This window comes from Oreochromis aureus, linkage group 5 (genome assembly GCF_013358895.1).
Source record: "Oreochromis aureus strain Israel breed Guangdong linkage group 5, ZZ_aureus, whole genome shotgun sequence".
In the NCBI taxonomy this organism is placed as follows: domain Eukaryota; kingdom Metazoa; phylum Chordata; class Actinopteri; order Cichliformes; family Cichlidae; genus Oreochromis; species Oreochromis aureus.
In genome coordinates, this window is record NC_052946.1 from 6,538,968 (window position 1) to 6,602,723 (window position 63,756).

Below are 63,756 nucleotides of genomic sequence, written 5' to 3' on the forward strand. Positions count from 1 at the left end.
CCTCAAAAGAAACTGGTGAGTGATCTGAAATGGCAATAGCATGATATTGACAATGACTAATTTTACAGAGAAACCTAATATCAACAAGAAAAAAGTCTATGCGTGTATATGTATGGTGGGGATGAGAGAAAAATGAAAATGCCTTACTAGGATTCGCATGTCGCCATGGATCCACAATCCCCAACTGAGATTTGAAAAATTCTAGGGTTTTAGCAGATTTACTTAGGGAACAGGCCTTAGTTGACGATCTATCCAGCAGAGTATCCTGAACAAAGTTAAAGTCGCCTCCAATAATAAGATGATAGTTTTCCAAATTTGGAAGTGAAGAGAAAAATTTAGCTATAAAAGAGTCATTGTCCCAATTCGGCCCATACACGCTAGCCAGTATCACAAGTGAGCCCTGCAAGTTTCCTGACACAAATGTGAAACGGCCATCTGGATCAGCAATAACTTTATGTTGCTCAAACAAAATATTATTACGGATAAGTATGGCTGTCCCTCTAGCCTTGGCGTTAAATTTAGAATGATATATATTGCCGATCCAGTTTCTCTTGAGTCGCCTCACTTCTTTGTTGCAGAGATGAGTCTCTTGAAGAAAAAACACATCTCCTTTAAGCTGCTGTAAATGCGCCATAACTTTGTTGACTTTGACTATGTTGACTATGTAGCTTGCCATCGCCAGTGTGTGAATGTGTGTGTGAATGGGTGGATGTCTGGATATGTAAAGCGCTTTGGGGTCCTTAGGGACTAGTAAAGCGCTATATAAATACAGGCCATTTACCATTTACCATAACTTTGTTGACTTTGGTTGCATTCCCCACACCTCTCACATTCCAGGAGACAATTCTAAGACCATTGATTGTACTTAACATACCTTACTGTATTCAGACAGGTCTTTGATTTGACAAGTTGACAGTGGCCGGAAGAAGACTGGTGTCTGTATTTGAGATAATAAACTGTGAACAGAACAAGGAAGAAAAAACAAAAAAAAAACAAAAACAGAAAAAAAAAACCACAAAAAAAGAAGGAAAAAACACAGAAACCCCCCCCCCCAAAAAAAAACAAAACAAAAAACAAACAAACAAACAAAAAATGCAGCTCAGACAACATAAATTGGACCTGAAAATAATGATGAAAGAATGTGTGTTTATATAAAGTAAAACAGTATACACATATACTGTATGTACGTAGCAGACTAGCATACCAACAGCGGCATTAGAGCAAGGTATAAACAGGGGTATTGTAAAGGAAAATATGAAAAAAACAGAGAAAAACAATGAGGTTAGAAATACTCGTACCATACTGTCCTCTAGGTAGCAAACCTCAAACTAAAATGTCATGAGCCCTTCTACTGGAGTGGCAGGATCCAGCCATGACTCTCAAATCAGGTTCCCAGAATGTTAGAACTCAGGGGACGGTAGCTCCGAGCGTCGCCTGGTGACGCCAGTCGCCTCTGGCTCCCCTCGTCAGACACAACAAACAGCCTGGCCGGGTAGCGGAGCTGAGGCTTGAGTCCAAGATCATACAACTCCTTCATAACTCCGCGGTAAGTGGACCGTTGTTCCAGCACCTCAGGGCAATAGTCCTCGACAATATGGATGGGGGTGTCCTTATATTTCAGTTTACCCCGCATTTCCCGAGCTTTGCGCACAACGAGCTCGCGGGTCTGGTAGCTATGGAAACAGACAACAACCGCTCGGGGTTTCGCGTTGGGGCCCAGTGTTGCCAACTTAGCGACTTTGTCGCTATATTTAGCGAGTTTTCAGACCCCCTAGCGACTTTTTTTCTATAAAAGTCGCTAAAAAGACGATGAAAGCGCCAGATCGCTTTTACTCTCAACAAGCAGCGGGTGCTGTAACGCAGTCAGTTCTTCTTTAATCTTTTACTCTTATGCTGTTTTGTGGATCACAAGGTTTAAAACTACTTATAAACACACACAAACACAAAGTAACTCCACCAGAGTGCCTATTTCGGGTCACTTTTGCGGTCCAAGCCGGGTAAAGGAGCAGGGTTGGAATTGTGACATTAAAAAACAATAATTGCTAAAAGAAATTTAATTTGTAGTTCTAAATAAATTCTAAATGCATGTAGGACGTTTTTTACTCACTTTAGGTCTCTTCCACGATGTTATTTCTCTCTCCAACAACATAGGTTACAATTATATTAGCGTGACCAATTATGCAAATTAGGTGATGACGTCATTTAGCGACTTCTAGCGACTTTTAGGACAGCCAATAGCGATTTTCCTTACTGAGGAGTTGGCAACACTGTTGGGGCCTGGTCTTGCCACCAGCGCCCGGTGGGCTCGGTCCAACTCCGGGGCCGTTTTCAAAACGTCCGCTCCAAATATGTCCACAAGCATCTGAGAAAAGAACACAGTTGGCCTAGGCCCTTCAATATTTTCAGGGATCCCCAGTAGGCGAATATTGTTGCGGCGGCTCCTGCTTTCAGTGTCGATTAGCCTAGCTCTCAGCTTAGCGTTATCCTCCACCACTACCGCTAGCTTAGCCACCACGTCCTGGAGCTCCGCATTTGTAGTTGTTGCCATGATTTCCAAAGCTGTAATCCGTTGGTCATGGCTGTTGAGAGTCGTTTGGATGCTGTCCAGCTTGTTTTCAAGTCGCTGAACGGATGTCTTAAATTCTGCCAAAAGCGAAGCTTTGTGCTCATCCAGCGTGGTCTTTAGCATAGCCATGATAGCCTCATTAGCCGCACCGAGCTCATCTCTTTTTTGCTCTTGGTTCCTGGTGTTTCTACTGGTCATCTTGGCAGATTACACCAGACAAACAATACCGCCAATACAAGTCCCCAAAGTCAACACTTTACAGCGGGTAGTGAGAAAATCATCAAGTAGTTGTAATAAAAGTAGGAGCCCTGCGAAGAGCCACTATTCCGACATACCTAAAACCCTGTTGTTCACATTTTGGACAGAGAAGACAGATGGTTTGAAAGAGGATTGAAAGAAGCCATCTATGTCCACTGGAACTTTCCAAAGCAGCAATTTAATGACTGCTGACATGCTTGTGACACAATTAATTGACATCTCTAAATTGTGGCGTACACTGCTGTAGTGGAGTGAGAATACATATACTCCATCGTATGTGTTCTGTGTGTGGAGAACTGACGCCTGCATAGCTGGCTTTGCTGTCTAACACTACTGGCACCAAATACAGTGCTCAGTAGACAATGGATGATTTCACCAGTGTCCAGAAGGTCAGCAGAGACAATGTCATGCTATCGGCAACAGTTTCACATCTGGAAAAGCCTGGCTGTTACAGCCCACCCCACCTCCCTTCATTTCCTTTTGTGGGCATACAAAGCAGTGGACCAAAATAGGGTGTAATTGTGAGTGAGAGGGATGGGAGTGTTATTTTAGCAGAGCCATACAGTAGACACCTGCTTTTTCTCTCCAAAATACATTGGCACTGTCCCATCTGGCTTCAGGCTTTGAGTGGTTTACTGAACAAATACAGAGAGAAATAAAATCCTACCTTTCTGCCCCCGCCCCTAACCCCCACCACCCCCCAGCCACATTCCCAAATCACCCCAGCTGTCCATCTCGTAGCAGAACGTTCTACCTCGTCTAGATCTAGCCTGACCTAGATCCAGTCTGGAAGGTGCGGCTATATTTCATTTCTCATCACCTTCTGTTGTCAGTTAATAACCTGCAACCTGGGAGGAAGCATTGCTCCGTGGCAGATAGATAGTGCCAACTCACTGTCATGTACATTCAATACAGAGCTGGGGATAATTTTTTTTCTGATTGAGCCTTTTAAGTGTTTTGCCAGGCAGGAAAACTGTCCAGGGAGACTTAATTTTCCCAACGAGATCTGTGTCCTGAACATGAAACGTTTACCTGGACGCAAAATCATTTTTACATCAGCGAGGTGGCGGAGTGGGGGGGGTAAATGACACGTGTGTGTCTCGGGGCTGATACAACGGATAGAGTATGATGAAGGGGTGATAAGTAGGTGTTCACGATGATGGCACGAGATGAATCACAGAGAGAAAAGTGACATCCGTAACCTCAATAATCATGTCAGTGGCACAGCAGGGGAGCAGAATTCAGCTTTCTCACTGAATAGACAGCCTAATCGCCCAAATAAAAATCACTTACCGCGGCCCTCCATGCCTGTGCTAAAAGGATTGGGAAAGGAGAAATGAGGTAACCTGCCACTTCATTGTACCGACCACGCCTTCAACCTCCGCTCTATCCACCCGCGGTCTAACCACTTGAATACCATCTGCTTGTTGGCTCACTAGAGAGGGGTCAGAGCTGGGGCATCTGAGCAGCCAATTCTGGCACTTTAAAATCTCTCCAAGTACCAGCACTCTTTCACAGTCACATCTCACGCGCACATAGGCGAGGTAAGTGAAAACTGCTAATCACTGTAGCAGGGTGCTCACTTTAAAATCCAGGCGAGGATGCCTGTCAGTCGGCGGGGCAAGCGAGTGGGGGCCGGTCTCAAAGTCGAGAGGAAATGAGTCGATGAGACTGCCCCTGTGTTTTTCCCCATCAGCCCCAGTTAAGGTTTGAAGGGTCAATCAGCTGTCCTCCAATCTTTTCTGAGCCTCTCCTCTTAAATTCTGTGATGCCTGCTGTTTGAAACATGAACACAGAAAATGTTGAGCACATCAAAGGCTTTGCTCTCTCCCTTTTTCTCTATCTCACATCATCTGCCTCTCTGATGTGTGCAAGAATGAGTGTGTGCGTATGAATGTGTGCGTGCGTCTGTCTACGCACAGACAACCAGAGAGGAGGACTGTTGCCCCTGGGGTTCAGATCTGATCAAAGCGGAGTCTGTCAGTTTGCAGGTACACAAACAGCCAGTCTGTACACACTCTGCACAGAACAGAGAGGGAGAGAGAGTAGGCGAGAGACACCAGCACAGAGCGGGAGAAAGAGGTTTGGGTAGAGCTGCAAAGATCAGAAAGCATCACTCTGTCTTAAATCGGGGTTATGTGGAGGTCAGAAAGCCTCAGTGAGCACTGGTCCTCACTCGCATCCCTATACAAGAGCAACCAAAGGGGAATGAGTTAAAGTCTGGACTCTGTCAACAGGGACAAACTGCTGCTTGGCTAAAAAAGACGAGACTTTCTCATCTCAGCGTTAAAAATTACCCTGAGGTTCGTAGGTGACGAGGTGTCCAGCCAGTCACGGTTGTGTGGTTCACTGCTGCATAATATTTCATTTGAAGTTAATTTAGCTCTGATCCAGTACTGTCAAGGAACATATCAATGTCCTGGATGGCTATCAGAGGAAAAATGGAGCATTTCATTCACTCGGGCATTCCTAAAACTTGCTACAGAAGGAATATCAAAAATAGGAATGCATCCAATGTTAGTCAGAGTTTAGCAGCTTATAAGAGAGCGGAAATGACACCAAGTTTAAAGTGACAGAAAACTCTGACAGAGGTCGTGACCTTCCAGTAAAGTCAGTACAAACCATATAAAACTGTTTATTCCTTGTAGTGTGGAAGATATACAAACGACAATACCACACACAAAACTTTATTCTGGTCCCCTGTTGAGTAAAAAACTGGCTTCCTGTTCTTTTAGCTTGCTTTTTGAAATATTGGCTGTTTCAGTCTCTATGTGATCACCAGCCAGCTGCTAACTTTGCTGGATAGGCATTAAACAGACCATTATCAGACCTTTCTCGTTATTGGGAGTCAGGAGACTCAATCAACAGTTGTGGGCTGTGGTACAAAATACATTAAAATAAACTACGTTTGCACTAAAAGACCCCACGTAGCTAAATAAAAGTAAGTTGAGCTCTTTTTCCTCTTTTTTTCTGGTTTCTTATTACCGAAAACCACTTTCCTATTATAGTGATTCAAACTAGGGAATCGCTTTAAACGATTGTTAGTGTAGTGTTAACTGCTATTGTAATTTTATGTGCTAATTTTATCATCAAGACGGAGAAGGCATAGGCATGAGTTAAGTGGTGAACTCATAGCATATCAAGTAAGGTAAATGATGAAGAAGAACGCATATTTAACAGTTAATGTTCATGATGTGAAAATGCAGGTGAATTGGTGAGGGAAACTGACAAGGTGTTTTGTGTGTCCTCCAGACAGAAGAAAGGAGGCAAGGAGGCTTGGTGGTGGAATAAGGAAGAACAGGAAAGTATTTAAAGGAAGTTGTCGCAGTTGGTCCAGATGACATATCTATGGAGGTATGGTGATGTCGAGGAGAGAGCACAGTGGACTTTTTGACCACAGTCTTGGAGGATACCTGAGGAATGAAGAAGAAGAGCAGTTGTACTGATTTTCAAGACCAAGGGTGATGTGCAGAGCTGTAATGAGCACAGAGGGATAATGAGCTATACCATGAAGGTATTGGAGAGAGTTGTTGAAAGACAGTTGACAATCAATGAGCAGCAATACAGATCCATGCAGACATAAAATACACTACAGCTATGATGTTTGATTTGACCAAGAAGTATAGATGTCCGAAGAACTTATTCTGTCCCTCATAGGATGCCAAGACAGGAATTGTGGCACTGAATGAGGAGTGGCAGCAGCACTATTGGTAAACTTTAGCATGTTTTTAGAAGGCGGTGTTCTAAATCTCAGTACCAATTTCAAAATATACAAATGTGCACATACATAATGACAAGAAACATGTTTTTTTGTAATTTTCCTTTTTAAACAGCATCACAGTGAACTTGAAATCAAATAATCAATATATGATCAATGACTTTCAGCTTGGATAAAGCATAATTTTGTTTTTAATACTTGTTTGAAAATCCGTTGCAGTCATTGATTGCCTGAAGTCTAGAACCCATGGACATCACCAAATGGCAGAAACATTTTTTTAAGAACTCTGCAGACACTTTAAATGTTTTCTGTGAAATTCTAACCTGCCACGCTGTTCTTTACTGTAACCAGTGGTTTAAACTGTTGGGAAATCAGTTTTACCCTGGTTCTTTTTATTCCTCGGGCCTCCAGAGATGGCACCGGACCCAGTAGTCATTTTACAAAAACTTTATTCATCTTTATTTAAGCATACATTCTTCTAGAAGGGAAGACGAGGCCGGTGTCCCTCTGTAAAGATCTTCACCTCTTTGTTAGTCACAGCCAGCTTTATAGAAGCGGCCGCATCATAACCCCCCCGGTGTGCTGCAAACTCTGTGTCTGTGTCTATGTGCACGAGCACGTGAGTGCCTGTGTGTACACGTTCCCGCGTGTCTATGTGAGTGCATGTGAGTGAGTGTGCATGTGGATGTGTGAGTGTAACAGTTTAAGCACTGTGTGTGTGTGTCTCTGCGTACTAACCCGGTCATAAAAGTCCATCTCCCTTCCAGACCACAGTTATCAAGTTACAAATGTTGAGACCCCCACACAGGTATCCTCTGGGGAATTTCCACTCAGCATTAACTCCTCTTTGTCTTACTTTCACAGTTCAACTGGGGAGGGTCTTGTTACGGGTCCGAAATTGAGGATGAGAGTAAAACAATGATAGTCCAGAAAAGGCCGTTCAAACAATTGATTTTAATGAATGCACGCAGCGTGGAGAGGTGCAAACTGCAAAGCAGTTGTACATCTCTGCCCAAAATACACTCTAGATTGCTTTTATAACATCAGGGTATTGTAACGCCCCTTCTTGCGTTTACAAGCACATAATTTGCATGTACAGAACATTCATGTATTTTAAGAATTAAATGCAAACACAGAGGTTCCTCCTTGTGGCATACTCTTCCGAATATAGTGATGACCTAAGGCCTTTGAGGTCACCATGGACTGGACATCCTTCCGTCACCTGTAACTAAGCAAACTCAAATACCACAAGAAGCTGAATACATTCAGGCCTTTGCTCAGCTACTATTTTACTATACCAATATACTCAGCATATGAGTTATGATATATATATATTTAACTCAATCATTTTAAAGTAGTTATAACTGCACCTGTAATAAACATGTTAATATTTGATTAGGATAACCCCTATAATATAAATTATACCATAATGCCAGCAGCTTCAATAAACACTTTGATGAAATGATAATTAATGCAATGATAAGATGATGGTTATGTAAAATAATCCCTGTAATTCCACAACCCCCTTTTGACGTCTTCCAAAGACGTCACTACACCATTCCCAGGTCCACTACCTTCGCTCTGACCCTCTCTAGCCGCCCCTGACTCAGCAAATCCGACAACAACCTCATGTCCTCTAGGTGGTCCAGCAATAAAACACCAGCTCCCACTTGAAAACACTTCATGCTTAAGTGGTCTCTGCTCCTTTTCTGGGTCCCTCTCTAGTGGAAATCTTCTCCTGTAAGGGATAGAAAACAAACAGCCTTTCTCTGCTACACCTTACTAACTTACTGTGTTCATCTCAGGTTCCTGTCATTATTCAAAGTTGGTTCACAATATCATATCAGGCAAAATCACAAACCCTACTGCCACGTCTACTTTGTTAAGCTCTTCAGTTAGACTCTGTACCGGTTTGCCAATCTGTGTGTACATGCCTCTACACTTTTAATGTCTAAATGCACATCTGGATGTATGTGCACTTGTATGTCTGTCTGCATCTATGAGTCAGTGGTTTTTCAGAAAAAAGGCGTTAAAGTGAAGAATGTTTCCTGACTATTAACTCCTGATACTCAAGGAACTTTCCTGTTTGCCGAACTTCCTAGGTTTGGCCTTTTACACTTTTACTAAAGAAATTTTAACAAAGCCCAAAAGATTTTTATTTTACTCCTGTGCTTGACAGGTTAAGCTTAAGTTGTTTTTTGTTTTGTTTTGAAATTTTTCCCTTCTGTGTGTGTGTGTACATAAGTAAGAATATGATAATCAACATAAGATCCTGGTTTGCAAATGATTTTCTGCCCCGCTGCAGGGCAACATCATTTGTGGTGAGTCTATGTTGGCTAGTTTAATACAGATATGTAACAGTTGCTTGATTGCATGGCCCACTCAGAGTTGCACAGTTTTAATGTATGTGGAGAGTGTTTTCACAGTTTAAACATAGGTTACTCACATTTCTAGCCTGATTGTTTCCCAATAAAAGTGAAATCAAACATTACATTTGATTTTACTTATGTATTTTCCTGTTCTGGGCTCTATCCATTATATTAACTTTATTTAATCTCAATACTCTTTATGTGTGTGAGCAACGCTTTTAGTCTTATTAAACACAACCCAAGTAAAATGCACACCATCCCCATGTCAGCCTAAATCTCCGCTAAAAGCACACTTCAAAGTTTTCTATCTGGATTTACGCCTCTTTTGGCCTCAAGCATATACATAACATGCCAAGGTTACTGTTAATGCCCGTTAGACAAGTTTCCATTATCTACAACATTTTGTTTCACCCGGCTCACCCTCACACATTTCCTGTTCACTTATTGCATATTTACCTTTAACACCATTTACCTCAGTAGTTGCTAAGCAGAAACAAAGCAACCTGTGGTCCACCTTTACCCTGTAAAATAAACCCTGTTATGATTGTGTCTGTAAGCATGTTTTGCATTCATTCATTACACTCCACGCCATTCCTACAAGTTAGGAGCTGTAAAGTTGAAAGCTACATCAAGTCCAGGCCTTTGGCCTGGCCTATATATATAAATCATGTGTGTTTGTAAGCGTGCGTGCAATTCACCTGCTATGTTCTCATCATCCCTCAACATGTATCACCTGGACACTCTCACCAGTGAAGCTTAAAACCCTCTTGGATAGAACATCAACTCTAAACAAGCACAGTTATGCATTGTGTATAAAATTAACTCAACCTCATGCTAACCTACATAAGTACCTGTCTTAAGAGAGACCTCTGCACAGCTCAGACGCCAGTTGCAAGAGCTCTCTAACATTAGAATCATCAACTGTGACTTATATAGTGTTATTTCGGTACTTTATACTTCACACATTTTTGAACGTTGTTTATATGGGGAGTTCCTCTTTTGTGTCTATATTTATTAATATGCCTTGTGCACTAAAGCTTCCTGTTTTTCAGTCTGGCCGAGCACTCGTTTGTGAGTATAAACTGGCCTCTACAAGCCTTCATTAGCAGATACACATTACAAATACTTCATATATACAGAAAAACCCAATAATCCACATTTCACTATTTTGTTCTTTGGTTCAGATTTGGATTCTGTATTGTTCTTCATTTGTTATTATTTATGTTTAGATTGTTTATTGCTAATCTTGGTTTGTTGTTGTCTGTTTGGGAGCTGACATAGTCTCTATAAATGAACTTCTTTTGGTGGAGTAGCATCAGGAGAGAAGCTCCAGAGAGGCATCTTCCATGTTAAACACTAAAATATAACATAAGAGATCTTCTCAACGTGTTGTATATTTTAATATTTCCTTATTTTTGTCATAAAATAAATCAACCAAATAACTTAAGCTGTGTGACAGCACCTTGCGTTTACGCCAGGCTGTGAACTGCCCTAAATCTACTTGCTACACCCCCTTTTCACCTAGTTTAATTTTTTTTCAATCCTAATTTAAACTATTCCTGACTTCCCTCAATGCACACTGTAAAGTGTAAAAGATACAATTAGCTTTCTCCTGGTAAAAGGTCCTACCTTATTTTCTCTACCTTTGGAAACATCCTCTATCGAGTTAACCCATTTCATTTTTCAAACTTAGGCCTGATTTCTTCGCCCCTTTAACGGGTAGCGCATATCCGGTCTGAACACTGTGTTTGGGCAATTTACTAATTGTTGCAGGATTTCTATGTTATGTAAAGTTCCTCTCATCCCTTTTATGCTTCCATTATAACCTGTGTCTAACAAGCTTTTGATCTTCTTTGTAATATAAACAACTCGGTGTATTTGTGCTCTGTTCTTCTCCTTCTCTCGTCTGATCATCTCAAGTACGTCCTGTACCAAATTTGCTTCCTCTTTTCAAGCCCCACATTTAATTACAAGCTCAAACATATTTGCCCTATATTGCTGTCTCGACGTGTTTCCTGTCAACTTAACAGAGTTATTCTCAAACTCAGAGCTGAGGTTCCCCTTTTCTAAGTCTGTCTGTTCTACAAGAGAGCAAGTCGGTAAACAAGTTTATCATCACAAAGGTTATTAGGCAAAGGTCACGTAGACATTTGCCTAATAACCCTAAAAGAACACATTTCATGTAGCTAATCGCATATATTAACACCCCCCTTTTTGTGACACATCTCATGTGTTACAAACTCAAAATCCTTCACTCAGGTTAGGGAATTAAAAGAAAAGTTTAGTCCTATCATATTATGTATAAATGCTCCGGAGCTTCAAACCTGTATTTAAGGAATGAAATCAAATTAATCATCATGTCAAATCTTTTCTTGGCTCCATCCACAGCCTGCATCCTTGAAACGTCCTAGAAACAAAAACCTGTGTGTTAACCAGAACATCACCTTTTATACTCAGTTTATCCACTTATGATCCAACCTGTGTTATAACAGAAAAGTTAAAACAGAACAATTATCAGTCATGTGTCCAACCTTAGTCCAGTCTTTTGTCAGTGTCCAGTCGGTCCAACCTATGGTCTGCCTCGTCCGTCCAGTCACCATCCATTTACACACATTCACTCACACGCATTAACATCAGGTATTGCTGACAGTGGAGACTATCTCGCAAATATTCAGTCTTCACTCTCAGCAACATCAACTCATTTATTTGTTTTACTTTGTTTTTAAGAAAATAGTTCTTTCTGCTTTTAGACTGGATTGGCTCATGGCAATCCTTTTACTTTGTCAGCGCTGTTATCCACTCTTTTGCAGGCCTGCTTACAACAAAAATGAGAAAAAAGAGAGCTGAGTATTAGCTCATCAAAGTACAAAACAAAATCACCTGACAGGTTTTCTTTATAAGTGCACTGTTACAAAACCCCTTAAACATGTCCATGTTTATTAACACTCCCTCTTTAAAAATAAAACAACAACCTCAAAAATCTTCAACAATCTTAAATTTCACCCATAGAACACACCCAAAACGTAAAAAGCTACACCGTTTTGTACACGAGATCCCCCTTTAAGCACTTTACCAAACTCACATTCAACCTTAACATATAAGCACGTTCTCACAATATGTCAACACTAATTTATACACCTCCTAATCAAATTTGCACCTCTGAACAATCTACCCCTCCTTTAAGGCCTCAATCACACACACACAGGAAGCTCCTCTGTCCACATTCACACGAGCTCTCAAACTTTTTCCATACTCAGCCATATCTCAACAATTTAACTTGGCAAAATAAATACATGTTTAAACTTTATCACATTATTCGATTATTTTCATTTTCTTTCTATACTAATCACTTACTCTGATCAATCAGTGCAAGAGCACTCCTGAGTCACTCTTATAAACACTTTAATCACTTATTAAACATTCACACCATTCTATCACTCATACAAGTAGCAAGCCGATCTTCATTGCGTATGTTTGTGTGTGCTATTTTGCATATATGGCTTCACAGTCTCACAGACACTTTCCCATTCTCCAGTTAAAGAGTCAGTTTTCTCCGTCCCCGAATCACTAACCCCAACTTTAATTTCCCACCTTAAATCACAGCCCTCCTGGCCTTCCGCCAGCAGTTAGGGCTTGCTCTCAGGTTCCTGGACACTGTAAACAATTCAACCAGAAACTTGCCTTAACATATCCATTCATGTTAACCTGTAATTTCTTCAGACTCCTGCATCTGGAGAATTGGCCTGGGTCTGCTTTACTCCTGAAAATAACAAACTAAGACATTTTCATTATTATCACGGACGCCTAAACGACCCACTTCTCTTTTTCTAGTCAAAAATACCAATTATGCCATGTATGTAAGCGTGTTCTTCCTTGCGTTTTATGTTAATTGAATGTAAGCTGCTTCTTCATTGCATCCTTATGTATTCATTGCATTTTCATGTATTCATATTTAATTTATGCATCTTTTCACTGAGCTCTAGATTCAAACTATCTCACTTCTGATTCATTTCAAAAATAATCTCACATGTAACAATTTGTATGTGTGTTTTCTATTCATTAAGGTAATAACAATTATTTCTTTCATTATTCTTACCTTTTCTAATGTTTACCTCTTTGTTATGCTATGGTGGACATCCCTAAACAATTCATGAGTTCAGGTTTCAATTTTCAATCCAATTATATCCTATATTGTCGCAGTCAAACTCGTCCAGCTTCATCTCTCACTGGTCCTCTCTGCACAATGTCCTGTTCGGGCTTCAAAGCTCCCGCAAACACAGTCTCAACTCAGCTGCTGTCTTCTTCTCTGTTTCTTTACAGTCTTTCTTTCAGATTAAGTCCCAGCATGGCAAAATATCACTCAATGTGTAGTGCTCTTCCACAATTCTTTATCCCACTGTTCAACTGCCCAGCCTGTATTTTCACAGTACATGTTACATTACACTTACATGCTGCTGCTGGTCGTCAGTCGTCATCAGTGTTACTGGATCAGTGGCACTGTCGTTTGCCTGCTGTATTCAAGTCCACGATGTTCTATCGGTCTTCATCAGGCGATTAACTGTCCTTTGAACTTCTTCTCCGCTTCAGGGACAAAGTGAGAGATCCAGCCGCACAATTTCGAGCCAAAAACTGGCTTATTCTCCCAATTCTTTTAATCTACTTTTCTGCTGCTGAACTCAAGGTTGCAAAGTTGAAAGACGCCCACCTGTATTGACACACTAAACCATATAATTAGTATTATATTCATTTTTTTTTCTTAAAGGCTTCATTTGCTTCATGTGCCTAGAGTTAAATCTCTCTCTCTGTGTTCTTTCTGTACACACTCAGTTCCCATATATGGGCATGCACAGTTCCTGTTCACTATTTCCTGTCGCTGCAGCCCTGGTACATAGAGCAATATTTCCTGTTCCCAAACTAATCTAACTCCTTTGTTTTTTGTTTTCTTGAATTAAAACACTTTCAAACTTTAGCACATCCTACTTTTCATCACACAAGAAATATATTTCACACTCCTTTATTCCATACACACCTTTTAAATGCTCTAACCTCTTTCAGACGCCATAAATCGTCTCACACGCACTGCCTTTCTCTCTCTCAGACTTCCCCTTTTCACTTACTCAGACAAATCATGCAGAGTCACTCAAATCAAATACTGACAGCATTCACACAGTTAAAATCACACAAAATACGCTTTCATACGAGTATTTTGGACATGCCTTCCATGATCAGAAAGAGCAAGTCAAAAGAAAAAAGAAAAGAAAACTGAAACCTCTCATAACATCAGTGAATGTCAAATATCTTCATAGACCCAAAAGTAAGCATATTATTTCCCTAATCAAAAGTCAAACCGTTACTCACAGTAATTTTAATCTCACAGCCTTTGTGTTTTGAGTCATGGTCAGTGGCCCCTATTTCACAGCAAACACGCACCTCTGTTTCAACCAGCCCTGTCTGACCATCCGTTATTGGAGTCAACACAAGACTAAACGTAAAGCCAGTCATATCTCTGCTATCTTCTTCCAAAACTCCATGGTCTGTTTCCTCCATGGAGTGTACAGGTTACATTACAAAACTACATTTGAAAGCCACTCGCACACATGCAAAATGAGACAGACATGTATTATAAAGTAGTCATCGATTTAACAACCGTAATGCCAACAAAGTAGAAATAAAAGCAATTCTTCCTTAAAACACCAATATAAGTCGTCCTTAACCCAGTCTCTGCAGTCAGTCATTAGTTACTCATTAGTAAACAGGAAATGTCAGTCTAAATAAGTCGCAGGCATCTAATTTACATAAACACAGACACACTCTCAAAATAACCAGCCGGCTGCAGTGCCTGTGACAGGCAAAGCCTATACACAAACAAAGAAATTATAACATAGAGACGTCTGATAAATTAAATAGTATTTACAAGGCCTTAAATTGCACAACCTACATAATTTAGACAAAATTTGAATTAACCCTCCAAGGGACAAACTCCAAGTTTTTGATAATCAATGACCCAGTATCAGGTCCAACCTGTGTCTGGTCTAATTGCTAAAGTTCCTAAGTCAATTTAAAAGCGTCCAACGCCCAAGGTCCAACCTTTATTACCCAAACAAAGTGCAAACACCGTTCCAAACGGTCAACTGATCCAATCAGTAGCTATTTTGGACCGTCCCCAGTTGTCCACGATTGCCAATCGGACTATCCCGTCAACGGAAAATCCTGAGCGTCCTCAGGAAATTTGGAGCGTCACCTCCGAACACTGCACTTTCTTAGAACTTCCCACAGTTCCGTTCTAGAATAATTTATATGTATTTTAAAGACATCCTACGAGACCACAAAACCGACTGTATCGATGTCCAAGCCCAGCTTTATATTCAATTATAACTGTATGACCATATACAGATTTCAAATGACCTATATCCTAAATTCAGTAGTCCAACTACTTTAAATTCTCTTTCCTTAGCAGTCCAACTGCATTTCCTTTAATCAGTACTGTCACTTAACCTTACATTATCATTACTTCAACTTCAATTCTCATGAGATTTTCACCAAAATCAAAACAGACTTTCACCAGTAATTTTCAGTGAGTAGACTTTCAATTTTGTCAGAACCAATTCAGCACTGTTTGGAAATAATTCAACAGGTAGTGCCTTACCTTTGAATAAGCCGGCTTATGTCCACTCACTTCGACCACTGACTCGTGTCTGCCTGTTTGAGCACCTTGGACCCTCTCAGTCTCAACCTCCAACTTTTCTCCCTCAACCGGCCAATGCACCAAATGTTACGGGTCCGAAATTGAGGATGAGAGTAAAACAATGATAGTCCAGAAAAGGCCGTTCAAACAATTGATTTTAATGAATGCACGCAGCGTGGAGAGGTGCAAACTGCAAAGCAGTTGTACATCTCTGCCCAAAATACACTCTAGATTGCTTTTATAACATCAGGGTATTGTAACGCCCCTTCTTGCGTTTACAAGCACATAATTTGCATGTACAGAACATTCATGTATTTTAAGAATTAAATGCAAACACAGAGGTTCCTCCTTGTGGCATACTCTTCCGAATATAGTGATGACCTAAGGCCTTTGAGGTCACCATGGACTGGACATCCTTCCGTCACCTGTAACTAGGCAAACTCAAATACCACAAGAAGCTGAATACATTCAGGCCTTTGCTCAGCTACTATTTTACTATACCAATATACTCAGCATATGAGTTATGATATATATATATTTAACTCAATCATTTTAAAGTAGTTATAACTGCACCTGTAATAAACATGTTAATATTTGATTAGGATAACCCCTATAATATAAATTATACCATAATGCCAGCAGCTTCAATAAACACTTTGATGAAATGATAATTAATGCAATGATAAGATGATGGTTATGTAAAATAATCCCTGTAATTCCACAGTCTCCTAAGATCTACTCCTAAGTTCATGACACAGTCAGGCCTTTATTTATATCCAGGGCAGTGTCAGTGTCTCTACAATAATTCTACATTCTATCTAACACATTTCTAAACTCTAAAACAAGCTAAACATTCCTACATGTCTAAACTCTAAAATAAGCTAAACATTTCTACAACATCTTGTTGTAAACCTTCTGTTTTTGCATTCATGAAGACATCTCTTTAATGTAGACACACATACCGTTGATAGTCTTCTTGATTTGGTTCAATGTATGTTTTTCTTAAGAATGAAAAACTTTTTATACTTAAAAATTTAAATTTTTATTGTTTTTTTCAGCCTAAAGATGGCCTCGGTCGGCTACATCATCATCTCATATTAAGAATCCAAATGAAAAGATACCAAATATAAATTCAACAGTATGAATAAACTCCAGATAATATAATTTAATTCATTGTGAAATACCGAGGGAACAGGCCTCACCTGGCCACGAAACCTGACATGGTTGTCATTCAGTCGTTCAATTACTTTTTGTAAAAAAAAACAGTTCATGCAATATTTTTGTTAAACTCCTTGAATTAATGTCAAATGTACTCAGTATCTTATTTATTAATGGAAATTATGTCTTTACTTTTGAAGGATACATTAGAAACCAGGATTTTTCAGATCTTGCAATATCCATGCCTAACATTTATAGTCTTGTAATACAGACATATGAACTAAAGGTTTTACATGAATCTGTCCCACATCCTACAGTATAGCACACTGTATATGCAGTTAATCGCTCTCCTGTTTTTCTACTCTTTGTATCTGGCCATTGTCCCATCACTCACTTCATCAGCTCCAATGTCACTGCAGACGCATCTTCGGCAGCGAGACCGGTACGTCAATACTCCCAAAACGACGCACACACTGACTTTGCTCAGACTTACAAAGTAGCATTACATTTGGTGTGAGGCTAAAAGGCTGTTTAGATGAATTAAAGCGTCTAGCATTCCCAGCACGTAGCTGACATCTATGTGTTTCTCAAAAGAGAAAAAAGGAAGGTTAAAAAAAATGTTAAGGAACCAGAGGGGAGAAAATAGAGCACGTCAATTGGCCGGGAAAATTAGAAAGTTTGTCCCTGACACCCCTGTCAGAATGAACGATTAAGATATCTAATATGATGTTTAAAGCTGTGGGGCAGGCGAACTGATAACGGCTCGATAAGGCCCCTCTCTTCGCTCATCCTCGCACGCTAATTAGCTTCTTGCATCTTTTCTTTTGGGGCGGATGGGGGTGCAGGAGGAGGTGCAGGAGGGGTATCTATTTAAAAAGCTTTTGAAGGAAGAAACAGGCACCTGCATCAATCATAATTATTTTACTCTTACTAAAATTAGCAAGAGACGAGGAACATGGTCTCCTTCAGAAAGAAGCAACACAGAACGAATGAGTGTAGGGGAGAGACAGAACGAAAGAGAGGGATGAGGTGAATCGATAAATATCACTCCGGCTGATTGGACCTAATTAGAGACACAGAGAGGCATTCTGGACGAGACTGGCTGGAATTGAGTTGGCCAAGTTGTCAGAGCCAATTAGGCCACAGTATTATTGCAGCAGAGAGAAAACACACAGATTAGATTAAGTTTTGTGTGCTTGTGTGTGGGGGAATGTGTGTGTGTGTGTGTGTGTGTGTGTGTGTGTGTGTGTGTGTGTGTGTGTGTGTGTGTGTGTGTGTGTGTGTGTGTGTGTGTGTGTGTGTGTCTGGGTGTATCACAATGATGATGCTTCCAGGGAAACATAGCCAGGTGAATGTAACCATCCTCTTGCGGTGTGATAAACTATCATACAACAACAATAATAATCTCTTGCAGTTTATCACACTCACATGGGCACGCATCAACCCAACGCTGCAGCTGTCAGCTGCTGGGTGTGCAGCTGTGTAGATCTCCAAAACACACACTTTTACCAGGAACTTTGACTTATTGTGGCTTCAACTGTGCTTGCATTTCTGAATATGCTTGTATGTGTGACTGTGTGTTTGTGTGCACGTCTGTACACGAGTTCTGTGCCAGTGTTTGATTCTGATGATTGCGGCTAAAAGTAATCACTTAATATCATGATGGAATCCTCAGAGTTTCCACTAACGCTGCTACAGTAAATCTGAAGGAGGATAAGAAAAGCTGTCCCAAGTTCAGCCAACTAAGCAGCAGGGTTTGGCAGCAGGTAACATTTGGGTGTGAAAATATTGCTTTACAATCTTGTGTTTTAGGTGGAATAGAGGAGTGTGTTGGTTCAGCCTGACAAGTGGAGGCAAATTTAGGCAATTATTCCCAAATCCTCAAGCTGTTTTGGATTGTCTGGTGCAATGTAGCATGGTAGCACAACTCTGCCTTCAGCCATCTACGTTTTTAAAAAAAGAAGATTTAGATCTTGGGGAAATCTCAAAGCAGAAACAGCAGTACAATTAAAGGGGGGGGCATGACATTTCACTGCTAGTGTCTCTCAATGGAAAAACTTCAGACAACAGAACAGATGCAAAGATGGCTTTATTTGTGAAGCTGCCTGTGGCAACGCTGCCACAAGCACTGTTTGAATCATCAAAGTCTAAAGGACTTTCTCATTTTTACCCTTCAGCTGTAAAGTTACTGTTGTCCACCACACCCCCACCCCATTCACAAACTTGGGTTCCAACCCAAGTTTGTGAATGCGATAACTTGGAACAAGGCAAAGTGGGATTTTGAAATTCATACCATAAGTGCATCTACTAAAAATCTCGGATGAGTTTCGGTCTCCGTGACTGAACGCAAGGTCAAGAAAACACCAGCAACACCAGAAAACGCCAACACCAGCTGGCTCTCAGGGGCAGCAGCCTAAGCAAAGAAGCCCAGACCTCCCTCTCCCCAGGCACCTCCTCCAGCTTGTCTGGTGGAACTACCAAGAACACCATAATCTCTCCAGCGTGTCCTGGGTCTGCCCCAGGGCCTCCTCCGAGTGGGACATGCCCGGAACGCCTCATCCAAGAGGCGCCCAGGAAGCATCCTTGTCAGATGCCTGAAACACCTCAACTGAACCCTTTCGATGTGGAGGAGCAGCGGCTCTACTCTGAGCCTTCTCACCCTATCTCTAAGGGAGAGGCCAGCCACCCTTTGGAGGAAGCTCATTTCCACTGCTTGTATCTGCGATTTTGTTCTTTTGGTCATTACCCACAGCTCGTGACCATAAGTGAGGGTAGGGACATAGATCGACCGGTAAATCAAGAGCTTCACTTTTACACTCAGCTCTCTCTTCCCCACAACGGACCGGTACAGCGTCCGCATCACTGCAGCCGCAGCACCAATCCATCTGTCGATCTTCCGCTCCCTTCTCCCGTCACTTGTGACCCGGAGTGGGCACTCCACCCAACGGATGTATAAGGATCGAATGGCCCGTAGTTATGAGGTGTGTGGCCCATTGCTACATCTTTTAGTTAGTTAAAACTTAACTTATTATACTTATGCTTACTAGAATTGGCTAGATGCTGATATGCCACAATCACAACTTTACTGACATCTGAATGCATGAACATATGACAGAGATGGTGAGAACATGTGCTGACTTAGGTGCTTCTCTGGCTGCAGCATGTTTAAAAATGAACTTGCTTGACAGTATTTTGTATTTGACTAATTTAAACTATCATAACAGTTACCCTCAAGCCCAAAACTGATGTTACTGTGACCAGTGGCAACACCAGACAGGAAAAAAAGGTTCATAATTTGCAGTTTGGTATAAAAAATGAGACGTGAGCAAGGTTTTAGAGATTGGGGTCACAAATTGGAATATACAGAAGCAAGGGCATTGTCAGCTCTTGCTAGTTCATGTTTTTGTCTTTTTTCTTTGATACTTCAAACAAAATGATGAAAACAAAGAACTCTACCATAATTACACAGGCTAATTCAGAGTAATTCAAATACAAAGAACATGGACTTTAATCATAAGGCAGCTGAATTTAATTTTAATTACCTGGTGCTTATAGTCACAGGTCCAGGATGTCACAATAAGGCTGATTACAGACCCACTGAACAGACCCGGACAGCAGCAGGCTTAATCTGAAGATTTATTATGACAAAACAGCAAGAAATGGGAGCTAGTGAGGGGGTACCAGGGAAACTCTGCAGGTCTGCAGATTTGCACGCGGAGTCAGTCAAAGAGGACACAGGGAGTTAACAGGCGATCAGAGGGAAATGGGCAAAATGGTTAGTTTAACTGTCTTACTTGAAAGAAAGGTGGTTCGAGGTGCTGGGGGAAAGTTCTTCCGAGATTTCGGAGATATTTGGTGCGAGAGTGGGCAGGCTGGTGAACAGGTGAGTCATTACTTGGCTGGCAAGTGACTAGAAGAAGAGAAGAGAGACGAAGATGCTCACAGCAAACATTTACAAAGTTCTGGAAATACTTCAGCCTAGAGTTCACCATATGGCAATGACAATCTGGCAGGGGACCACTGCAACTTCCAACCTTCATATGTGCAGTGTGCTTGACTGAGGAATGAGAAACAGGTGGGAAAAATCTTACCCCGGGAAAGCACATCCCAGTAACCTCAAGTAACCTCAGGTAACAGACACATCTCAACATTAACTGCTTGGAGAAGATGGCATACATCAGGCCTTCATGATGGACCTGATGCAAACAAACTACTACAGACAGATTACAATTAGAAGGGGAGCTTACATCTGTGATTGATGAAGTTCTGCATCAGATAACCTAGTCTTCACAATTTCCTGCCCAAAACCCAACTGACATAGTCTTGAAAGCAGAGTGGATAGCCAGCATATGCTACCGGCATAATGCAGCAAAGCATTATGCCTCGATGCTGGAAAACTATTCTAGTTGAGTAGCTCATAATGCAGCTAAGAGAATCAAATTATCAGTTATGGAATACTTTTATTAAAGGAAACAGTGATGGCTACTTAAGAAAGAAATCTGGAAATGATCAAGCACTTGTTTACTACTGAATTCTGTATGTGTCATTCATTAGAAAAGTGAATAATATCTCTCTTATGAAAAAATGTTTGGCGGTATTGGCTACACTGTTATTAGCATTTATTCAAAATAGCTTTTAATGGCACCTACTGTGCAACGTTTCCTGTTGTATGAGCGGGACCCCCACCACACCTGGTATGACTTGGACTGCCAAAACTACTAATTAGTATTTCATTTGTGGAGATGTGACCAGCGAATGGCTGGAGAATTTTGCATCATTTGGGTAAATCTAGGCCGGGTTAGGCTGTGGGTAAGTTACACAGAAAAAGTTTTTGAATAACCAAAATCATTTTGGAAAACAGGCAAGAAGTCCAAAATAATGGCTGTGAGTTTCTTTAGTGCCCTAGAAGGCAGTCATATTAGGTTTGGGTTTTTTTTAATGGGACTTAATAAAATTTTACCTTCAAGATTTTATCTTTAAGAACTCATTTTTGTCATTACAAGAGCTAAAACATAAGATTTTTATTTATTTACTTTTTTAAAACTTTGTACAGCACTTTAGTCAACCTGTGTTTTTTAAAATATGCTTATAAATAAATTAATTTAACTCATTGATATTAGATTACTCCATAAGAATTCCAAAAGAAATCTGCACTCTAAATATCTAATTTTTCCATTATTAACATATTAACCCTCCTTCAGTATATGTATAGCTCATTAATGGCTGTACCTTTATGTTTTCCAGGCCAGAAGTCATGCAGCTCAGGAAGACCAAACTTTGACTGACTGAAAAAAGCTTGATTTAAAAAAGAAGAAGAAGAAGAAAAGAACAACTTAGCACAGTCTATTAGTTAGCAAGAACATATTAATATATAATTTATAAAATAACAAATATATCAGAAAATAAGTCACCACCACAAGACATTAAGAGCAGTGTAGTAAGTGCACAGACTTGGCTGGACCACACAGGGCTTGGTGGAAGGAGAAGTAAAAGTGTGAGTCTTTGGTGGTTCAGTCGCTCATCTACCCTGTTCCTAACCCTCTCCCCCTGCCTCCTCTTTGGATCATGTATTCCCTGCTCACTGTATCTGTCAACTCTACATCAGTGACTGCTTCTTTGTTCTTTTCTTTTCTTCTTCATCTGCTTCCACCACTATTCTCCCTCGACCCTGCCTCATCCCGTTCCACCTCACTTGAAGCCTAATCTCATGAACTGAAATCTAAGCTCTAACATAGGAAAATGAGCATAAACATGAATAAATTCTTTAGTCTTAATATTCTTGTTTTTATTTCTTTTTTTTTTCTTTAATTAAGTTAAAGGTACAGTTGTTGTTCAGTTACAACATGTTAGTTTCACTGTAGTGCAGCATATACACTTTAGCTATTGGCAGGGGCTCACGCTCAAAGTAGCTATTGTTTTTACTTGAATCCTTAAATCTCTCCCTCCATCTATTCTCTTATGATGTTAATTACACCTTCCTGCTTCTCTTCCTCACTCTGTTGTTAGGACTGTTGCCCCTCCTGCCTTTTCTATGCCTCCTGCTAGCAACAACAGCAGCTCCTTTTGACTGTGAATGCTCATTATTAGTTGTTGGTATTTGTTGCTACTATTATTGGTGATGCTACAGCAGCAGCCCCGACAGCTGGCATTAAGTAATATTTCCATTACATTTTGCTGCATCCATGTCAAGTCCTTTTTATTAGTTTTTCAGCTCCAATGTTTCACTTTTTTTGCCCATCTTTATCACCCACTTCTTCCACACTAAACTCTGTTAAATTCTGTGTTTCTGAGTTTGCTTATATTTCCAGTTCATGTTTTCTTGTCCGTTATGTTGCTCTTGTGCCCTGTGTCACTTGTGAAAGTCTGTTGTGTTATCTGTGTGTCCCTCACTCTCCATGTCTTAGTCATGTCTCTATGTTTCTTTCCCTTACCTGTTCCCCTGTTCCTCTGCTTTGTCTCCCTGTTTGTTTATCCCCATTGCTGTGCTGTTTCCTGTTTTATTTTGACAGCTACTCTTTCTGTGTTCAGTGTGTTCAGTTTTGCTCCCCTGTCTCTTTGTGTATAATTCGTTACGGCTGTGTTTCTGCTGTGTTCCCACTTCCCTCGTTACCCTCACGTGTGTGTATGGTGTCTGTTTTCCTTGTGTCCCTTGTCGGGTCTTCTGCTTTCCTCATTTCATGTTCCGAATTTCCCGTTCCGTGGTTCATTATCAGTATTTACTGTTTAGTTTTAGTTCGACCAGTTTAGTTTTATTAGTTAAGTCCCCGTTCCTGTTTTCCTTCTTGTTTTTATTTTCGTTCAGCCTTTAATAAATGGCTCGCCTTCTGTTAAAACCACTCTTGCCTTCAAGTGTCCATATTTGGGTCCTCATCCTCTCTCCTCACAATCTGCCATTGCAGATTGTTACAGTATGTTTGTCCTCCAGATCATCTTTCCCCGTGGGCAGTGGCTGATCAGGTCTCATGAGGGAGAAAAAGAGGCATGCCGGCAAAGGGTATACAGTTTGGTACGTTCCTGGTCCCAGTATGCTGGGCTATTGCCAACCTGACTAAAGAACTTTTCCACCAGTCTCCACCCACCATCCCTGCAAAAGGAAGATCACACCGCCAGCTCCCCAGATTCGACATCACCACTCAGCTCACCCACCTCGACACAGCTGTTCTGCCCACCGGGGTTCCACTGGCTGGACTGCCAGAGGTTCTGCCATCCAGCCCACCAGCTCCCTCCTCCTGAAGGAACCATCGCTCCTGCCATCAGCACACCATCCCTCAGCCAGACTCCTGTGGACTCACCCAGGCGCAATCTTTTTATCAGTTCCTGGGAATAACGGTCACATTGGCATTCAGTCAGAGGCCATTCTGCATCCCAGCACAACCTTGCCATGGTGAGGGAATCAGACTCCGCTTTTCCTGTGTATTCTGTTGCTGAGGGGCTAAGCCCAGCAACAATAACTCCTGTGATTACTGTTAATAAAAGGCAGCAGTACTGACTCAGCAGGGGTTGAGCTAAGGACTTCGGATTTGTCTGAAAATAAAGTGTCAATGTTTTTGAATCTGTGGGTAATAGGATAACAGTCTAAGCCAGCAACTGCTTAAATTTTTGGTCCTGCCTTTGTGTTACGACCCGTCTAGGGCCAGGCAATAACATGAATGAGGCACTCGCTTCCCCCCCAAGACCCAAGCAGCCACAGGAAACAAATCCGTTCGTTATATTGTGATTTATTTACAAAGTGGAAGAAAGAAGAGGAACAACAGAACGGGAGTGTCAACACTTCAGGGTGAGCCAAGGCCAAAATAATACACAAAACAAATCTACACAAAATGCTCAAAATGCTGCAGGGCTAACAACAAGGCAAGGGCTTCCTTTTCAATAGCTGTAGTTCATCTGTATGGAGGACCACAAGAGCCACGCGCATCGAAATAAAAATCTCTGTGCTTTAATAATGAATTGTAGAATAAATTCTGCAATTGTAAATTCATTTTTGAATTCCAATTTAATAAACTGCATTTCAAAATCCTTTTTCCAATTGCATTTCAAAATCCTTTTTCCAATTGCACTTTAATAAACTGCATTTTAAAATCCTTTTTTCAGTTGCACTTTAATAAACTGCAGTTCAAAATCCTTTTTCCACTTGCAATTTAATAAACTGCAGTTCAAAATCCTTTTTCCACTTGCAATTTAATAAACTGCAGGTCAAAATCCTTTTTCCACCTGCAATTTAATAAACTGCAGTTCAAAATCCTTTTTCCACTTGCAATTTAATAAACTGCAGTTCAAAATCCTTTTCCACTTGCAATTTAATAAACTGCAGGTCAAAATCCTTTTTCCACTTGCAATTTAATAAACTGCAGGTCAAAATCCTTTTTCCACCTGCAATTTAATAAACTGCAGTTCAAAATCCTTTTTCCACCTGCAATTTAATAAACTGCAGTTGAAAATCCATTTCCCTTTCCTGTTCGCTCCGGGATTAGCTGCTGGATTAGCTCCTGGATTAGCTGCTGGATTAGCTCTTCGATTAACAACTTGCTGGAGGCTATTCAAATTAGCCACACCGTGGGATGTAAGAGCTCTCTGATTGGTTGGTCAGACACAGGCTGTCTGCCAGCCTGGATTTTCTCTAGCTCATAGCTTCGCCCTGCTAGGAAGCGTGTGTTCTTGTACAAAGGCCGTTCAGCGTCGGGATTTACACTCGGCTCGACACGGATATGTGAAGAATGAAGGGACCCTGCAGCGAAACGGAGAGCCAACCTCTGACTGAGTGCCTGTCAACACAGTCTGACCACCTGTTGAAGGTAAGGTGCTAACGTGGCTAACGCTAGCATCACCGCCACGTAGCCCCGTTATTTTAAGATCATCTTAGCTAATGAAAGTTTTACGTCGCAGCTGTACGAGCTCGCTACGTGTTTTGTAAGCTGCTGTGCTCTTCACAGATAAAGCTGGAAGCAGCTCAGACTGTTAGAACCAGCACTGAGGCCTGTTACATTTATACAGTGTTAGAGCAATGGCTGCAACCTACAGCCTTTAAACTAGCGATTAAAATGCTGACAGTAAACTCGTCAGTCCAGATGTTACCACATTACTCTGTGGTACTTAGAGTTAAAAACAACTGAGACAGGCTGATTAAAATAACAGCTGTCATTTCTCTCATTCCTTATATCAAGACTGGAGATCACACTACTGATTTCAGTTCATTTAATATGTGAGTGCACAGATTCATTCTCAACTGGACATAAATGATGATCAAAGGTTGTATACATGATGAATTCATCAAATCCCAGCCTCTAACACAGTGCGCTGAATCTTAGCTTTGAATGTCCAGTATATTCTAATCAGTGCAATGTAAGCATTCACTGAACCTACAGTATCTACACCTGTGTGGTAAAGATACAGATAATGAAATTTAATTATTAATACAATATACATCATGGAAAATGAAAGCTGAAATTGATTCAGTTTAGTACTTTTCTCTGTATGCTCTGTGATTATAAAGGCCTTAAATTCTGTGATATATACTGTAAATGATGTTCACAGAGGTCTTAAAGTACTTAAATCACTGCTGATAGTCTGGTTGTTTACATTTTCACATGTTTTTGTGTCTGTAGGGCTGTTTGATGACGATTTGGACTCCTCTGGGAGATGAGGACACACCCACATCTGTTCCATACTGCAGCCATGGATGGTGTTACAGCTCTGAGTCAGCTTTGGGCCATCAGACGCACACACTGGAAAACCAGCGCCTATACTTCATGCAGGAGAGACGGCCTCAGTGATGTAGGTTCATAAGCGAGTTCAAACATTTCTGGCCTCTTATCACTTAGATTTTGAATGCATTTAAAGCAGGAACTGCACACTAGGGGTGGGTTTTAATAATCGATTCCTCGATTAAAATCGATTCTGGCTTGGATAACATGAAATCGATTCATTAAAATCCTGAATCGATTTTTTAATATAAATTTATTTTGCCCGAAACGCCAGAATCTCAGGTGAAACCTCACAAAATTTCAACAACCACCAAACAGCTAAGACAGTAAATGAGAGCAGGTACACGGATTCTGCACAAGGGCGTAAACACACAGCGCGACCCGCGGATCAGAATCAGTGAGATGTCGCCTTTCTCACCCGGACGGGCGCTGCAGCTTTAAGCGTCTGCGGCGCGCGACGGCAATCACTTTCTGGCACAACAACTGCACGGACACGGTCGGGGCTGAAAGCCGACAGCTCGCTGATTCTGATGTTTCGGCGGGTAGCACTTTGTGTTCACGCCCTTTTTGCGCTGATTCTAAAGCTGTTAGTTTTATCTCTCTCCAAAAAATATTGACCGAACCAGCAGCAAAGAAGATCCAAACTACGCTTCACGTAAACATCGTCATGAATTCCCTCTGACTTTTACTGTTTTGCTTCACCCACGATAAAATCAAACTTCATGCACAGCTCTCTCTCTCTCTCTGTACTGTTTTCTGCATTATTTGCTTGCTTGTTATGCATAACTCTCTGTTGTTGTTTACAGCGCTGTCGGCCGCTGTTTTTTTTTTTTTCGCTTTTACATACTTCCGAAAAGAAAACCTAATTTCTGCCGTTCAATACTGAACATATTTAAACTTTTAAAGTTATGCGAAATGCAAAAGCGCTTAGCCGTGTCTCTAATAAAACCGCTGTAACGTCAGAGGTAACGTTCATATGTTGATTAATGGTTTTCTTTCGTTTTTGATGTACTGCAGATACATATTTTTATAAAATCTCAGGCCAGGAAAACCACCTTCATGTTTTTCTGTTTTATCTTCAGCTACTTTGACATAAAGAAATCTGCTGTGACGCTCACACCTTTGATAGTCTTGCGTGTGTCAGCTTCCTTTTTATAGATACAAAAATATGTCAATGTACTGATCTTAATTATATTTCTGACTGTCAAAATTTCCCAGATTCAAATCGAATTGAATCGAATTGAATTGAATCGGGACCTTGTGAATCGGAAATGAATCGATTCTAGAAATAAGTGACGATACCCAGCCTTACTGCACACCTAGCTGTCAAAAGTTTGGCAGCATGAGTACTGTAAAGTTTTGTAGGGTCCTTGTTAAAAATTCACAAGCACCACACCACATTTGTCATATACAGTTCCATTTTGTACAGGACATTTTTTGAAATTATGTGTGTGTGTGTGTGTGTGTGTGTGTGTATATATGTATATATATATATATATATATATATATATAGAGATATATATATATATATATATATATAGAGATATATATATATAGAGATATATATATATAGAGATATATATATATAGATATATATATATATATATAGAGATATATATAGAGATATATATATATATATATAGAGATATATATAGAGATATATATATATATATATAGAGATATAGAGATATATATATATAATCTCTCTATCTCCTAGTTATCCACTTGTCAGTAATTTTTGAGTAAATGGATGTCACTGATAAATCAGTGGTGATTCACCTGCAAATGTTTTTAACTAACTTTGTTTTTCGTGAGAATTCATCAGCAGCTGTGGAGAGATGCATTTGAATATCTTCTGGTTCCACTTTTCCTTACCTGGAAGCTGAGTATTGCTGATTTCTGACAAGGACACAAACCTCAGTGCTTATCATGGGTGTTACATCCTCTGTGCAGCAATTCCAGAGACAACGAGAGAGCAACGACCACTCATTAAGACCATACAGAAATCTGTCCCTTTCTGGCAGCTGTGGAAACTTCCAATAAGAAAGTTTGCATTCTTAGAGCAATGCTGGATCATGTGTGATGTGTCATCATATGAGGATATTACATTTTGCCTTAATTCTGCTCAATTAAGTGTTTTGATCGTTGATCCAGTATGGCAGCTTTGTGTTGTGCTGCAAGTTAAAACCCATTGTCCTCATGAGCGCAGCATCTAACAACTCTCAAAAAAAAAAAAAGTCAATTGACTTTAACTGGACACAATGGTTTCCAGTGGAGATACATTCATCACTCATCCGTGACACTGGAGAAGTCACCTGGATGAGTGATAAAACAATTTTCCATGGAAAATCCAGAGGAACTAAACTTTGTTGTTGTTTCTTTGGGCTCAATTTCAGCCTCAGGCAAAATTGAGCCCAATTTCTTCTTTCAGAAGAATGTTTTCTTCTGAAAGAAGAAAACATTTTGCCAATAATCAGATAAAAAAAACATTGTTGAACCAGGTGGTATTCTCTGGAGTTTAAGACCAAAACTGAACTCAGTGAATTGACATTAGACTGGAATTCATAAGATGAATAGAAATACTGCTGAAGCTGAATGATATATATATATATATATGTGTGTATGTATGTGTGTGTGTGTGATCTTTTTTTCTCCAATTCACCATGTCTGTAAAGTTCAGTATGACTGTGGTACATGATACAAAAGAATAAATACAGAACAATAACAACTTTATGTGAATAACTTTACTCTTCTTAAAAATAACTCATAAAACAAGTAAAAGTACAAATGTGTACAAGTTAGAGACTTCCTCAGTAAGTTTACACTCTTTTGGAGTGATTTTAATTGTGTGTTAAAGAAGAAAGAGATTAGGAGGTAAAGTAGAGGATGCAGAGTCCAACACCGAGGCCGTCTCTCCTGCATGAAGTCCAGGTGCTGGTTTTCCAGTGTGTGCGTCTGATGGCCCAAAGCTGACTGAGAGCTGTAACACCATCCATGGCTGCAGTATGGAACAGATGTGGGTGTGTCCTCATCTCCCAGAGGAGTCCAAATCGTCATCAAACAGCCCTACAGACACAAAAACATGTGAAAATATAAACAACCAGACTATCAGCAGTGATTTAAGTACTTTAAGACCTCTGTGAAAATCATTCACAGTATATATCACAGAATTTAAGGCCTTTATAATCACAGAGCATACAGAAAAGTACTAAACTGAATCAATTTCAGCTTTCATTTTCCATGATGTATATTGTATTAATAATTAAATTTCATTATCTGTATCTTTACCACACAGGTGTAGATACTGTAGGTTCAGTGAATGCTTACATTGCACTGATTAGAATATACTGGACATTCAAAGCTAAGATTCAGCGCACTGTGTTAGAGGCTGGGATTTGATGAATTCATCATATATACAACCTTTGATCATCATTTATGTCCAGTTGAGAATGAATCTGTGCACTCACATATTAAATGAACTGAAATCAGTAGTGTGATCTCCAGTCTTGATATAAGGAATGAGAGAAATGACAGCTGTTATTTTAATCAGCCTGTCTCAGTTGTTTTTAACTCTAAGTACCACAGAGTAATGTGGTAACATCTGGACTGACGAGTTTACTGTCAGCATTTTAATCGCTAGTTTAAAGGCTGTAGGTTGCAGCCATTGCTCTAACACTGTATAAATGTAACAGGCCTCAGTGCTGGTTCTAACAGTCTGAGCTGCTTCCAGCTTTATCTGTGAAGAGCACAGCAGCTTACAAAACACGTAGCGAGCTCGTACAGCTGCGACGTAAAACTTTCATTAGCTAAGATGATCTTAAAATAACGGGCTACGTGCGGTGATGCTAGCGTTAGCCACGTTAGCACCTTACCTTCAACAGGTGGTCAGACTGTGTTGACAGGCACTCAGTCAGAGGTTGGCTCTCCGTTTCGCTGCAGGGTCCCTTCATTCTTCACATATCCGTGTCGAGCCGAGTGTAAATCCCGACGCTGAGCGGCCTTTGTACAAGAACACACGCTTCCTAGCAGGGCGAAGCTATGAGCTAGAAAAATCCAGGCTGGCAGACAGCCTGTGTCTGACCAACCAATCAGAGAGCTCCTTACATCCCACGGTGTGGCTAATTTGAATAGCCTCCAGCAAGTTGTTAATCGAAGAGCTAATCCAGCAGCTAATCCAGGAGCTAATCCAGCAGCTAATCCCGGAGCGAACAGGAAAAGGAAATGGATTTTCAACTGCAGTTTATTAAATTGCAGGTGGAAAAAGGATTTTGAACTGCAGTTTATTAAATTGCAGGTGGAAAAAGGATTTTGACCTGCAGTTTATTAAATTGCAAGTGGAAAAAGGATTTTGACCTGCAGTTTATTAAATTGCAAGTGGAAAAAGGATTTTGAACTGCAGTTTATTAAATTGCAAGTGGAAAAAGGATTTTGAACTGCAGTTTATTAAATTGCAGGTGGAAAAAGGATTTTGACCTGCAGTTTATTAAATTGCAAGTGGAAAAAGGATTTTGAACTGCAGTTTATTAAATTGCAAGTGGAAAAGGATTTTGAACTGCAGTTTATTAAAGTGCAACTGAAAAAAAGGATTTTAAAATGCAGTTTATTAAAGTGCAATTGGAAAAAGGATTTTGAAATGCAATTGGAAAAAGGATTTTGAAATGCAGTTTATTAAATTGGAATTCAAAAATGAATTTACAATTGCAGAATTTATTCTACAATTCATTATTAAAGCACAGAGATTTTTATTTCGATGCGCGTGGCTCTTGTGGTCCTCCATACATCTGATGTTTGTTGAACTTTTTGGAAAAATAGCAAATTGGGCGATCCACGTCGTGATGGTCTTCCTGCATAAGGACAGCTCCTGCGCCAGACGCACTAGCGTCAACCTCCAGCTTGAAAGGGCACGTGAAATTAGGTGCCGTAAGAACAGGGGAACTGCACAGCAATGCCTTCGCAGACTCAAAAGCAGTCTGACAAACAGGTGTCCACACAAAAGGCTTCACTGGGCTGATCAAATCGGTGAGAGGAACGACAACAGTAGCGAAGTTCTTACAAAAACCTCTGTAATAACCACACATTCCTAGAAATCGGCGTAGCGCCCTTCTCGTTTGTGGGACCGGAAACTCGACAATAGCCTGTATTTTTGCAGTCACTGGCCGTACCTGTCCCTGACCCACCTGTTTCCCCAGGTATGTGACGGTGGCTCTGCCAAATTCACATTTGGCCAGGTTTAGAGTAAGCGAGGCTTTTTGAAAACAGCTGAAAACGAGAGAGAGGGTTTGTAAGTGGTCAGACCAGGTGGATGAGTAAATGACAACATCGTCTAAGTAGGCATCGCAGTTATTCACGCCCACCAGTACTTTGGCCATAAGGCGCTGGAACGTAGCGGGTGCATTACGCAACCCAAACGGCATAACCGTGTACTGGAGAAAATGATCTGGCGTGACAAAAGCAGATATTTCAGATGCTCTGGGGGTTAAAGGTACTTGCCAGTAACCCTTTAACAGATCAAGTTTGGTTACAAAAGCTGCCGATCCCACTCTATCAATACAATCCTCCATTCTAGGAAGAGGAAATGAGTCAGGTTTGGTAACAGCGTTAACTTTCCTGTAATCATTACAAAACCGAGAGGTGTTGTCGGATTTTGGTACCAGCACACACGGCAAACTCCATGCGCTGGCGCTCAGAATAGCTAAACAATGTTCTAAGAGGTAGTCAACTTCCTTTTGCATTATCGCTCTTTTCACTGGGTTCACTCGATAGGCATGCTGCTTAATCAGTTTATGTCCTTCCACGTCAATGTTGTGGCACAGGACTGCAGTTTGACGAGGATGATCAGAAAAAAGTGATAAATTATTCTCTATCAGATCAGTGATGTCAGCGCGATCGGGCTCAGACAGGTGGGCTAAATATGTGTCTAAATCATTTAAGATCTCCGAATTTTTCAACCGACCGCTACCCAGCGCTTCACTTTTCTCGAGCAGTCCGTCATCAGAGGGTTCATAAGGAGAAACAACACTAGCGGTGCACACTGGAGATGGCTTACTCAAAGGGCTCCTCGAGTGATACGATTTCAACATATTAATATGACAAACCCTGGACTTTCTCCGGCGGTCTGGGGTCTGGATCACATAATTGTTGTCACTGAGTTTCTGTTCCACCACATATGGGCCAGCGAACTGGGCTTGCAAACTGGACCCTACCACAGGCAGCAACACCAACACTTTCTCGCCTGGCTGGAAACTTCTGCAAACAGCCTTTTTATCATAACGAGCTTTCATCTTAGCCTGCGTATGTGTCAGATTTTCCCGGGCTAACTGACATGCAAGGTGGAGTTTTTCCCGAAGTCCGCTAACATAATCAAGGACATTATGCTGGGTTTCAGAAGTCTCTGACAACCACTTCTCCTTCAGAAGCCGGAGGGGACCGCGGACCACATGTCCAAACACCAGATCCGTAGGACTGAATCCCAAGGATTCCTGAGTGGCCTCCCTGACGGCAAAAAACAATAACGGCAGACCCTCATCCCATTCTCTACCAGACTCTGCGCAGAACCTGCGCAGCATAGCTTTGAGGGTTTGATGGAATCTCTCCAGAGCACCCTGGCTTTCCGGGTGGTATGGACTGGATTTTACATGTTTTATTTGCAACTCATCCACGACCTGTGCAAACACCTTCGAAGTAAAATTCGTTCCTTGGTCTGTTTGAATAACCTTTGGAAGCCCGAAAGTAGAGAAAAACTTAATTAGCGCTTTTATTACCGGTTTTGCTTTCAGCGTGCGTAGTGGAATTGCCTCCGGGAACCTTGTTGCTGAACACATTATGGTAAGTATGTATTGGTGTCCGGATTTTGATTTTGGCAGGGGGCCCACATAATCCAATATTACTTTTTCAAACGGCTCACCTATTACTGGAATAGGATGTAGCGGAGCAGGTGGGATTGGTCTGTTAGGTTTCCCCGCCACCTGATATGTGGTACAGGAACGGCAATATGCCATCACATCGGCTTTCAGCCCCGGCCAAAAGAAGTTACGCAACACCCGATGATAAGTTTTGTTCACCCCGAGGTGTCCAGCCATGCTGGCATCATGGTCTAAGCTAAGCACCTGCCCTCGATGTGGCTTTGGCACCACCACCTGCGTAGCACCACGCAAACCACTCTGGTCAGGGGACCACCTCCTCATAAGAACTCCATCTTGTACAAAAAAAGAAGTGGGGAATTTACTTTCTGCACTCGCAGCTGCGGATACAAAACAGGGAGTCAGTGACAAGTCATTCTGCTGAGCGGTTATCAATGCATCCCTATTTAACTTTTCACCCAGCCCTGGCATCAGCTTTGTCACACCATTGCCGCTTTCTATTCTGCCACTCTCACAGCTGGGAGACTTTCTTTCGTCTAGCGTCGCCATAAATGTGTCAGCGACATCCATAACATCATCAAATTTGCGCGATTGCGCACGAGTAATAGCACAAACAGGAAACACACTTGATATAGGGGTGGCAGCATCAGTAACAGAAGCAACAGGCGTTTCCACCACTTCAGGCAGGGGAAAAACATTTCCACCAGCCAAGTCATTTCCCAGAATAAATGAAACCCCTTTAATGGGTAACTGCGAACTCACGGCAAATTTAACATGCCCCGTTATTACGGGCGAATGCAAATGCACCTTGTGTAGCGGCGCCCGAAGAGCGCTCATCTTAATTCCCCAGACTAACACATCTGAATCACAAGCAGTTTTACAATACAGTACAGTTGAGACAGTGGTGGATGTACTAGGATGACTAGAGGCAGATGTGGAGGGCTTTTCGCTCCAGCTCCAAAGCTCTGACACGGAGGTGCACTGCCTGTACCTCAAACGGAGATCCTTCGTAGACCGCCCCGCCAGGGGTTCCCCGGCCGTACTAGACTCAGGCGCTTCAGACACCGCCTGAGCCGCATCATAGTCCACCTCAGCTGCATCAGACTCCACCTCAGCCGGAAGCACGTTAACAGGCCCTTTTGGCATCCGGCTCCGGCCCAGTCTCTGGAGCCACCTTCACACCCCTGCCACCAGGCTGCTCTACAGCTGCCTTTGGGGCAGAAAGGATGCCCCGCTCCACCAGCCCTGCACACAAAGCATCCTTAACCTCCGCTTTACGGGCACTATAGGACACCTGAACATCATAAAAACTAGCAATAATCAGCAAATCCACTTTCTTGCACCTCACTATTTTGTCCCATGAAGGCGAAGTAACAAAATCATCCAAAGAAAACTCCATAACACACCTACTACCCCCACAACAAGAAAACTGCCAAACAGACCAAACCACACGAGAACAACCACAGAACAAGGCAGAGGACGAGCCCGCAATTCATGTTACGACCCGTCTAGGGCCAGGCAATAACATGAATGAGGCACTCGCTTCCCCCCCAAGACCCAAGCAGCCACAGGAAACAAATCCGTTCGTTATATTGTGATTTATTTACAAAGTGGAAGAAAGAAGAGGAACAACAGAACGGGAGTGTCAACACTTCAGGGTGAGCCAAGGCCAAAATAATAAACAAAACAAATCTACACACAATCCCGCACCCTGACCTTACCAAAATAAAGTCAAAAATAAAGACAGAGTCTGACCTCCTTAACTAATTCAAAACAGGAGAAAAACGGGTGATCAAAAGAAACGGCAGCTCACCCCTACCCACTCCACTTCCAACACTTTCAAGCCGCACTGCAGCCAGCGGCTGCCACAGTTACACTGCTGGGTAATGAGGAGAACCGCGAGGACCTATCCCGCCGTAGCACTCCAGCCTCCTTTTAATGGGCAGGTCCTCCAGCTGGAACCAGTCACATCGGGGCGGTGTATCCACGCACCAATCGGAGCAGAGCCCTGGCACAGCTGAATTAACATAAACAGATATTACCTGCCCAGAACAAACACATGAAAATACAAGTTCGTAACACTTTGCCAGTTTTGTTGATGCCAAACACTATAGTAAGAAATGTTTTGTTTCGGACTTGAAAGAAACTTAAACTAGCTCCTCATTCCATGTTCCTCAGCAGGCTAGTCAGGGGTTTTCAATCAATACGACTGTCACAAACTGTAACCAAGGTACTCTGAGAAAGGTCTGCCCCATTGGTGCTAATTCTGTGTCTGTTGGTTCAGTTCACTGTGTTCAGCCGGCCATTTCAAACATCATTTCATTGCTTATGGAAGTTTTTGTGTTCCTGCACTGCCCCCCGAGACTCAATATAGTGGCCAGACATGTGCTCAGTCCAGTACCAAGTCACTAAGATACAACCAATTCTAAACTTTTAGGTTCTGAACCTGAAATAAAAGTGACTGGTGCTCCCGCTGAGACTACTAACTTTTGTGGCCCTTTGTCGGTACCTGTAAAGAAAGGAAGTTGCTTTTCCTAAAGACTGTTTGGCTCTCCAGACTGTTTGTTCTAGGGCTGTCACTTCAGACCATCCCTGAAGTGCCTCCACTTCCTGTTCCCACTCCCAGGGCAGAGTGGACCCAGCCTTCCCTTGCACCCATTTCTGTTCCCCAGGTGAGGGTGGCCGGGCTCCAGCCGGTCCCTGTTCATTATCCCAGGGCAGCTAAGTTCCAGCTTATTCCTGCCAACTTACCAATGCCTTTTGTGGGGGTGGCTAGGGCTTAGTGGGTCCCTCTCTCAGTTCCCAGGCCAGCTGTGATCCCATCCACTTCTGCACCCCTCGGGTGGAGGTGCTATAGGTCCAGCAGGTGCCTGCACCTGCTACTGTGTCCATTAGGGGCTCAGCTGAGCCTGTCAAGCCTCCTGTGACCACTGGGGGGTCAGCTGAGCCTGCCCAGCCTCCTGAAGCAAAGCCAGTGGGTTTCTCTCGACCTGAGCCCAAGGGACATGAAGCATCGGAGTCTGCTGCAAGCGCTGCGCAGCCTCAGCCAGAGGTCTTCGCACTGTCTGGGCCAGCCACGTCTCAGCCTTTGAGGTCTTTGAGTTGTGTGTTCCTGCTGAGCCCAAGACAGAGGTCTGCCACGCCACATCCTGCACCCTCCAGGCCTGCCACACCACTCATACACCTGCCAGGGCTGCCACTCCATATCCTAGACTGCCAGGCCTGCCACGCCATGTCCTGCACCATCTGTACCAGCCATGCAGTTAATAGAAGTGGATACCACACAGTAGCTGAGGAAAAGATCTGACAAGCTATCCTTAATTTATGTTAGGTAACTGGTTGGAAGACATTATATCCTACAAAATATTTAATTGGCACATTTTTTTTATTCTAAATTAATTATAAAGTGTCTTATTTACATAAATTAAAATATAGGAACTTACCAGCCATCCCGGCCTCTTTGAGAAACACAGTGACTGAAAAGAACAGAAATTGGTATTTCTGCATTATATTGTACACTTTGTATGAAAAAAAAGTCATGCACACTTTGTTCATAAACTCTTCTGGGAAAATTGGGTTCAATTGTTTTTGTGGAATGGTGTTTTTACTAAGCTCATTTTACATTTTCATTACCTAATAGTAAGATCTACTCTTACCTATGGCAGTTTATGAAGGGCAACAGTCCCAGTTGCTGATGTGGCCCCTTTGGAATACTAATTGCCAACCACTGGTCTGATTGGACTTAAAATAGCAGACTGAGTCTGATATGTTTCACAGATAATGTCTATACATTTCCACTTTCTATAGGGATTTACATGACATGCTAAATAGTTAGACTAAAGGTAAAGGATTGGGTGTCATTAGTCATAAATACATGGCATGAAATGATACATGAACAGAAAGTCTGTTATAATAACAGCTAAATGACTTTAGGAAATTTGCGTATTATTCATACACTATTTTATGACACCAGGCTGCAAAAGTCATCCGAGACACATTTGTAGATCCATCATTTTCTCTGCGTGCATTGAATTGCACAGACATACACTACAGGTCCTAAAGCACACTGTATTCACTTAAACTTGAGTGTGTTTGGGAATTCAACACTCAACTTTCCATTTATAAAAGGACGAAGCAATTGTTTCTTGTTTTTAAGTAGCACAGAAGGACTTTACGTCAACTAATCAGTTATATGATGGCCACAGACACACTCTAAACAGCAAAAAGTGCAAATACACGGCTTGGTGAAAGAAAAACTTGATAAATTTCTATTCCTATGTGGTGTTGACCAGTGTTGGTCAAGTTACTTGAAAAAAGTAATCAGTAACTAATTACTGATTACTTCCCCCAAAAAGTAATCCCGTTACTTTACTGATTACTTATTTTCAAAAGTAATTAATTACTTAGTTACTTAGTTACTTAGTTACTTTTTAAAAACACAATTTACAACCTGAATAGGTGATAAAGCGATAGATCTTTCAGCCCAATTCTACTTTTTCTGCATAATCCATCATACAAAATGTAATCAAATGGAAATGTCTCTTTTAAAACTTGTTTTATTAGTTTTAATCTTTTAACTTTATGCATCAAGCAAAATTAAATTATATGCAACATTCTCTGACTGGAAGAAATTTGTTTAACATTTAAACCTATTTTCTGCACATTCCAGCACATAAAATAAAATATTTTTGTGTGTTTACACTCACTCTTTCAAATAGATGCAAGTAAAACACAGCAGAAAATAAATAAAGTCAAAGACTAGTTGCTCTATTTTCACCTGTAAAGCAGGACTGGGGTAGGCGGAGGTTTACCCTGGTGCAGGTGTGCCGCAGCGGTCAGTTGAAGACTCCATGAGTTTCTCTGTGAATTTCCCATTACAGTCGTGGCGCTTTTCGGCGCTTGCTTGGAAGTTAAGGGGGTTTTTTTCGCTGTAAAAGAAGTTTTCTTCCACGCACAACGGACGCTAATGTTTTTGTCACTTTTATGGAATCAAACTCAAAATAAGGTCAGTACTTCCACGCTTTAAACGCTGCACGCTCATACTCTCTCCCGTACTTGATATATTATCCATTGTTGATCTGCAGACAGCTGTTGTCACGAACGTCGCACTCGCTTATGTCACTATCATGAGACATTCTTGCAAAAAACTCACGGTTTTAGTAACGCAGTAACGCAGCGTTCCTACGGGAAAGTAACGGTAATCTAATTACCGTTTTTGCAATGGTAATCCCTTACATTACTCGTTATTTGAAAAAAGTAATCGGATTACAGTAACGCGTTACAAGTAACGCGTTACTGCCCATCTCTGGTGTTGACACAGCGTGCACACATTTGGAGTGTGAAGAAGCTCCAGCCGGTTTGCTCTGCTGGCACTGCCTGTGGAAACGGCTGTCTCTTGGAGCAAGTCTCCGATCAAAGGGGATCAATTCCTCTGACCTTGTTTGAATCAAAGCGATGGACCTGTTCAGCTCTGCCTCAGCCTCCCATTTAGATGAGGCCTCATACACAAGGCAAACAGTGGTAATGATGATGAAGAATCAATAAGTGATTATGAGGCTTTAAGCCATATTGTTAGGAGATAGAGTAGGGTTGTGCAGGGAGAAGATTGGAACGAGGGAGCTGAAAGTGCCTGAAATAATACACACAATGAAGGAATACACACACACACACACACACGCACAGAAATTACCATGCAAAACCATGTTTGCGAAAACACACAATACAGCCAATATTCGCACAAGGACAAAAACTGTCAATATTCACAAGCACACACACAGACACACAAATGATTACTTACATTTAAACAGGGGAGTAAACACATGCACAGACACACACACACACACACACATATACAGCTGGTTAACAATCAATCTCTATGTTCAACTCCATTGCTAATGACCAGCCCAGCAGAAACTCTTGCAACCAAATCCTTGCGTTTTTATTAAAGTGCATATTATCTTCTATATGTATAAGACCTGAACTAATCTTTGTAAATTCTCTTTTTTTCACTTTTAATTATTGTGAAACCTATTAATTCTCCATATTAATATGCAAAGAGCTTTCTAGATTCAGTATACATCACTGAAAGTAATTATGGATGAGAGTTTTTCTTTTTGTTTTTTTCTCAAATGCCTAACAACTTAAATCCTCCCACTAAGGTGCAGTGTGGTAGGAAGACAAACACTGCCCTCTTCAGCTCGTCTACAACAGCTCCGGGGGGGCAGCTGGCATCCAGCCTGCTGTCATTTTCACTCTGCAATAATCCATGTGAACATTTCAATATTGCTCTGTCTGTTTCTTTTGTCTCGCACCCGATCTGCTTTCTCCCTGCTGCATTTGAATGTTTTCCTTTTTATCTTGTCATCTCAAAATAAATATCTCCCCACCACATCTGAGCACTATTAAATGGCAGAAAATGTCCTAAAATGAGACAGATTTTCTTTCTGTTTGAGGGGATAAGTATCTTTTTCCCCCCGCCTCTCAAGGCAAAGTTGAGACGAACAGGCAGTAGAACTTCACAAAGGATAAGCAGAGAGGAGAGCACAATAGAAAGTCAGTTGTGAAGGTCATGCATGGTTAATGCATTTAGATTCTTAATTTCAGCCCTTTGCCAAACCTCACTGACACGAGCCCACACCACTTAATTTTGGAATGATCGAGGGCAAAGACACTCAGTTGTGTGCACACTGTAGCGCTCTGCTTTTGCACCACGTTTCTCCCATTTTGCTCTTTTCTGGAAATGAACACAGAAACAGTCACTCTGAGAATCAGTCAGTGCTTTTCTGTGAGGCAAGTTTTTTTTTCTTTTTCAGTAGTTTCACACCACTGTTCATTACCCTCATGACAGCTGCAAGATTACTGTGATGTTTCTTTCCCCAAGATATATAAGGAAAGGCTGTTCCAAGACACAGGGAGATCATTTTAACAGTTGAAGAAATTTTGCTCATTAAAAGATAATGTAACTTCTTTCAAAACAGTGCCTTACGATGTTCAGTGCTTATGGAAGTTTTCAAAGCACTCTGAAAATCTTTTTTCTTGTACTTCCATCTTTGCTAAATTATAGTTGTGTATTATCTAAAGCTTAGAATAGCTTTAAAAAGGTCGTAATCATGCGCACTCGACTTTATTCATTGTTTAAAATTCATTGCTCACTGCAGAGAGAGATGTGTACTTCTGTGCTACTTTTATTCGTCTGATAATTGGTGGTTAGTTTTATATATAACTATATATAGTGGGGATATATTGGTTGGTATACTACATTAGATATAGTTATAGTTTGAACAATCCGGTTGTTCAGTCTGACGTCACTGGCCGTGTCTGGGCCTAAACTCCGCTGCAGGTCCATATATCAAACGATCACTGTGGCATTACTGAGAGTTGAAAAACTGTCTAAAGTCTTTCATCTTTAATAAAATGATCAGTGTTCTGCTCTACCAGGTGTAACAATTGAGTTTAACATCCAGGCATCCATGAAAATGGAATTTATGACATTTAACGGCGTTAGAAGTTAGCAGGAAGTTAGCTCGCTAGCTTCTATCTAAATACAATATAGCATGTCCTGACTGAGGGGTTTTGGAAAAAAATTCAAACGTACAGCTCTGCTATAACTTCCAACATAAATGAAGACAGAAAACTAAACAGCAGTGACGTTTGTAGGGTTACTGAAGTTTGGCTAGCTGGTATATAATGATGTGCTACGTGACCGCTAGCGACACAGCTATGTTAGCATAACATAAACAAGCTAACTTTTTTTCCACTCGATAAAAGTGAGTGTTCTCGGTGGTCAGGAACAAATGTAATCGCATGGCAGGATGCTGTAAAAGGACTAAACTTCAGCCAGGAGAACAAGTGAGATAATCCATCCACAATACGAGGTTAGTCATTCATATACTGCTGCATGGGCTGTGCTGTAGTTACATCGTAAGGTTTTAAAAACTGAGCTTAAATAAATGATTAGCAGTAATAAAAGCCGAGGGAGGTCAACAGTGATCACTGACTGTTTTAGGAGCTTTTTGAGATTAAATAGAAGAAAATACAAAACATCAAACATGTTAACAACACAAAAGCCATATTAAACGCAGACTACTTTAGGCCCGGAAGTAGGATTCGTCACGTCATCACTGAACAACCGGATAGTTTTACTGGCTTTTCTTGCGCAGATTTATAAAGGTTTAGATTGACACCACCCACGTTTTGCAGTAAAGCATTAACAGTTACAACATTTGTTAACTCCAAACAGACACCAAAGAATAAAACTGCGACTGCAGAAATAATAAGAACATCTAGCAGTTTTTTTATGAACGGTGATGGGGGGGGAATTCCCATGGACGATGTCTGGATCTTTTCTATGTAAAATGATTGCAGTAATGCATTAAAGTGATACATTACACCCAGTACAGAGGAACAGATGCTACAGTTTTACAGTTGTGTAGCAAGATTTGAAACTAGCTGTACCTTACAAAGCTACAACAACAAACATATTGACAGCATAATGTTGAGTATGTAGCCAGGATTATTAGCTTTAGGAGTTAGAATTTTAAGGGCTTTCTTTTAATTTAGTGTTTTACTTTGTGTTAATTAGTGCAATTATTTAACATTTGCAAAGTCACTTTTCTTTGGATTATTTTGATGATAAAGGTTGTTGCATTTTTTCTGCCAGCTAACCACAGGCGAGCCTGCTGCTGCTAATCGCTGCTGCTGGAAAGGACTGTTGGAGGGCAGGAACGCGTAGGCTGTTGGCACCAGGCTGCACTAGTGACAAACTCTGAGACAATGTTATTGAACGTCACATGTCTTGTGTTACTATTTGCAGTTTTATAACTTTTCCTTTGGTTAAGAAAGGAGCTAAAGAGGCACTTACCTCATTGGTCTTTGGGGAAAATGTGTTAGCCTATGGACGTCTGTCTGTGGACTACATGGATAGCCTGCCAGGCACACGTGATGTTGTTTTGCTCTTGTTTCAGGATCTTTGCAGGCATATCCAATCCAAAGGAAAAAAGAAAAAGGAGCCTTTACTGCTCATGAAGCTCAGGTACAGTTACAACAGCTGCTCTGGCAAAGTTCCAGAATAGATGTTACAAAGGCTCCAACAACATTAAAGTCATTAGTTGTTAGCAGAGATGTCCTACTGTGTGACTTTTTCCTCTCTTTTTCCCACAGTTAACATGATAGTGATGAGATTACCATTGGTGGGGATGTGCGTGTTGACTTTGGCCTCTGTCCCAATCATGATACCCCGCTTCAAGAGCACTGCACTGATTCCTGGTGTGCCAGATCGGCGCAGGCTGCTGCAGGTCTCTGGCACCCTCTGTCTGTTTGGAGGCTGGTACTGCAGACACTCTGCTCTTGAAAAACAGTCCTAATCAGATCCAGCCAGAAGCAGTTTGTCTGGCTTGTGGTTTTCTTCTCAGTGGATGACTATTTCTCATATCATTCAGTGCTTAAAACACATTTCACAGTTGAGTTAGTTTTCTCTTCTGACAGTCTGAACTCAAATCTGTGGATTGGTTTGGCATGTATGGGTGTGTTTCTCTCGGGTGCTTGTGGTACAGGGAGCCTGTTGTAGTATGGAGCGGATACTTACACCAAATACAGACAGGAAGTAGGTGTCATCACATGGTCACACTATAGGATTTTATCAGGGTTTTCAACTTTAACAATCACTTGCATTACAAGTGTAAATGTACATAACCCCCACACTTTGGAGATGCACCTACGGATCCTGTAAAATCATAAAGCTGAAAGTTTCGTCTAGTGAGGATTGCCTCATTTACCTATTCTGCTAATATTGCCATTCACAAAGGCCGAGAATATCATCTACTATTACAAACAGTTCTCCCGTCTTAAAACTACAGCATATATTGCACTATATATAAAAGTGCCCAAAAACATCACTTTTTTTAAACTAACAAATGCATTTCTTTGACTTGAGCTCACGCTGTAATAGGAGCAATTTGAATTATTAAACCGGTCCTCAGCTCCTGGGTCTGTGTCATTCACAGTGTGCTTTGCTGCCAGACACAAAGTGAAGCTCACAGACAGACCTGCCAAGTCAAGCTAAAATAACTTGAAAGAGCTTTGGTCCAGTTAGAGACTGAGCTCGCAGGCGGATGAATTCACAGAAAAAGGTTTCATAGAGGGTGAGAATACCAGCCGGTAGCATGAGTTTAATGGTGCTAACAAACGATTGTTTAAGAAATCCAGACTCAAGGTAGGGTGTTCCTTTGAAACAGCGGTTTCAAAGGAACATCCTGAATTTTTGATAATGCCATCCCTGAAAGAAATGGGGAGGATAATAGATAAAACTTTTTTTTTCAATCCCGTAAGGCATATTCAAACGTTTATAGTCTACTTTATCTCCTGATTGATTGGTGTCTTGCAGATGCCTTGAATAACATTTCAGCTTGGACTCTCGTAGTGGTTGATGGTGGGAAGTGTGGTATTGCTGTCTGACTTCAGCCATAATGGCCGTCATATACTCATATCAGAGACTCCCTTAACCAGAAAACAACATGCCATCTTCACACTACAACTACAAGACTTAAATTTAAAGATGCAAACCTTATTGTGATTAACAACCTCTTCATCAGCGGTCTACCTGTCTACAAACATTCACTGGAGCTGTTGTTGAACACCCCGCTGCTGCTCGGTACAGTGTTGATATCCACTTTTATCTTCTTCCTCAGTATGAATGGTGAGGCTCACTATGAAAACATGTTTTATTGTTGTAATGATGTTTGCAGTTAGGCAATTAAAGAGATAGTTTCCATTTTCACATTCCTGAATTACCACATTTTTCAAGTCCCAATCAAACACATGTGTGAGGCACCATCCATCATTCGGAGTACTAAGTGGGAAAACGCATTCCTGTGTTTACTATAATTCTTTGGTTATTACTGCAAACTTCAGTTCATTGGGTTCATCATGTAACCTCTGTACTGTGCCTAAATTAATAAGTAGGTCAGTGAAGATTTATGTCAGATAAGAAGCAGACAATAAGTCATCTCATAAACTTGGCAGGAAAATGCCAAACACGCACAGTTATACACATGTTTATTGTGAGTTTTATGAACGTGCTATAATTCACATAAAACTGCTCCTGTACATACACAGCTGAGGCAAATGTTTCTGTGTGTTTTTGCATTTTGTGAATGGGATACAGACCTCACAGCCACAGGTAGTGTTCGTGCATCCGTAAATGCCAGGCACGTGTTAGATTTCATGTCCGCATTCTGCTCTCACCACTTCTCTCCTCAGTGTGTGTGTTTTACCTCAAACTGCACTATTCTGCTTCCCTACACAAGCTCATGATCCAGCTGTCGTTCTGCAGCTTTAACAAAAGAATGTTATCTTTTACGAGCCTGTCACTGCTTAAGGGGTTCAGTTGCTCTGCATTGTTATTGTTGTTGTAGGTCTCTGCATGTCGTTTTACACATGCATACATTTGTTCAAGAAAGTACATTTCCTACTTAATAACAACCTCACATCCATGCATGTGTGGAAGGTTTATGGCCATTTCAACCCTTTGAGGTCATCATTGAGCCAACGTGAAAAGTAATTCCCCCAATCATAATGGTTTGAATGATTTAACTTTTATCTTGGGAATTGGCAAGGCTCAAAGTTGCAGGATATGGCAGATAATCAGGTGTCTTTCAAAATATCACCTCTGCTTTTTGGAGTTACTGAGCTGAACTTTTCTGTCATGATTGCTGATGGCAGCTTTAGGGAGAATTTGAAAAAAATATCTGACTATCAATAGGATTTGCTATGAGATACAGAGTCCAAGAAGTTTCTTCTTTTGGTGAGAGAAGGTTTAGTGTTCTGTTAGCTCTTAGTATTTAGTATTCTAAGTAAGCTGTCTTTGTTTTGCACTTAAACTTGTCAAGTTTATGGATTACCTTGCTAGCAAAGCTTGCTAAAGTTAGCAGATAGTTAAAGTGAATTTTGGTCCCAAAATATACACTTTCATACTTGGATATTTAATTTTTCAGCAGTGGATTGTATTGGTCATATCAAAGAAAAGGCGCAAGCCATCTCCACAATCTTCTCTGTGGAGAATTAGTTTTAACTGGTGTGTTAGGTTAGAAAAATGCTTTTGTTCTTAGCAAAAATCAGATCTAGGCATTCTTGATTTACTTTTTCTTTCATCAGTCTTTTCTGCAGTCTTTTGCCCTGTGCAGCTTGGCAAGAAAACAAGATTGACCAAAACATGAACAAAGGCTATTACACAGTTTAGCTCTCCTGTGTTACCTCTGTGAATGACTTCACTGGTCACGAGTAATATCCAAAGCCATCCTTTGGGGCCAATGCAAGAACTGCAGATCAAGTGGAGGTTGGGATGGTGGATGGGCATGAAGCACACAGGATTTAATGTTGTCTGCAGATTACCACAATTACATTCACAGATTGACTTTTTATTATTAACAACCAAAAAATCGTAACAATTGTTCAGTACTGAAAACCATAATCTTTCTATAAGTTTACCATATCATGCTGGCTCCTTGCAGATACTCCATCATCCAGATAATGACTGATTGTTAGACCTCTCTGCATTGAATCATACTTGTTATTAATTTCTGGCTCTCTTCCACAGCATGTCTTTTATCCTGTCTTCCTTCTCTCTCCCCAACCAGTTGCGGCAGATGGCCCCACCCCTCCCAGGTTTCTTCCAGTTGAAAGGGAGTTTTTCCTTCCCACTGTCGCCAAGGTGCTTGCTCATAGGGGGTCATATGATTGTTGGGTTTTTCTCTGTATGTATTATTGAGCCTTGAGGGGACTGTTGTTGGGATTTGGCGCTGTATAATTGAATTGAATTGAATTGAATTGAATTGTTAGCGAGTAGCAGCATTCCTGTCTGGTGATTTGGTTGAAAGAGACAAAATCTGGAAGGCTGCCATTTGGATATGCTAACCCAGAGAGCCAAAATCTTATATGAGCTTTGGCTAAAATTTACTGGGTATATTTCTCCAAAATCATAACTGTGAAGTTTGTACCTGCTGTTTAAGAAAACACTTAATCTTCATAGAAAGCAAAAGCAAAATAAACAACAACAAAAAACAGAACAATTAGTAATGTTTACAGACATGTGGATATTGTATTAAAATAGTACTTGAAAAAGCATGACCCTCGCTCTTATCCTGTTCAAGTAATTTAAAAATGAGTAATTCTAGCCAAGATCACAATTTAAAATGTTTTCTAGCTCAAACTCTACAACACCAGACATTCTCAGAGGTGGACTCACAAGGTTAACTTGCTCAGCACAGCTCCAACAAGGCTTCAGTCCAATGGAGCAGAAGTGGAATTCCACATCTGCAATTATTGAACAACAGGGTGTAAAAGAAGGATTTGAGCTGGAATGGAGGAATGAGTGGGGGGAGTGGGCAAAAAGTCAGGCAAGGGTGAAAAGTAGGGAAACAACTGATAAAGTACAGAGTCATAGCCAAATCCATTTTTCCATCTCTGTTTACTTCATTCTAAAGGAAACAGACAGGTATACAGGTAAATGAGATGATACACGGCATGAAGGAGGTAAATATTAGAGAAAAAGAATGGCATGGTAAATAAATGCAGGCATTTTAACTCTCAGCAAACTGGCATTCCTTAGTACAGGAGACAGCACACAATACAGTACGTCCTTAAGAGTCAATAATACGATGACTCTTCCATTCACACAAAATCGTATTGGCACCTGACGATACACAATGGATGCACTTGGTATATCCTCAGTCCAGACTACTTGGAAACAGGCACAGAGTTTACAGTGGCATAAGGCAACACGTGGCAGATCTATCATGTATATGTGGTACTGTAGAGTAGCTTCACATTCGTTTTTTGAACTCCAACAATAGAAACAGAGGGAAACATAAGTCCTTGCAGAGGAACTGTGGACACACATCCCTCAGATGGGATGGAAAACAGAATTCACATACATGTGTGCAAACATGTGTTATAAGGCACTGTAGTAAAACATTATATGTAGTAAAAAAAAGAAAAAAAAGGAGTAAAGTTGGTGGTATATACACCTGGGTTTTTTAACATGTTATAGAAAACATACCCTGAATGACTGTCTCTCCCAATGTCAACAACACAGATGAGGATGTCAAACCCCCCTAAGTACATCTAATTCATAAAACGTTTCCCCAAACAATTTCATTAATCTCAACAAAGATTAATATATGTTGTTGCAATATGCTTGAGTGTTTGCTGTTCATAAATTCATTCTTGTCTGTTTTGAATTTCTCAGTGAAAGGGTTTTGTCTGTTGACAGAATTTAAACCATGGTAGGGCCAGAAGACTCTCCCAAACTACAAGTACTGCTCCCTTTTCTCTGGTGGGGTACTTTTAACATTTGGTCTGCAATTCAAAAGGGAAAAAAGACATGTTTCAGTCAAAGTACAGTCACAGCGACAAGAAAAAAACCTCACATTTACCAAAACAGAGGTCATAGGCTATAAGTGAAACTACGAATCAGCACAACAGTATGTTTCAGTTTATTGTTAACTTTGCACCAATATTTGGACAGAAGGGGGAACAGGAGGTGTAGCAGAGGGTTGATATCTTATTTCTTAAAGAAAACATCTGACCACACGAGTCCATATTTACAGAGAAGGCTCAGAGACGGAGAGGGGGTCGGAAGAAGACAGTACACCTTGGTTCCCATTAAAAGTGATAAGGTGCAGATGTATTATTGAGTAAAAGGAAATCATCTACAAGAGGTCCAAATTGGGAGGTAAAGAGGTAACAGGAAATGAAGGGGGGATGGGGAGACAGTGGTGGGACAGTCGGAAAGTCCTCGATAAAAAGGCGGGGGCTGATCAGTCAGGGAAACTAGTTTCACTCAACAACTCTGCCCTGAATTAGAGGAGAGAAGAAGACAGTCAGGATAAGACACATCAAGAACTCTCAGATTCCCACCATGTTAGAGAGCCAGAGGGATGACTGAGATGTTAGCTGACAGGTTTGAGAATCAGTGTTACATGGAAGCTGGCTAGCACTGTTCAGGTTAAAATAAAACATTTACCCTACAGAATGACCAATAAAGGTGGGCAGAAACATAAAGAGTCAATGAACAGCTATACTGTAGTCTGGGGTGATGTGGAACTGTCTTAAACCTGCATTCTTTGCCACAAGAGACATACTCGAAGCTGCAAAAAAATAAAAGTCTTCCCTCTATAGAGGTGTCTGGGGAAAGGGCTTTCAGACTTGACCTCTGTAAACACTTGTTTGTTGGCTTTATAGGCCTAGTTGCTCATTTCCAATCATATAGAAATGGGGAGATGTCACAGTCGCTACCGACAGCAGAGCAGAGATGCTTGACATCCCATTGACATCTCATTTTATTTAGTACAAGTACAAAGAATTTCCTATGGACCTTCACCGTCCCCCTGCCAAGTTTGAGAATAATAGAGCTCTCTACAAATAAGTCTCTTCTAAGAAGAGAAGCCATGTAACTGGGAAATGGGGCAACTGGGACCTATTCTAAGAAAAGTTAATGGCTTTTTTATGTGGAACAGTGATGGACCAACTCTTTTAGAAACATAAATGAGGGCAAAGTGATGTGGGAGCATGAAGGGAGAACTCAAGAGCCAATTTAGCAGCAGCTGAGTTTTAAAGGGTCTAATGTGGCGATAGTTGCAAGTATCTATTGTGCTTCACCTTCAATGAGTAGTCAGTGGGTTGAAGACCACCTGTTTTTTCTATATGCAATCAACCAAACAGTGGCGTTAAATATAACACTTCTATTTACTTATAGCTGTGTTTGAAGCATCATGCTAAATTATAGATAGATAATAGTATGCTGACATCTTTTAGCTTCTCAGTAAGATTATTCATGTGTGTGACATAACTTAGATCTTAGGCACTGGTTTAGTTATACAACAGCTTATGAGATGAGGGAGTGTATGAATCTGGAATGATGGTGTTAGTAAATGGAGCGTGATGATATGTGTCAATGAGAGTCTCCTCTTTCTCTTCGTGTGAGGTATAATGGAAGAGCGATAAACAGCAGCAGTCATACTCATTACACATCTAAACAAACACCTTTAACTAACAATTCACCCTCCACTCCTGCAGTTCAGATTGTGTCCCCGTGTGCGGTCTTCATCAAGTCCTTGTGGTGTAAAAAAGGACTGTGTAGTTTTATCTTATGTGAGAAATTTTCTCAGCTGTTAAAAAGATGGTTGTCCGGGGGCTTCATCACTTAGGAGGACACCAGACACGCCTGCTTCTTTACTGTCATTCATTATGTTTGTTTGAATAACACTCGACAGCTTAAATAAATAAATTAAGAACATAGAAATTCTTTGATTTATTTTGAATTCTATATTATAAAGATAGAAAAGGTTTGGTGGTTTAGAGCTCTAAACTCTGGGAGTTACAAATTTAAATCATTTTTTTCTCATTTGCACACAGGGTCAGGCCTTGTCCCCTTACACACTTAACTGCAACAGTAGACTGTGAACATATGTGGCAATTTGGAGATAAAACACCAATGCAGCTCCAACCAGGAAGCACAGGACATGCTAGTAAAAGTTCAGCAAGTTTTGCAGTACTTCCTCAGATAAGAAATGCCCTTTAATTTGCTGTGTAACTTGCTCCAAACGTTTTTCTGTACCGTGCTTGAATTTGTGTTCATCATATCGCTGTACTTACCTCTTAAAGTACATTAAATCATGACATTAAAGCAGGAGATGTCAACTCACAATACAAGCTTAACACTTTCTACGTATAAGTTAGTACTTCTTTAGGTTCATAGCCACATACATCCTACTGGTAGCTAATATGCTCATATATGTACAACTTCATATGTTGTGTATTGCTGTATAAGAACAGAAGTGTCTTTGAGCTAAATGATTGCATGTGTGTATGCATGATAGTCTTTTTGTTAGATTTAGAAGGGAAAAAAGAGGGTGGTGCCAAGCGTGTCCTCTGCTCTCTGTTTGGGTGACTGCTGGAAGTGGTTGGGGTTTACACGTACTCCCTTGCTGTGGAAGGCTGTGATTGGCGGTAATATTGCTGTCCTCGCATATCTTCTTTGGAGCAGGAGCAGCACAGCAGAGAGCCACCCAGAACAGTCAGACTGGCTGCTGCCCATCCGACAAACAAGGCTGAGCCAAACTCATACCTGCACAGGAAATAAGATATAAACAAGGCATAAGGTGTAAATGCTGACATAAAAAGACATACACAAAAATAAAGGACAAATTGATATTGAAGTATGGGCGATATAAAATGGATAAAAAATGTATTATTTTAATTATTAGATATTCAAGACTAACCACTAGCATACACATGTACCAGTGTAACAAAATGTTAATAATTACAGCTGCTTATTTCAGATAATTTTATTAGTCATAAGAGGAGCTTTACAGCTTTAATACTTGATAAAATTAACAACTACTGGTATTAAATGATTTGTTTTGTTGTTTTTCCTTTTTTTTCATAACTGGGAACTATTAGCATCGCACGTTGATCATATTTATAAGCCAAAATCAGCAAATATTTGGAAATGATGTTGCAAAATTAATCACATATTTATCATATTTATCAGCCATTATTAGCAACTATTAGCAACTATTTTAGTAATAACTTACAACAGTTTACAGCTGAACACATTTATCTTTTTAACAGCAACCAGTAACACTGGCTATTTTAGACGTATATATCATACAGATATTAGCAGCTGAAACTGGTCGTGTCTGCAACTAATCCTAAATCACGATGTCATAAGTCACTGGACACTGTGAACATCCATGGTCACCACTTCATGCGTAATAGACCTTCTATGTGTATGGACGTGTGCAGGTATATATGTACATACATATGTATAAATATGTATATTTAGTGTGTGCATGTGTGTGTGTACATGTCTATACATAGGAATAGTAGTGGTACAATAGTTATGTTAAGCTATATAGTTTATGTCTTGCATATTTCCACAACCATATCCATAATCACATACTGTGTATGCTACCGTTGTATATAGTGTATTATCTTACTTATTTTTCATTGTTTGTACTTATTTGTATTTTTTGTATTTTCCTTCTGATATCTGTACCTGAGCTGAGGTAACACAAAAATTTCCCCGTCGTGGGATCAATAAAGTCTTATCTTATCTTATCTTATCTTATCTTATCTTATCTTAAATATTTTTATTGGCCACATCTAGGTGGTTTTTGTAAACAGAACACATTAAGTTTAACAGTAATTTGACTGCAGAATCTTTGTCACTGGCTGTAGTTCCAGTTTATCACATCATGTTAATTGTCCCTCAAACCTTTGAGATGAAGTCTGCTTACTTATGCCTTTTTCTTTTATGTACAACAAAACCTCTTGACTAGTCTAAAATATGACATTTTCAAATATACAAACAAACAAACAAACAAAATAAGAAGACTGAGCACAAATACAAGCAAGAGAGTGATAACTGAAAACTTTCCACAGAGTTAGATCAACTAAACAGTCTTACTGTGAGATGTCTTTTATTCAGGCTATTTAGTGTCTCCCACCTCTGCATTTTTTCTTTTCAACAACATTTTAAAGAAAGATTAAACTATTGCACACATTGCAATCTCATTATATGATATTGTGATATTTATTTGAGATCTGATCTGATACTTGCAACTGTAAATATTTACATACCTAAAAATCCATGAAATATATGGTCTGCAGTTGAAGTCATTAATAATGATGACTGTAATCACAGCAGCTTTTTATTATTTGAGTGGCACGTAAAGTAGAATGTACATTACAGTACATTTGTTCTTTAAATGAAGAGATTAAACCCTCAGCTCAAACAGAATGGAGTATGATTCACATACCTGGCATTGGGTGGTGTATTTGGGTTAAAGAACTGATAGGACACCTGAGTGGCATACCAGGACACAGAAACCAGTGTGCATAAACCTGCGGAGGGAGAAACAGGTAAGGACCATGTTACCTGCAGAACTTCTCTGATGACACTACAGGAACTGGAGTACAGGGAGCGGGCAAGGTGCTTTGCAGAGTGGTCTGGCAGAAATCACCTCTTTCTGAAAGTCAGTGAGACATAGGAACTTCTTCTTCTAGGGGAAAACACTACAACTAAGCCCAGGAGATGTCTCATGGGTGAGGAAGTTGAAACAACGGATGGCTACAGGTTCTTAGGTGTTCACCTGAAGGAAAGACTGGAATGAAGGATCAACAGCGATGCTGTGTACAAGAATGGGGTGGAATGTGTGGAAGCTCAGATCCTTCAGTGTAAACAGCAACATGTTCTTCTCCCAGTCTGTGGAAGTAGGTGTGATCTACTTTGCTGTTGTCTGCTGAAGGCAGCATCAGTGCAAGAGATGGTAGCAGAAACTAATTCACAAGTCTGGAATCATCGTTGTCCAAAATGTGGACATGTTGAGTCAATGAAGGATAGGAGGTGAGTGAACACACTGCTTTCCATCATGGACAGTCCATGGCAGCTGCTCTTTTCCACACTGCAGAGGCACCAGAACTTGTTCTCCCTCAGACTTTTTTAGCACCACTGTCATTAAGAATGCTTAAAGAAACACACACACACACACACACACACACACACACACATATATATATATATATATATATATATAAACATATATATATATATATATATATATATGGGTATGTGTGTGTGTGTGTGTGTGTGTGTGTGTGTAGAGATGCACGTACACTGCTTTTGACAGAAATTTCTCGGTCATTTTTTTATTTCTTTTTATTTTATTTTATCTATTAGTTTACTACACTAATTAATTCTGTTGCTACAACACACCAATGACTTGGCTTAGTAAATCCTTGTTTAGTTTAATTTCTTCCCTTGGGATTGTGGTCTGAGGTCAAGAGCTAATGCCTCGAAAATGACCACTTCCTGTTTACAGCAGGGACTCTAATTACCCAGAAGACCCCTACTGCAAGAAAAATGCCAGACCACTCTTGCTAAATGCATTGAATGCCGGAAATACAGCGTATTTTTATGCTGGCAAATGAAGCAAAACAGCAGTCACACCTGCAAGCAGAAAGAGTGCTCCTCCGGTCATAGCGATGCGGGTCTTGGTGGCTGGGTTGTTATCTCCCACCTTGGTACACTTCATGCCCACCACGCTGACGATGATCCCAATAAAGCCCAGCAGTACTGACACCACCATAAGGGCCCGGCATGTCTGGATGTGGACTAGATAAAAAAGAGGGCAGGAAAGAGATAAAACATGAAGTAGAGGATGTAGAAGTGGTGAGGAGATGAGAAAACAGAAAAGAAAAGAGTCTTTCAGCCCATCATTTGGAAAGACACAAATATTTCTAAACATGAAAGTGAAAACTGAGGGGAATGAAGCTATACATGCCATGCAGGGTTGATGGGAGACCACATGCATTTATGACAGACAGATCATTAGGGAGAGTCCACCACTGTCCTACTTTTCCAAGCAGGGTAGTTCCAGAGGTGACTTTACTGGCCAAACTCTGGAACTGTAAATGATCCTTCAAATCTTTTCCACATCATTCCACTGTGGTTTTGTCGTCTCTAAAATCGAATGCTCTGCCCACACAGGCCTCAGCGCACACATAACTTAGTGGGAGGAACATATTTACACATATTTACACACATATGTGTAAGAGCACAATATGAGCACAGACACATTGACTGTAGGTGGAAATGACTCAGATGAAAGTCTCTCTCTGGCTCACACTGACTGTAGGAGGCCCCACTTTACATGTTTCAAACAGTGGGATTAGTGTGGCTTTGTCACAAAGAAAGATTGTTTTCGCGGGGCCGTCGCCACAGCAATGTGAGTGTACTGCCTCAACAACAGCCACTCAAAGACACGTTAAAGGCAAAGCAATGCTGAGCGCCTAATAATACTGTCAAAATACTGATGGAGCGTGCCTTATTTACAGCAAGCGAGGGGATTGTTGAAATCCCAGCGGCGGTTGAAAACATGGAAATTCCAGCATCTCGATTGTGATATCTGACAAAGCTGACAAATATGGTAATTAAAGTAAACAGGGGGATTTTTCATAGAGGTTTCACAGCCAAGATCACAGGCATCACTTTCAAAAAACGGTAGCCAGTGTTGTGTTTGCATGTCCCAGGAAACACGCTGAACAGAAAACAATTCAACAGAGTCAGCAAACTCATTTATGTACATTTTTTAGTGTTGCCCCTTTGTTAGCTTTTACAGCTCCAGGACACATTAAAAAAAAAATCCCATTATGCACTCACTATATTCCAGGACCTTTGAAATATATCATTTTATTTATCTCCTGAAAACATTGTGGATGTTACTAGGTAAGAAAAAAAAAGAACTGTTGGTTATTACTAAACTACCAATATTACTATTGGTAGTTTTTTTATTGTGAACCAACAATATGATGATAATTTATAACAGTAGGTCAGTGGCGGATTTGTGGACATTGTCTGGTGGTAGTTGTAATGTTTCTGCTGATGACTATATTGGTTCGTAAATGGTTACTAAGTATTTAGTTTCCTTTTATTCTTAGACAGTCTTGACTTGGTTTGGTTCAGCATACGGCCAAAGTCAGGGGTGTTGGTCTCACTATTCCCACAGCACTGACGTTGAATCTTCAAAGCGCACGTGCCTGAAGCATCAATAGTTGATCCCCCAGGAATGAGAACAGGTCAGAAATTAAACCTTTATCACAAAATTGTTGATTATGGTATAGCATAAAAAATGTAAATGCAAGGATTTAATTGTTATATAATTGTCATAATCTCTAGCACATTAAGGCGACTGTTGTTGTGATTTGTCGCTCTATAAATAAAACTGAAGTGAATCTTGTCAGCTGCAATATGATACACAATACAATATACCATATGTTAAAATTAAGTCAATTTTCTTATTATACAAACTATAATTTTACAAATAAACATAATGTAGAACTTTAATAATGACTTGTAAATATTATCAGTTATTTCAGTATTTCTTAACATTAACATTTAACTTTAAATGTACCCTTATTACACTTTGGTTAATATTATAAGTTCTTACTGAATAGTTTGATGTGTAGTAAGGATTTCAAGAACTGTGTCAGAAAAAGTGTTTGTTGACTTGTTCTACTGTTAACAAATGCCAGTCAAATCTGATGAAATAAATGTCTTTTCTCAAAACAAGGTATTAATTTTTTCTTTGCTGTAGTACTTCTATGATTTTTACCAATATCCTTGCTGTTGCAGAATCCTCTCAAAGATTTCGTATCACGATTCTCTGAGTTCTGTACCCCCGCTTTCTACCACATTTTCGCTGAATAAACTGTAAGTTCAAAAAGAGCAGTTGAGTATCAGCCTGAGATGGAAGCTAAAGTCACCGTTTGTCATTGTGACAGAAATACACACACCATCATTCATGGTGCAGCAGTGAAGCAGCATTTCAAAAGCTGATCTGAAGGGACTTATGAAGGGGGAACAATCTTTGAAGTCTGATTTATGGCTCCATCGCTCCTTTTGATGGAGTATCTGAATGGTCTTCCAAAGAGAGAGGTTTGAAAATTTTTCGTGTTTTTTTGCTGTTATTTTTCATTCACTGTGGACATTCCTGGTGTGCGGGGGTTTAGGCTAATGACTCCACTGACCGGTTTTCCTTGGTGAGACTAGAAGAAGGGATTGAAAGTGAGAAAGAGAGTTGGTTGAAGGCTGGCTCACCCACCCACTAGGTTCCCTTTTTCCACTGCTAAGATTGGCAGTACCAGCCACAACCTTTCAGTGAGTGTATGTGAGTTTGATGTGTGTGTGTGTGTGTGTGTGTGTGTGTGTGTGTGTGTGTGTGTGTGTGTGTGTGTGTGCGGGGGGGGTATGTGTGTAGGCTCTGTAAGGTCCCATTGTGAGGTCACTTGAGTCTATTTTGTACAGACTGGCTCTTTGCCTGCTCGGTGCCTTACACTTACAGTTTAGTCCTCCAATGTAATTTCAACTCAAAGAATAAACTTCTGTTTCTCTTGACCCTTTAGTCTTTTCTTTTCAGTGTATACCAGTTAAATTAATTTGTCAATGCCAAAAATAAATTGCACAAGAAGAAGCATTATTTGTTTACTAAATATCATTATTAGTGTCTGTGTGAGTCCACACACACACTGCAAGACCTCATTGGCTGTTTTGGATGCATACTAAATATTTGAAATTATTGTCCTACAAAACCATTTTTTGCTATGTCTCACTCACAACTTGTTTATTTATTCTAAACAGTGTGAACCTTTTGTAAACCATGATTTTTTTTTTTTTACTCAGCATAGATTACTGTAGTTCAAGACAACTGCTAATTACATCTGCATGACTCTTATCTGATACCGCCCTTACATGTGCATACAAGTTAAGCATAAGGTGTGGAGGGCAGAAGCAAGCCCCCAGCTCAGATCAGAGGATGCATCAATGACAACCCTTGTGAGTAAGTCAGATAAAGTATCAAAAGAAGAGCTAGCATGGAGGTGGGTTGCAAAGTAGCTTGCTTTGCAGAATTTTAATTCTGTTCCATTCAATTGTATTTATATAGCACCGGATCCCAACAACAGATGTCTTAAGTTGCTTAATATTGTAAGGTGAAAACCCTACAATAATACAGAGAAACCCCAACTATCAGACAGCCATCTATGAGCAATCACTTTGACGACAGTGGGAAGGGAAAACTCCAGTTTAACAGGAAGAAACCTCTGGCAGAACCAGGCTCAGGGAGGGGTGGCCATCTGCCACGACCAGTTGGGGGTGTGTTAGCAGCTCTGATAGGATTTTCCAAATGGATGTGTAGAATGGTATCAGCTGAGCCATCAGCTGATGTGAGCTGACGTAGTAATCAGCTGATTTGCAAGAATCGCTACTGAGCTGAGCTGACTTTGTGGCCTACCAGAACTTACACAAACAGAAAGTGGAAAGGAAAGTAGCTCCCACCTGGATGTCAAACTAGTGTCCTGACCGACAGTTTTATGATGGACATTTTAGCCTTTTTACAACACATGTATTTGTATTTTTAGAGACATAGTTCAAGAATCATGGAGGGTGCAAAGCATGGGGACAGATGGGTATACATGTCAAATAATTTGGAAAGACACATTGTTGGTTTTGATCTTAAAAGAAATACAAGAATCTAATACAAGAACATTTCTACCTAACTGGCCATTGATAAAGTAGGTTTGGCTGACCAAAGGTGCATACATTTCAAGATGTATTGTATAATAGAAACATTTTACTATGAATAGTGTCTTCAGAAACTCATTGTCAAGTTCGATTTATAAAGCAGACTTAACCTTTTACATGAATGTCTAGCATCCACAGGATGCAACTATGCCTTTTATGTCAAATGTGCAAGAAGTTGCTATTTAGTGCGACACACAGATTGGCAGAGGCAGGTCGATATGTCTTCAATGTCACGCTCAGATTTTACTGGATGCAAAGAGCTGTCCTTTCAGCACCACCATCCTCCTTCACCTCATCTGGCAAATAACAGCCGTCTGTTATTTTGACCACCGTCTTCTTTTTGAGCAAAATGCTCAGTAAACCTGAGGCACTTTCCACCACATTTGCTTGGCCACATCAGCACAGTCTAGTGAACAATTATACCCGCCGTCACATGCTGCTCCTGCTGCGAACATACCCAGGCGAGATGAGCTCCTTCAGACCTATTTGTGCCTGATCAAACCAATACCCGAGATTCCGACCTGACCCAGGACATGTGATTAAATCAGTTCTGTTTCATAGTCTGGGGAAAAATCTAAATAAAGCAGGGATTGTTCAAGAACGTTTTATTCTGTAATCATTGGGTATGTTATCCTAGTCCTAACCCTGTCCCCTGTTTGTAGATGCTGGTAATCTGCTGCATGTTAACATCTAAAGAGTTTTATAAATGTATCACCTGTTTATAAGATTTAAATGGAAAGCTTGGAACATAAAATCTGTCTTGCCAAATGACTGATAGTCTTTATTTGAAAAGTAACATCTTCTAGTTTCTGAATAATTGTCTATTTAGCAAAATCCAACAATAACTCGAGGAGACTCGATGGATGTTAAGAGGTTAACGGACAAGTGGAACAATGTGCTCGTGTGGGGACGATAGAGCACATTCTGGGAATATCTCTGGACTTTAGCTCAACAACTACCCTTTTCTTCTCCTAACGGCCTCTATTCATGCCCAAAGACAATACACTGTTCTTATTGCTGCAAGGAACCAAAGGAGATGGGAGATCAGCTCGGACGCCCCATCACAACAATCGCCATCAGAAAATGTGTTGATATTAGGACTCACAGAACCGCCAAAATGTTTGCAAAGTGCCTCATTTGTTGTTCCAAGGAAAGCGTGCCACAGCAGTAACCACAGAGAAAAACAAATGAATTGTATTGTGAAAGTGCCTTCTGACCAAGCCTCCCCCCCTTAACACCCGCTAGTCTTTCATTAGAATCTCTAATAGGATAATTTAAGCAGACAGTAGATAGATGGATTCATATAATCTGTGTGCCTTTAATTATGAGTCACTAGGTCCAGCTTACAGATTGGAGATGACAAGAGACTCGTATTCTGAGCTAATTTACGTCCGAACCCCACATTCCTCACCCCCTCCTACTCATCACACTCTACGCATGGTGTTTTGGAGTTCTAATAAAGAAACTAAGCTGTAATGAAGATGTGAACAGCAGCATTTGAAGTAAGATTTATAGCTTGCATGTTTATTGCATCCCAGTTAGCATTTAGCACTCAGGGAGTTGTTTTTCTTCTGTTTTTGCTGCTGATTAATGGCAAAAGTCAGCACACATAAATGGGTCATACTATAATAATTGTTGTCATGTGTAGTGTACCACAAAAGATGTTTCCTGAGAAGATTTTGTATAACAAAGCAGAACAAAAGGTTGACAAATATTACGGTAATTAAAAATATAAAATAAAATAAGGAAAGTAGTTTGAAAGAAAGGAAGGAGTGTGCTTGAAAAGAAAAAGAGGTTTATCAGCGCATTAGCAGTTTAATTGAATTTTGCTCGTGCCCTTTCGTCATCTGAGTAATTACACATTGAATATAACTTCACAGTCACCCCAAAAAACATCCAACATTGTAAGATGTGCATGTTGATCCAACAGAATCAAACCTGAAAATCTTTTACAATGAACATGCACTTCAAACAGAAATGATACCTAACATCGATCATAATGGATTTCTTAAAAGACAGGGACATCATTGTGAGTAGGAAAAGTGCAAGCTGCTACGAGATCCTTGGGTTTTAGGAGCAAATTCAAATGTGGTACTCACTGTCCAGCGAGAGCATGGAGTCAAAGATCTTGCACTGCACCTGTCCCGTACTCTGTGAGGCACAGCTCATCCACAGCCCCTCGTACAGACCCACGGCAGTGATGATGGCATCGCCGGCGTACGATGACTGCTTCCACTGGGGCAAGGCAGTTGTGGAGATGATGCCAATCCAGCCACCCAATGCCAGAAAGTAACCCAACAACTGTAGACCTGAGTTAGCCATCCTTCTCTAACACTGTCTCTCTGTTTTCTGTCTTGATTTGTTCTTTCTCTCCCTGCTTGACTTGCAACAGCTTCTAACTCCTCCTAATGCGTCGCCCTTTCTTTGCGTGGTCTCTGTGGGCACACTTGCTACTTGTCTTGCTTTTCTTGCCACTATCTGGTCCCTCTGAGCATCTCCTTGTGCTCTTCTGCTCCAATTTGCATTTGTAGAACTCTCCTCTGTCTCCTTGTCTCTAACACTCTCTTTTTCCTCTCCACGTCCTTGCCTGGTTTTTCTGCCCCTCAGTGAGGACAACGAGTTGATCTCTTCAGATCAGGAATCTCTCGTCTGATTTCTTGATCCCTGTGAGGTTCAGTCAAAGTGAAGAAAGAGTTTCTGGTCAGCAGTTCAGTTCATCAAGCATTGCCGCTGGGCTGCCTCACACTCTGCATGACTTCCTCCGGGCTCTCTCTTTCTGTCTTTCTCTCAGTTGCTTGCTAACTTTCACTCCACTACAGTCTTTCTATCTACTCCAGGCTCAAGTGGCACAATAAGGGGTAGAAGGAAAAAATGGGAAAAAAGAAAAAAGAAACATGTGGACACAACAAGCTGACCGTGGAGGGATGAATAAATGGGTTGGTTCTGATTGGACTGTGTTGTAGCAACGCCTTCTGGGAGGGAGGAGGAAAGGGTTGATAGAGGAGAGTAAGAGCTGTTTCAAACAGAGACAGAAAGAAAAAGCAAAAAGATCTGGCTTTGGAGGGAAAACACCATAGGTGGAGTCAGAATTAGGCAATTCTTATAAGACTGTGCTAATCCAACTGGGGAATTCCAAAATAAGACGAATCAGTGCATGGTACATGTGCTGATTCTTTAAAAGTCTACCACCTCAGTTGGAGGTGTGGAGAAGGTTGCAATGAAGCGCAACAAATGTACATAAATCAGCCTCCAAACAATGCCGAGCCTGTAAAGAGCATGTCACATCCAGACAGGCTCTCTGCAAATTATGGGCCGCCGAGGCAAGCCTCCCCTTATCACCATGGCAACCCCAATAAATGAAGAGAGAGAAAAGAGCGCGAGAGAGTTCAGCCAACTGTACATCCTTACCAGCTGTAAATGGAAGACACACTCCGGCCCTTTGTGTGTGTGGAGAGTGCAGGAACCCGTTTTTCCCATAGCTGCATGCCCTATCAGCTGTCCTTCAACTCGCCTCATTAAATTAGCTTCAGTTCACTCCAGACTAAATAATTCTATTCTGCCAATTAGAGTGTCGACACACTGAGAGACATGGCCAGTTTCTCACATCTATAAGAGACATGTCTCACCCCCACCCTGCTCTGACACTCACACACACGCACTGTCTACATAGTAAACATGTTCTGGTCAGTATCCTCAAAGTTGTTTTTGAGGGGACTTAAAGTCACCTAAGAACAAAGAGTAGATTGCAAGATGTTCTACTTTAATGAAAATTGCCTTTTCTTCACATCCTCTCCAGCTTGTCTTTTTGTGTGTAACGTCTACCTCTCCTACCAAGTCAGCCTTGAACTTGAGTTACAACAGCATCAAAAACATGTGAACTTGCATGTGACCTAACTAAAACCACTGACCTTTTGCTGAACACACCTTCACAGACCCTTACATGGAGAGCTACAACCTTCCCCACTTTATCATCCCTTAGGGGATTTTCTCATCATCGCTATTTGTGTAGATCTGGCTGTGCGAACATGACTGTGACTGTTGTGTGTTTTAATGAGAGGTTTCACATATGAGGGTGAGTTCTGGTTCGAGCACAGAGATGATCCAGAGGTTGAGAGGCAAGAAGAGATGAAAGAGAGACAAAACAAGTGCTCAGGGTCATGTGTAGTGGGGTGGTAAAGAGGGGGCTTTAGTGAGGCTTTGAAGACCCTTCTGATTTTGAATCATAACAACAGACCGTTGCTGGTGAGGTTACAGAAGTACAAGTAAAACTAAAAGTCGGCTGAGCATTGTTTGAATTTGAAACATATTGCTTTCAGAATTCACAACAGTGTGCTAAGTACATGTTTAAGTAGAGGATACTACACCAGCATATTCACTACACAGTCAAAACAAATGAAAAAAATGTCACAGACTCAAATATATATGGACTGTCTTTAGCTTTTATTACTGCAAGCATTTACCATGACATTGTGTCCATTAGTTCACAACATGTACTAATCTGTCCATTTATTTTGTCACGAGCTTGTAGTGATGATGTGAAAGTCACATGTCTGCATTAATTCTTCTCTAGCACATCCCAAAGATGCTGAATGAGCTTAAGGTCTGGAGCCGTTATGTCCCATGGTCCCTGAACTACTCATGGCAGTGTCATTCTGGAATATTGATCAACAAATCTATCAAGAAGTTTATTGTTTTATAAACTGCTAAACTAACTAACTAGTTTAGAAGTTTATTGTTTTATAAACTGCTAAACTAACTAACTAGTTTAGATAAACTAAAAGTAAAAAATAATAAGAATAGCAACAGTGAACTTGATGATAGAGGTATTGCTCTGGAAGTGGATGCAGTTGTAGGTGAGGAGGATGCACAGGAGAGGACTGAGCCTGGTGTCCCTGAGCTCACTGTTCTCGTGCATGATGTCCTGGTATCAGCTGCCATTAACTTTTATCAGCTTATATATATATATATATATATATATATATATATATATATATATATATATATATATATATATATATATATATATATATATATATATATATATATATATATATACATATATATATATACATATATATATACATATATATATATATATATATATACATATATATATATATATATATATATATATACATATATATATATATATATATATATATATATATATATATATATATATATATATATATATATATATATATATATATATATATATATATACCATTAATGGAAAAAAAACCTAGTAATTCAGTATATTCAAGTAGTCACCTGACCTCGTTTTTTGAAAAACTACCCCAGACCATAATACTGCATTTGTACGGTAAATGTGATGGCACGATGGGTGCATTACCTCATCAACCTTTCTTACCTTACCGTAATGCACTGATCATTCTGCAGGATGGTAAATCTAGACTCTGACCAGATGACCTTTTACTTTAGAGTTCAATACTTCCAAGCAAATTGAAGCTTTTTGTACAATTAGCCCCACTGTTAACTTTCTTAAGGCTATACAGTTGTTTAGTTCAATGGAGTTATTTTGTGTTTTTAAGATATCAGTACTATTTCATGTAATGATGCATCAGTGGAGCCGAAGTAGATGGAACAAAGACCACTGGTAGTTGATTTTTCTGCATCAGTCATGTCCTTTCACTGCAGGTTGAAACACTCATGAGCTGCTCTAAGAAATAAATTATTAAAACATGAGATTATGCAGATATTAGTGAATGTGTTGCGAAACAAACAAAGTCCATTACCCAGTTTCATTTCACCTCAGGATCCCTGTACAATCAGCATGACCTCTAGCCCTCATCATTGTGGACAGACCCCTTCATTGCTCTCTGCTCTTACCTCTTTGATGCGATTCTCCCTAAACACGAAACCACCAAACGTGGTTAGCAATGTCTCGTACCCACGCATACACAATTAAAACATCAGGGGCCAATCAGATTAGCCAGTGTTACCATTGCTGTGTGAAGCACATGTGGACATGTAAACAGTATTGGAGGAGAATTAGGCAACTCAACAGGCAGGTCATGGATTACTGTATGTGAGAAAAGTCATTGTTCAGTGAAGCAGACTCTCTTTGATGTCACATAAAGGAAAACTACATGTCAAGAAAATACTACAAAACTGGGAATACTTGGGATGCGAGCTTGTACACGAATTAGAAGTATTCCCAGAGAGCCTGTAGTCCTCTCCAGTACTTTATAATTACAGAATGTCAAACCTTTCCTGTTAATGGTTTTTACTCACAGAGCCCACATGAGAGGGTGGTGCCTGAATGAATGCTAACTAAGCAC

General features: G+C 40.6%; 1 protein-coding gene and 1 long non-coding RNA gene across 4 annotated transcripts; one reads left to right on the plus strand and one right to left on the minus strand.

Moving 5' to 3' along the window:
- Window positions 1-41,983: 41,983 nt before the first annotated feature.
- LOC120440141 lies at window positions 41,984-46,011 on the plus strand. Its single transcript, XR_005613010.1, has 3 exons — window positions 41,984-42,346; window positions 42,475-42,608; window positions 45,948-46,011. It is a non-coding gene; the product is annotated as an uncharacterized LOC120440141 (long non-coding RNA).
- A 747-nt stretch (window positions 46,012-46,758) lies between these two features.
- cldn19 (claudin 19) lies at window positions 46,759-60,359 on the minus strand. Of its 3 annotated transcripts, none has more exons than XM_031754925.2 (5): window positions 59,554-60,359; window positions 53,324-53,488; window positions 52,134-52,218; window positions 50,291-50,437; window positions 46,759-48,165 (listed from the first exon to the last, which is right to left on the minus strand). In XM_031754925.2, the coding sequence occupies exons 1-5, from the start codon at window positions 59,774-59,776 to the stop codon at window positions 48,129-48,131; spliced, it is 657 nt and encodes a 218-aa protein (XP_031610785.1). In that variant the 5' UTR covers window positions 59,777-60,359; the 3' UTR covers window positions 46,759-48,128. The 3 variants fall into 3 exon arrangements, with proteins under 3 accessions (XP_031610785.1, XP_031610784.1, XP_031610786.1); XM_031754924.2 differs by having other exon boundaries at window positions 46,759-47,667; window positions 59,554-60,357; XM_031754926.2 differs by having other exon boundaries at window positions 46,759-50,437; window positions 59,554-60,358.
- Window positions 60,360-63,756: the final 3,397 nt, after the last annotated feature.

What these genes read in the sequence shown, in the direction of transcription:
- cldn19 (XM_031754924.2), bottom strand. Translation starts at nt 59,776, where the DNA reads ATGGCTAACTCAGGTCTACAGTTGTTGGGTTACTTTCTGGCATTGGGT. An exon ending in AGCACTCTTTCTGCTTGCAG is followed by an intron (nt 52,219 to 53,323) that starts GTGTGACTGCTG and finishes CTCCCTCCGCAG; the next exon opens with GTTTATGCACACTGGTTTCT. An exon ending in AATACACCACCCAATGCCAG is followed by an intron (nt 50,438 to 52,133) that starts GTATGTGAATCA and finishes TTTCCTGTGCAG; the next exon opens with GTATGAGTTTGGCTCAGCCT.